The sequence below is a fragment of the Mustela nivalis genome (genome assembly GCF_964662115.1).
Source record: "Mustela nivalis genome assembly, chromosome: 5".
Lineage (NCBI taxonomy): Eukaryota > Metazoa > Chordata > Mammalia > Carnivora > Mustelidae > Mustela > Mustela nivalis.
In genome coordinates, this window is record NC_139024.1 from 95,135,166 (window position 1) to 95,207,254 (window position 72,089).

At 35.7% G+C, this 72,089-nt stretch overlaps 2 protein-coding genes across 2 annotated transcripts; both read right to left on the minus strand.

Annotated features, from left to right (window-relative positions):
* Positions 1–7,480: 7,480 nt before the first annotated feature.
* On the minus strand, positions 7,481–36,728 carry LOC309864345 (cysteine-rich secretory protein 2-like). Its single transcript, XM_082729751.1, has 9 exons — positions 36,427–36,728; positions 36,256–36,292; positions 29,036–29,106; positions 24,547–24,663; positions 23,070–23,157; positions 16,632–16,777; positions 16,079–16,176; positions 12,731–12,819; positions 7,481–8,157 (listed from the first exon to the last, which is right to left on the minus strand). The coding sequence occupies exons 1-9, from the start codon at positions 36,724–36,726 to the stop codon at positions 8,030–8,032; spliced, it is 1,074 nt and encodes a 357-aa protein (XP_082585877.1). The 5' UTR covers positions 36,727–36,728; the 3' UTR covers positions 7,481–8,029.
* Positions 36,729–61,918: 25,190 nt separating this feature from the next.
* Positions 61,919–63,638, minus strand: PGK2 (phosphoglycerate kinase 2). The gene has a single exon (XM_082730250.1). It carries the CDS (start codon positions 63,597–63,599, stop codon positions 62,346–62,348), a length of 1,254 nt encoding a protein of 417 aa, XP_082586376.1. The 5' UTR covers positions 63,600–63,638; the 3' UTR covers positions 61,919–62,345.
* Positions 63,639–72,089: the final 8,451 nt, after the last annotated feature.

Genomic DNA, 72,089 nt, shown 5'->3' on the forward strand with positions numbered 1-72,089 from the left:
CCTGAAAGCAGCCCGGGAAAAGAAGTCTGTAACATACAGTGGTAAAAATATTAGATTGGCAGCTGACTTATCCACAGAGACCTGGCAGGCCAGAAAGAGCTGGCATGATATATTCAGAGCATTAAAGGAGAAATACATGCATCCAAGAATACAATATCCGGCTAGGCTATCATTGAAAATAGAAGGAGAGATTAAAAGCTTCCAGGACACACAAAAACTGAAAGAATTTGCAAACACCAAACCAGCTCTACAGGAAATATTGAAAGGGGTCCTCTAAGCAAAGAGAGAGCCTACAAGTGGTAGATCAGAAAGGAACAGAGACAATATACAGTAACAGTCACCTTACAGGCAATACAATGGAACTAAATTCATATCTCTTAATAGTTACCCTGAATGTTAATGGGCTAAATGCCCCAATTAAAAGATACAGGGTATCAGAATGGATAAAAAAACAAAACCCATCTATATATTGCCTCCAAGAAACTCATTTTAAGCCCGAAGACACCTCCAGATTTAAAGTGAGGGGGTGGAAAAGAATTTACCATGCTAATGGACATCAGAAGAAAGCAGGAGTGGCAATCCTTATATCAGATCAATTAGATTTTGAGCCAAAGACTATAATAAGAGATGAGGAAGGACACTATATCATACTCAAAGGGTCAGTCCAACAAGAAGATGTAACAGTTTTAAGTACCTATGCCCCCTACGTGGGAGCAGCCATCTATATAAACCAATTAATAACAAAATCAAAGAAACTCATCCACAATAATACAATAATAGTAGGGGACTTTAACACTCCACTGAAATGGACAGATCATCCAAGCAAAAGATAAACAAGGAAATAAAGGCCTTAAACGACACACTGGACCAGATGGACATCACAGATATATTCAGAACATTTCATCCCAAAGCAACAGAATACACATTCTTCTCTAGTGCATATGGAACATTCTCCAGAATAGATCACATCCTCGGTCCTAAATCAGACTCAACCGATATCAAAAGATTGGGAGCATTCCCTGCATATTTTCAGACCACAATGCTCTAAAGCTAGAACTCAACCACAAGAGGATGTTTGGAAAGAACCCAAATACATGGAGACTAAACAGCATCCTTCTAAAGAATGAATGGGTCAACCAGGAAATTAAAGAAGAATAGAAAAAAATCATGGAAACAAATGATAATGAAAATACAACGATTCAGAATCTGTGGGACACAACAAAGGCAGTCCTGAGAGGAAAATATATAGCGGTACAAGCCTTTCTCAAGAAACCAGAAAGATCTCAGGTACACAACCTAAACTTACACCTAAAGGAGCTGGAGAAAGAACAAGAAAGAAACTCTAAGCCCAGCAGGAGAAGAGAAATCATAAAGATCAGAGCAGAAATCAATGAAATAGAAACCAAAAAAAAAAAAAAAAACCAATAGAACAAATCAACGAAACTAGGAACTGGTTCTTTGAAAGAATTAATAAAATTGATAAACCCCTGGCCAGACTTTCAAAAAGAAAAGAGAAAGGACCCAAATAAATAAAATCATGAATGAAAGAGGAGATATCACAACTAACACCAAAGAAATACAAACTATTATAAGAAAATACTATGAGCAACTCTACGCCAACAAATTTGAAAATCTGGGGGCCGCCTGGGTGGCTCAGTGGGTTAAGCCACTGCCTTCGGCTCAGGTCATGATCTCAGGGTCCTGGGATTGAATCTCGCATCGGCCTCTCTGCTCAGCAGGGAGCCTGCTTCCCTCTCTCTCTCTCTGCCTGCCTCTCTGACTACTTATGATCTCTCTCTGTCAAATAAATAAATAAAATCTTTAAAAAAAATTTTTGACAATCTGGAAGAATGGATGCATTCCTTGAAACATATAAACTACCACTACTGAACCAGGAAGAAATAGAAAGCCTGAACAGGCCCATAACCAGTAAGGACATTGAAACAGTCATTAAAAATCTCCGAACAAACAAAAGCCCAAGGCCAGATGGCTTCCCGGAGGAATTCTACCAAACATTTAAAGAAGAACTAACTCTTATTCTCCTGAAACTGTTCCAAAAAATAGAAATGGAAGGAAAACTTCAAACTCATTTTATGAGGCCAGCATCACCTTGATCCCAAAACCAGACAAGGATCCCATCAAAAAAGAGAGCTATAGACCAATATTCTTGATGAACACGTATGTGAAAATTCTCACCAAAATACTAGCCAATAGGATTCAACAGTACATTAAAAGGATTATTCACCACGACCAAGTGGGATTTATTCCAGGGCTGCAAGGTTGGTTCAACATCCGCAAATCAGTCAATGTGATACAACACATCAATAAAAGAAAGAACAAGAATCATATGATATTCTCAATAGATGCTGAAAAAGCATTTGACAAAGTACAGCATCTCTTCCTGATCAAAACTCTTCAAAGTGTAGGGATAGAGGGCACATACCTCAATATCATCAAAGCCATCTATGAAAAACCCACCGCAAATATCATTCTCAATGGAGAAAAACTGAAAGCTTTTCTGCTAAGGTCAGGAACACGGCAGGGATGTCCATTATCACCACTGCTATTCAACATAGTACTAGAAGTCCTAGCCTCAGCAATCAGAGAACAAAAGGAAATTAATGGCATCCAAATCGGCAAAGAAGAAGTCAAATTATCACTCTTTCCAGATGATATGATACTTTGGAAAACCCAAAAGACTCCACTCCAAATCTGCTAGAACTTGTACAGGAATTCAGTCAAGTGTCAGGATATAAAATCAATGCTCAGAAATCAGTTGCATTTCTCTACACCAACAACCAGACAGAAGAAAGAGAAATTAAGGAGTCAATCCCATTTACAATTGCACCCCAAACCGTAAGATACCTTGGAATAAACCCAACCAAAGAGACTAAGAATCTATACTCAGAAAACTATAAAGTACTCATGATAGAAATGGAGGAAGACACAAAGAAATGGAAAAATGTTCCATGCTCCTGGATTGGAAAAATAAATATTGTGAAAATGTCTATGCTACCTAAAGCAATCTACACATTTAATGCAATTCCTATCAAAATACCATCCATCTTTTTCAAAGAAATGGAACAAATAATTCTAAAATTTATGGAACCAGAAAAGACCTCGAATAACCAAAGGAATATTGAAAAAGAAAGCCAAAGTTGGTGGCATCACAATTCCGGACTTCAAGTTCTACTACAAAGCTGTCATCATCAAGACAGCATTGTACTGGCACAAAAACAGACACATAGATCAATGGAACAGAATAGAGAGCCCAGAAATAGACCCTCAACTCTACAGTCAACTAATCTTTGACAAAGCAGGAAAGAATATCCAATGGGAAAAAGACAGCCTCTTCAATAAATGGTGCTGGGAAAATTGGACAGCCACATGCAGAAAAATGAAATTGGACCATTTCCTTACACCAAACACAAAAATAGACTCAAAATGGATGAAGGACCTCAATGTGAGAAAGGAATCCATCAAAATCCTTGAAGAGCACACAGGCAGCAACCTCTTCGACCTCAGCCACAGCAACATCTTCCTAGGAACATCGCCAAAGGCAAGGGAAGCAAGGGCAAAATGAACTATTGGGATTTTATCAAGATCAAAAGCTTTTGCACAGCTTTTCCTTGCACAGGAAAGGAAACAGTTAACAAAACCAAAAGGCAACTGACAGAATGGGAGAAGATATTTGCAAATGACATATCACATAAAGGACTAGTGTCCAGAATCTATAAAGAACTTAGCAAACTCAACACCCAAAGAACAAATAATCCAATCAAGAAATGGGCAGAGGACATGAACAGACATTTCTGCAAAGAAGACATCCAGATGTCCAACAGACACATGAAAAAGTGCTCCATATCACTCAGCATCAGGGAAATACAAATCAAAACCACAATGAGATATCACCTCACACCAGTCAGAATGGCTAAAATCAACAAGTCAGGAAATGACAGATGCTGGCGAGAATGTGGAGAAAGGGGAACCCTCCTACAGTGTTGGTGGGAATGCAAGCTGGTGCAACCACTCTGGAATACAGCATGGAGGTTCCTCAATATGTTGAAAATAGAACTGCCCTATGACCCAGCAATTGCACTATTGGGTATTTACCCTAAAGATTCAAACGTAGTGATCTGAAGGGGCACATCCACCCGAATGTTTATAGCAGCAATGTCCACAATAGCCAAACTATGGAAAGAACCTAGATGTCCATCAACAGATGAATGGATCAAGAAGTTGTGGTATATATACACAATGGAATACTATGCAGCCATCAAGAGAAATGAAATCTTGGCATTTGCGACAACGTGGATAGAACTAGAGCGTATCATGCTTAGCGAAATAAGTCAAGCGGAGAACGACAACTATCATATGATCTCCCTGATATGAGGAAGTGGTTATGCACCATGGGGGCTTAAGTGATTAGGAGAAGAATAAATGAAACAAGATGGGATTGGGAAGGAGAGAAACCATAAATGACTCTTAATCTCGCAAAACAAACTGAGGGTTGCTGGGGGGAGGGAGGTTGGGAGAAGGGGGGTGGGGTTATGGACATTGTGGAGGGTATGTGCTTTTGTGAGTGCTGTGAAGTGTGTAAAGCTGGCAATTCACAGACCTGCACCCCTGGGGATAAAAATATATTATATGTTTATAAAAAATAAAAAATTAAAAATTAAAAAAATAAGAAAAAGAATGTACATTTTGTTGGGGTGCCTGAGTGCCTCAGTCAGTTAGAAGTCTGCCCTTAGCTTAGGTCATGATCCCAAGAAAATGAAAAAGTGGACAAAAAACAAAACCCATCTATACGCTGCCTATAAGAGACTGATTTCAGACCTAAAAACTCCATGTCAAACAGCATGGGCTGTTTGTTGTGCTTTTTTAAGGCCAAAGACTCTGGTTCCTACCTCTGGGCTTTACCAGAGACAGAGACCACTGATTTCTAAAAATTCTACACTTAAAACACTCTGGCTGGTTGCAAGAATTCATGAAATCAGCTCCTCTTGATTTCAAAGGCAAATGCTATGGGGATTTGTCCTCTGTATTCATGACTTCCCCAGTATGAAATGTTTTTGCCTTTCTTCATGTCACTGACTCCCTCTTCACTGTGATCAGCCATGGCCCATTTCATTCACAAACCATGTCTTCACAAGTCTTGTCTTCTTTGATGTGGTCTCATCTTTAGTTGTGGTGTTTGTTCTGACCATCTTTGAATCATTTTCTGGGTTATTTACACTAGTGGGAATGTTATCTAGTTGTATCTGTGTTATATCTAAGCCAAATTTAGGCTCCACCTACCCTGCCCTATTACCCCAGGGTTAGATGCAAGCAGCCCAGTGGGGAGCATGACTGGAAGCTAGGTCCCTGAATACCTAGGCAGTGCCCTTTTCCACACTAATTTTTTTTTCCCCTTCTCTCATTCTCTCTCTCTCTCTCTCTCTTTTTTTTTTTTTTTGTTCCCTGCATTGGCAGTATACTTAAAATGTGAACAAATTGGTGCAAAATGAAAGTTTTGCTTTATTCCTGAGAGGAGAATCCAGATTGGAAAAATACTATAATACTGTTTTCCTCTGTAACATAAAGAGAAAGCATTCATTCATTAATTACTAAGTAAAGAGTTAGCTGAAGAATTTTGTAAAATATTTCTTATTAAGATGAAGAAGTTACCTTCTATTCCTAGTTTTTTGAAAATTATTTTCACTAAAGGTGTTGGTTTTTATCAAGTGCATTTTTTGTATTTTTTTTGATGACCACATGATATCTTTATTTTGATATAGTATATACATTAATTGATTTTTGAATACTGAAACATTTCATTCCTCACTTTGTCATGGTGTATAATATTTTTTATATGTTGGATCTATGTTCATGAGAAATTGTAGTCTATAGTTTTTTTTTTTTTTCTTATGATGTCTTTGTCTGGCTATGGTATAAGTTAATGCTACCTGAGTTGGGAAATAGTTCTCCTGTTTTCTGTCATGATATAAATAAATATTATCCTGAGATTGCACAATATATATTTTATATTTAAGGTACATCCATAATCTAGTAAAATTTAAGTCAACCTCTCTTCTACTCAAAAGTCTCTTAACTGGTTGCTTGCATTCTTGTTCTTTTACAATTTATACCTCATCATATCACCATCTTCTTGTTCTTTTACACTCTTGTTCTTTTACAATTTATACCTCATCATACCACCATCTTCTTTAATATATTCTCATGGCTTGTTATCCTACTTATAACAATATCCCAATTCTTTATGTACCCTAGAGCACAGCATATGACTAAGTTTCTGCTTAACTCTCTGGCCTGCTTTCAAAATGATCATTACCTTGCTCATTCTCCTCAACTATGTTAACTTTATTCCTACCTCAATAACTTTGTATTCACTATATTCTGTTTTCTCCTTTAAATCATCTTTTCCATTGTTCTCTTAACTTCTAGTGTGATTCTAACCCATCCTTAGAGAGGATGCACCTGACATTCTTATTAACATTTTCCTAGTCTATCCTCACTATTCTCTATTCTGTTGCCCATTTTAGTTCATAGCACTTACCACTTCCACTATTATCTTAAATATTTATTTGCAAAATAACTTCCTATTTCCCTTATGAAAGTATGAACTCCATGGAGTTCAGAACTTGGTCTCTTTTGTTAATCACCTTATTTCAAGATCCCTAATTAAACACCTGAGACATTTTTCAATAAATATTTGTTGGATGCAGGAATGAAATGAATTACATTGTGAAGAGTATTATGAAAGAAAATACAAGGAGCTATGAGAGAGAATGGGGTGAATTCTTCAGATTAAATGCACAGAGGAATCTCTTGGGTAAAATGACATTAAATGTGAAGAAGTTATTCTAGCAAATAATAAAAGGATGACTCGTCCAGACAGAGCTAATAGCAAACACAAATGCCCATAGGTAAGGAAAACCTTAGGGAACTTGAGAGAATTAAATAAGGTCGTTGATCATTATTGGAGCATAAGAACTAAAAGAGAGTGGAATGAAGTGGGATTAGAAAGGAGCATTTAAAAACATCATTCTACTTCTTGCAGATGGGTATAAAAGTATAAATATTATCTAAATGCTTAAGAAGTTGACAGAAAGGTTTTGAAAGTAGACTAATTAAGAAACATTTCTCTTTAGAGGATAGGAAATGTGCTCCAAAAATAACATCCAGGAGCTACATTGGTGGTCTTGAACCTCTCCTTGCTTTCCCTTTACCCCATAACTATACCTGCCCTTGATATAATTTGTGAATCCTGACACTGCATAAGGATATGAATCTAATATGACAATCCAATTATTGGTGTATCTGAAAGGTCTATGAAAAAGATAAAATCAAATATTTAGCAATGAAATAAAGGAATTGACACTGGGTAAGGGAGTGGCTGAGAAAGAATAACCAGATAATCAGGAGAAAAATTTTCCAAGCATTATAGAGCCAAGAAAAAAAAAAAAAGGCGTTGTTGTTGTTGTTGTTTTAAATGCATTTTTTATTTTGGAGTGCTTTTAGATTTACAGAAACTTTGCTAAGATAGTACAGAGAATTCCCATATACCCTTCACCCAGCTTTAGTTTCCCCTAATAATCATCATCTTGCATTACTCTGGTACATTTGTCAAGGCTAAGTAATGGGTGTTACTATCAAAACCAATTCAGACTCTATTTAGATCCCACCATTTTTTCCCACTAATGACCTTTTTGTGTTCAAGGATCTGATCCAGGAGACCACACTCCATTTAGTTCTCATGTTTTTGTAGTCTCTTCTGGCCTGTAATGCTTTCTTGGAATTTCCTTTTTGCTCATGATTTTTACATGAGCAACAGATAATCATGGATTATGTTATTTTTTAATCCTTTGCATGAAAGAGATTTCTGTAAAATAAAAAGTAGATCCAAGAGAAAAAGTCTTATTATTTGGAATAAAATTTATAGCTAACATGCTTACATCTGTGCTAATGTCAAATCTAAGTAGATGATGCCGGTCTCCTTCCCTTAGCCCTGCTCAGTCTGTATTGGCACTTAGTAAATTTTGTCTTCACATTCGCAGGAGGCCTTGCAATTTTTCTTGACAAAATCACGTTCACAGCTATAGTTTTTCTTCAAAACATCACAGTTAGAAAATTCATTTTTATATTCACAACTGTTGGCTGGAATAAAAACAAAGAAATTAGTCAGTTCATTATTGTTTTCCTCCATAGCAGCAATGCAAACAATAAATTCAATGTAAATGGGGAGAAGACAATTGAGCAAACAAGTTGGTATATAACACTACGATGTAAAGGGAAACATTAATCCGTCACTTCTTTTAAAATTTGAGCTTTCTGGAATGTTTCTAAAATGAATTGACATACTTTCTTTTCTCAGAAAATAAAGTAAAATAAATTTAAATGAGTTTCTCTACAATTACACTGTCCAAAATTATAACCTCTAGCCATGTGGTTGTTTAAACACAAGCTTAAATTAATTAAAATTACATAACATTAAAAAATAAACTTTCAGGTCATTGGTGATACTTGTTACACATCAAGCACTCAATGATCAATTTGTCTAGGGGTTACTTTACAGGACAGTGAAAATATTGAATATTTCCATTATTGCAAAAGATTTTACTAGACACTCTTGCTCTATGCAGACTTTAGTGACATTAGTCTTTCTTTCAAGAGAAAGAAATCATTATGAGAAAATGTAAATGTAAAAACAGGAAGGAATTTCACTATGATTATCAGATATTTCTACCTTGAAGTTCCTCATTGGCCACAAATTCAGTAACTCTCAAACTAAATTCATCATTCTACTCCCAAGTGTGGCATTTCTTTGGAGTCACTCCCCAACTCCCAACTTAATTTCCCCAGTATCAGAGAAATGAAATTCCTAGTTACTAAATAATTCAAACCAGGAACTGGGAATCAACATGAACTCACTGCTTTTTACTTTTTGTCAGCATTTGCCAAGTACAAGAGACAAACACCGGTTTTGCTACTTCCTTCCTATGGCTCATTACTGTCCATTTCTCTTCATTAAGTTTGTCCTAATGCAGTAAATACATCCATTTGTTTTTTGAACCCCCATTTTCAACTGTCTCCAAGCTGGCTTCCATTCACTACTGCCAGATTTTCATAAAACACAATTCTGATCTCATTACTTTTTTGTTGAAAAATCTTTCAGTTGGTTGCCTCTTGCTAACAGGATAGATTCCAAACCCCTTAACAAATAGTATTCAACAGAGGAGTAATATGTTCTTCTTTAATGGATGTACAGCTTTAATATCATTCAATATTCTGAACTAGAGCTACACAATTCACTCAGAAAGAATGGTGCAGATCAATCTATGCAATTGAAAGTAAAAATTTCAGTTAATGGGTTAGCTGCATTATTCGTAATAATTTTTTTCAACTTAATTTAATTTTAATTTCAATTAAATTTACTTTTTTCAATTTAATTTGTGTTTGAGGTCAGCCTTAGTTTTATTTATATTATAATATTTAATTTTAACTATTTAACTCATTGAATTTTACACATATATATATGTTTACATTGCATTCACACTAGATATATTCACTTTTGGTGGCTTATGAGGTTTTTTCTTTTTTAAATTAAAATAAATATAATTTTTTTCAGTGTTCCAAAATTCATTGTTTATGCACCACACCAAGTATTCCATGAGATATGTGCTCTCCATAACACCCACCACCAGGCTTAATAATTTTGATAACATATCACAACTAAACAAAAATACCAATTATTTGTATTTAAATCCATAACACTAAACATGAAATATTATATGACACTAAATTTAATCTTTTGCTATAGTATTTTGAGGCTTCTGTGAGTTAATAATGCTATATGCAGATTTGATTGTCATTTTAAAAGTATGTAAAAATTACTAGCAAACACAAGTGTGAGTGCTTATTAAATTAAACTTGAAAAAAATAAACTTGATTATTCTAAGTATACTGAGGGGAAATGAAGAACTTAGCATGATAAACTCATTAATTATATAAAGACAGGTGTCTGAACTGATCTGTGTCTGTTCTCATACTGTTATATCTTGTACATATTTTCTCTTTATAAAATCTTACTTTTGATTTAATTGCATTAACTTTGATAAAAAAATATTTCATTGCAATGAATTATTTCCACAGAAACATTTTTATATATGCCCATATGTAACAAGTGCTTATATATTGATGGTAGATTTTTTTTAGGTTACACGTGGTAACAGGAATTTCATTGCAAATAATACATAGATACTGTGTAAAACTTTTGATTAGACACATCTATTGCATACTTTTATTTTTGTCTTTTGCATGAAGACATTAACCAGCTTCCCTGGTTCTTAAAAAAATTTTTAAAAAGGGTCTATGGCTTTTATGATATTGAGGTATGTTCCTTCTATCCCTACTCTGTAGATAGTTTTTATCAAGAAGCAATACTGTATTTTGTCAAATGCTTTTTCTGCATCTAGTGAGAGGATCATATGGTTTTTATCCTTTCTTTAATTAATATGATGTATCACACTGATTGGTATGCAGATGTTGAACCCTCCTTGCAGCTAAGAAATAAATCTCACTTGGTCTGGTGAATAATCTTTTTAATGTACTGTTGGATGCTATTTATTAGCTAAGGTCTTGGTAAGAATTTTTGTATCCACGTTCATCAGATGATGCTCTATGTAGACAATCCAAAAGACTCCACCAAAAATTTGTTACATATAGGAATTCAGCAAATTAACAAGATATAAAATATTGATTTTGTTGATTTATTATTCCTATTTCTAAGCCCTAAAAATGAGGCAGAGGAAAGAGAAATCAAGGAATTCATCCCATTCAACTGGACCAAAAAACCATAAGACATTTAAGAATAAACCTAATCAAAAGGTAAAAGCTCTGTACTCTGAAAACTAGAGAACACTTATGAAAGAAATTGAGAAAGACACAAAGACAAGAAAAAACATCCTATGATCATGGACTGGAAGAACAAATAGTGTTAAAATGTTTATGCTCCCCAGAGCAATCTACACATTCAATGCGATCCCTATGAAAATACTATCAACATTGGTCACAGAGCTGGAGCAAATAATCCTAAAATTGGTATGAAACAGGAAAAGACCCAGATAGCCAAAAAAAAGTGTTGAAAAAGAAAACCAAAGCTGATGGTCTCATGGTGCCAGACTTTAAGTCTTATTACAAAGCTGTTGTCATCAAGACAGTATGGTACTAGCACAAAAACAGACACTTAGATCAATGGAACATAACAGAGACCTCAGAAATGGACCCTCAACTCTATGGTCAACCGATCTTTGACAAAGTAGGAAAGAATATCCAATGGGGGGGGGGAGACAGTCTCTTCAAAAAATGTTGCTGGGGAAACTGAACAGCCACATGCAGAAGAATGAAACTGGACCACTTTCTAATACCATACACGAAAATAGACTCAAAATGGATGAAAGACCTAAAGTTAAGACATGAATTCATCAAAATTCTAGAGAAGAACATAGGCAACAACGTCTTCAACCTTGGCAACAGCAATTTCCTGCTAAACACATCTCCAAAGCCAAAAGAAACAAAAGCAAAAATCTATTGGGACTTCATCAAGATCAAAAGCTTCTGAACAACAAAGGAAACAGTCAGCAAAACTAAAACTGATGAAATGGGAGAAGATATTTGCAAAATATGTCTTATCAGATAAAGGGCTAGTATCAAATGAACTTATCAAATTCAATACCTCAAAACCAACATCCAGTCAAGAAAGGGCAGAACACATGAACAGATATTTACCCAAAAAATACATAGAAATGGCCAACAGACATGAAAAAATGTTCCACATCACTTGGCATCAGGGAAATACAAATCAAAACTACAATGAGATACCACCTCACACAGGTCAGAATGGCTAGAATGAACAAATCAGGAAACAGCTGATGTTGGCGGGAACTCTTTATCACTGTTGATGGGAATGCAAACTCTGGAAGACAATATGGAGGTTCCTTAAAAAGTTAAAAATAGCGCTACCCAATGACCCAGAAATAGCACTACTAGGCATTTATCCAAAGTCTACAAACATAGCTATTCGATGGAGCACATGAACCACAATGTTCAGAGTAGCAATATCCGCAAAAGCCAAACTATGGAAGGACCCCAGAAGTCCATTGGTAGATGAACTGATAAAGAAGATGTGGCATATATATCTATATTATGCATATCAATATCTATATTAGAATATAACCCAGCCATCGAAAAAAACAAAATCTCGCCATTTGCAACAACATGGTTGGAACTAAAGGGAATTATGCTAAGTTGCTAAGTAAGATAAGTCAATCAAAGAAAGACAGACAATATGATTTCACTCATATGTGGAATTGAAGAAACAAAACAGATGAACATAAGGGAAAAGAAGGAAAAATAAAATAAGTTGAAAACAGACAGGGAGGCAAACCATAAGAGACACTAAACTCTAGAAAACAAACTGAAGGTTCCTGGAGGGGAGGTGGGTGCAAGGACGGGGTAACTAGACGATGGGCATTAAGGAGGGCCCTTGGTGTAATGAGCATTGGTCACTATATGCAACTGATGAGTCACTAAATTCTACCCCTGAAGCAAATATAATGTCAATTAAATTGACTTTACATAAATAATTAAAAAGATAAGAGGTACCCATAGAGAAAAAAAGAGCCAGGTTATTTTATTATATATATTAACAAACAAATGACATCAAACTTACTGCAGAGTCCATTGACACAGTGATGAGGACAGCTGGCACAAGTTTTTCCTTTCAGGTAAGGGGTATTTATCTTGCTAATAATATTACCACTAAAATTTGAAATACAAAATGTCAAACATTTTTCATTTTTCAGTTTAGTTTATACTTCCAGGGTAGCATCTATCACCATATATACCTGAATATTTGGTCACTGTTTTTCATCATATCAAATAACTGAAAAAGTAAAACTCTCAGCATGTACTCAGGTATCAGTGTAAAGAAAAAAACTGACACATTCACTCATGTCCTTGACCATAATTTCACAGCCTGAACAACTGAAATGGGATTAATAGAGTCTAAAATATTCAGAGTCCATTTTAACATGACATTCTTTCTTCCCCAAAAGATTTGGTCAGATTGCTAAATTAGTGAACCCCAAAGTGATGGATAGTGATAAAACATATCCTTTAGAGAGAGATCACAACTTGGGAGCAAAAGGGTTGCAGTATGTAAATGCTTAAAGTTACATATAATTTTATATTAAAAATGATAATTTCTATAATAGGAACTAAGGAAGGCAAAGCCCCTGGATAATTTTGGCTTCAAGATGGTGGTATTGAGGGCACCTGGATGGCTCATTGGGTTAAGCCTCTGCCTTTGACTCAGGTATGCTCTCAGGGTCCTGGGATTGAGCCCTGCATTGGTCTCTCTGCTCAGCAGGAAGCCTGCTTCCCCCCTATCTCTGCCTACTGCTCTGCCTACTTTTGATCTCTCTCTCTGTCAAATAAATAAATAAAATCTTTTTTTTTATTCTTTTCCTTGTTTCTTTTTTTTTTTTTTTTCTTAAGATGGAGGTATTGATTTGGGGTACCTGGATAGCTTAGTAGGTTGTCTGCCTTCAGTCAGATCATGATTCCAAGGTCATGGGGTCAAGCCCCATATCGGTCTCCCTGCACTGTGGGGAATCTGCTTGTCCCTCCCTACTTCTTGTTCTCTCTCAGTCACTCTCTCAAATAAATAAAACATTAACAAAAAGATGGAGGCAGTGATTTTAAAGTAGTTTTTGATGTGTGTTTTTGGTAGTAGGGATGCTTAAAGGTTTTTGAATGTCTAGAGGATTTGTGTGTGAGATTTTAATGCTTATGAAAAATGGGAATGTTAGAAAAAAACAGTTTTATTAACACTAATCACAAATGTATATTTGTCTTACATTAACTAACCTATGTCTCATTGATGAATATTATTCAAGAGAGTCAAAGTCTCAATAGTAACAAGTGGGCCAAAAATACAAAGCCATGCACCTGAATCTCACTCCCGGCACAGAACATAATAATCATGTATGAGTCCCTGGAAAATCGTGAAATAAGACACAAACATGTTCTGGAATTTCTCTCATTCCTGCTTTTCCTCATTATTCACTCCAACTCTCACTTCAGATGACTGGCTCCAGATCCTCCTCTCTTAGAGCCAGCCAGTGAGTTTGGGTGCCTTCTCCTAGGACCTTTCAATTCTTTTTCTTTTCTTTTCTTCATTTCTTTTCTTTTCTTTTCTTTTCTTTTCTTTTCTTTTCTTTTCTTTTCTTTTCTTCTTATTTATTTATTTTAAATCTTTATTTATTTATTTATTTATTTATTTATTTATTTATTTATTATTTATTTGACAGACAGAGATCACCAGCAGGCAGAGAGGCAGGCAGAGAGAGAGAGGAGGAAGCAGGCTCCTGCCGAGCAGAGAGCCCGATGTGGGGCTCCATTCCAGGATCCCGGGACCATGACCTGAGCTGAAGGCAGAGGATTTAACCCACTGAGCCACCCAGGTGCCTGGACCTCTCAATTCTTTCTAGTAAACCTTAATAAGTGCTTGCAGGAAAATGATATTGGAGGTCATATTTCTCACCCTGGAGATTCATATGCTAAGGTTATCTACAGTCTGAAATAAATCCTGTAGGAGCCTTGGTTCTAGGGGTCCTCTTGTCTCCTTTGGCAAGAAACGTCAAACATTAAAAGAAATTAATGTTAACAGAGATATTGAGATTAGATCATCAGTATATCCACAGAATTTATTGTGAGTAAGTTTAGACATAATCCTTGATGAAATAACATATTTCCTGCTATAGATCAAGACCTTAAAGTATGGTTCATTATAGAGATTTTATGAAAACTTCTGAAAAATAAAGACTAGATTTTGTTCTTTTCTGGACTCTGAAGTACATTAAGGATCTCTTGAAAAACCTTTGAGCTGCAAAAGAATGAATAATTTGTGAGGTAATAATGTGGCTGATTTTTTAGATAAACAGGACAAGGGATATTTTAGCAGGAGAAGCTAAAATCTCAATCTGCCATTCCCTACTTGCCACTCCACTACCATCACTTCTTAACCATCAAGCTGTCACCCTTCTAAAGTGTGAAATTAGTGAGAACCGATGATATCAAATCTAGAGTATTGCTCATGGAATAGCTGTGGGCTCAAGGGAAGGGCAACTGATAAAAAAAGATGCCACTTTGAAACTGAGAAAAGAGAGTTTCAGAATTTATACTTGGAATTGAGAACCTGGTCTCTTCCCTGAGAAGTTGAATGTATCTCAACTTAAAAGACATTTCCAAAGATGTATTGCTTCTGGATGGACCCAGAAGGTATTATGCTAAATGAAATAAGTTGAACAGATAAAAACAAATACCATATGATTTCACTTATATAGGGATTCTAAAAAAATAATAATAAAAAAATAAAAACCACAAATATACCATAAGTACAAGAACAAACTGATGTTTGACAGAGGGGTGGCAATGGGGGGGGGCAAATAGTTGAAGGGAAGGGGCACCGGGTGGCTCAGTGGGTTAAAGCCTCTGCCTTCAGCTCAGGTCATGATCTCAAGGTCCTGGGATCGAGTCCCACATTGAACTCTCTGCTCAGTAGATAGCTTGCTTCCCTCTCTCTTTCTGCCTGCCTCTCTGCCTACTTGTGATCTCTCTCTCTCTTTGAGATAAATAAAAAATCTTAAAAAAAAAAAAGTTGAAGGGGAGTGGGAAGTATAGGCTTACAGTTATGGAAAAGTAATTCATGGGAATAAAAAGTAGAACATAGGGACGATAGTCAATAATATTACAATAGTTATAGCATTATATAGTGACTGGTGATAGCTACAGTTGTGGTGAGCATAGCATAAAGTATAGACCTGGTATTATGTCATATACCTAAAATAATATGACATTGTGTATGAACTATGCATCATTTAAAAAAATGAAAAAAAGGATTTATTCCTTTTCATTACTGAAATGTTTTATATTCTAGTTTGTCTACTATACAAGAATTTTAAAAATATTAAATTGCACATAGGATTATCACATGAACTCTAAAGTATATACTTACGCAGGACAATATTGGCAAACATAGTAGTATCTTAGAGTCTCTTGATTGGGACAATAGGCAACCCCACATCCAACACGGTAAGAAGAATACCATACAACCTACAATTTCAAAAAGGAATATAGGAGAGTACATTAAGGAAGAGGGAAAATACTGCAAAAAAAAGTAGCAACTGTAACACTGAAAAAATGATACTATCATAGTTTGTAGCCAAGTTCCTTTTGAAAATATCTGATACTATCATAGTTTGTTCCTTTTGAAAATATTTAATTCAGTTATTGAAGAAAATTACAAATTTTAAAATGTTAAATCTTAATGTATCTTTACTATTTTACCCATTTCTAATTTTGAAAAAAATATGGAGTATGCTTCCTTACCAAGAATTTTGCAAGTGATGGAAAAAAAAAGACAACTCTAGATGAAGTACCAGCCAATGCCAGGGCTATCATATCTATTCATACTCTTACCCAAATTGAACATTGGACTTGGTCATAATTTAGAGATGCTTTCATGTTAGAGCATTTGTGGTCAAAGTATTTTCATTTTTTTGTCTTACCTGGGTGTAATGTCCAACAACTGCATTGGAACTCTTTGGTCCTACACCGTAGATAAAATCATGGTGCTCATCATACCAGTTTTGGATTGCATCTGACCAGGAAGCAGGGTAACTTGACATAAAGAGATTCTCACCACATTTTGTATCTAAAGATAAATGGATTATTCTTGAGGAAGCAATAAATCATGCAATGGCAAAAGAAATCAACTACATGGTTTCACTCATATGTGGAACATAAGGAATAGCATGAAAGACCAGAGGGGAAGGAAGGGAAAACTGAAGGGAGGGCCGGAGAATCAGAGGGGGAGATGAGCCATGAGACACTATGGACTCCAGGAAACAATCTGAGGGTTTCATAGGGGAAGAGGGTATGGAGATGGGGTAGCCCAGTGATGGGTATTAAAGGGGGCACATGTTGCAATGTACACTGGGTGTTATATGCAAATAACGAATCATGGAACACTACATCAAAAATGAATGATGTACTCTATGATGACTAACATAATATAAAAATATAAAAAAGAAGGAATCAACTACACGCAAGGATGTTGCCCTTCAAATACAATGTCTGTATTTATAATTGTAATACATAATTAAAAGGGCTTCCGTCCTTCTCAGCTCTAAAGCTGAATGGAAGTCAGATCTGTCTGGGGCACCTGGGTAACCTAGTAGCTCAAGAGGCCAACTTTTTATTTCAGCTCAGGTCATGATTTCAGATCATGAGGTCAAGCCTTGCATCAGGCTCCCCACTCAGCAGGGAGTCTGCTTGGGGTTCTCTCTCTCTCTCTCCCTCTCTCTCCCCCTCTGCCCCTCCTCCAGCTCATACTCTCTCTCTTTCTCTAAAATAAATAAATCTTTTAAAAAAGATTTTATTTATTTATTTGTGAGAGAGAGTGGGAGCACAAGCAGGGGAAACTGCAGGCAGAGGGAGTAGTAAGCTGCCTATTGAGCAGGGAGCCCGATGCCAGATTTGATCCCAAGACCCTGGGATCATGACCTGAGCTGAAGGCAGACCCTTAACCAAATGAGCTACCCAGGTGTCCCTAAAATAAGTAAATCTTAAAAAAAAAAAAAAAAGATTGGTCTAGGATGCAGAGACAGGCATCAATATGCAAGCTTGCATAGGTTACAAAGACCTTATTATTCAAAAATTAAAAAAAATTATTAAAAATCTTATAACTCAAAAATATTGTTTTTTTAAAAAGAAGGCTACTTCTCCACATTGTAATGATGCCTATGCTCTTAGCTTTGTACTGTAAATTCTCAAAAAGCAATGACCAACTTTCATTCTTTTTCTCCACCTCTTGTCCACCCTCATCAGAGTTTTTTCACATATTGGACTTTGTCTAAATGTTTATAATTAGGATTTTTGTGTGACCTTCCAAAAAGAGTTCTCTTTTTTTTTTTTTTTTTGAATTTTTATTTATTTATTTGACAGAGAGAGATCACAAGTAGGCAGAGAGGCAGGCAGAGAGAGAGAGGAGGAAGCAGGCTCCCTGCTGAGCAGAGAGCCTGATGTGGGACTCGATCCCAGGACCCTGAGTTCATGACCTGAGCCGAAGGCAGCGGCTTAACCCACTGAGCCACCAGGCGCCCCCAAAAAGAGTTCTACAGGCAATCTATAAGAGCCCCAATTAACAGGCAACTGACATCAGAAGGGATGGCAGATTTCAAAGCTTTTTGATTCTCTCTTAATCATTAAATCAGAATGTCATAAGGCCAAATCTTCCTCAGAGAATTAGACAAGAAGAGCCTTGTAGAAGGTGACATCAGCAAGATGGGGGAGTAGGGACCGCTGGACTCTCATTTCCCTAACACACTGATCCAGTAACAATTTCCAAATAAATTGCCCTTTGTGGGAAAACTAACTGAAAGACTCCTAGACCATGGGAGAATATGAATGCAGACTCACTGAAATCTGTAGGGAAACTGGGACACCCTTTGCTAGAATGCCTACCCTCAGAACAGTGCCTCCCTTATGATCAGGAAGAGGTCCCCTAGCTCCCAACATCTCCCAGGGGGAAGGAAGGAGTTGATTCTAGTGCCCAACATCCCAACCTTCCCTAAGGAAACTCCCCAGATAGCTTGCTTCTGTCTTGATGGTTTTAGAGCTCTGACAGTCAGGCACAGGCTACCCTAACTGGAGAAAATGGAGATGATGACTTGAGCTGGTAGGTACCATACCTCCTTCCCTTGGCTCAGCACAGAGCAAGCAAATGAATAATCTTAGTTCTCAGCTTCCTCCTGGGAAGCAAATAGCTAATTGGTGGGTCCAGGCCTCTAATTTCTCTAATGCTGTCTAAAGAACTGACATCTGTCTTGCCAGTATTGGAGCTCTGAAGTTTTTGCACAGTGTTGCTCCCTGAGGGAGAGCAGAAATGGTAGTTTGGATTGATAGAAACCATAGCTCTTCTTTTCAGTTCAGTATAGAACAAGCCAACACCACTGCTGCCTGTTTCTCCCTAGAGTGGGGCAGATTTGGTCTATGCATTCAATGTCACAGATTTTCCAGAGGCTACCCCAAAGACTGCCAAAAACTGTCCTTCCCTCTCTGAGAACGCTAATAAGATCTAGCATAATCTAGCTGCCTGGGGCAAATGAGAAGAGATAGAGATTTGGGTTCACAGTTGCCTCAGTTTCCCTTCCTAGTTCAGCACAGAATGAGCAGATTAAAACAAACGAACAAACAAACAAACAAACAAACACAATTTCAGCCTCTTCCTGAATAGGAAAAGAGTTGAATGAAATACCCAAAAATCTTTTTCAGGGGGCTGCCTGAGGAACTGACTATAGATCTTTTCTGATCACAATGAACTTGAACATATATTTCTTCAAGGAAGATGTACAACTTGAACAACAGGTATATAAATGGTCTTGGGTAATATGGACATTTTAACAACATTGGTTCTTCTCAATAAGCAAAAAATACTTTATTCAATAAGTGATGATGAGAAAATTGGACAGATACATGCAGAAGAGTAAATTTGGACCTCTATTTTTTTTTTAAAGATTTTATTTATTTATTTGTAAGAGAGAGAGAGAGAGTGAGAGCAAGCACAGGCAGACAGAGTGGAAGGCAGAGTCAGAGGGAGAAGCAGGCTCCCTGCAGAGCAAGGAGCCCGATGTGGGACTCGATCCCAGGACGCTGGGATCATGACCTGAGCCGAAGGCAGCTGCTTAACCAACTAAGCCACTCAGGCGTCCCTGGACCTCTATTTTATAGAACTCACAAAAATTAACTCAAAACAGATTAAAGATTTAAACGTAGGACTTGAAACTGTCAACCTCCTCAATGAAAATATAGGGAAAAACCTCTTTGACATTGTTCTTAGTAATTCTTTCCTGGATAGGACACTAAACGTTCTAGCAACAAAAGCACAAATAAATAAGTGGGCCTGAATAAAACTAAAAAGTTTCTGCACAAAAAAGAAAAAATCAAGAAAATGAAAAGGTAACCTATGGAATGGGTGAAAATATTTACATAGCAACAACCCAATAGCCAAAATTAACCCCATTTTAAAATGGGCAGGGTTTTTTTGTTTATTTTTTCTATTTTTTAGTTACCACTTTTTATCTAGCATTTACTTATTTTTATTATTTTATTTTATTATTTGTAATGTAGTTAACATACAGTGTTATATTAATTTCAGGTGTGCACTGTAGTGATTCAACAATTTTCGACATCACTCTGTGCTTATCACTAATGTCCTCCTTCATCCCCATCACCTATATCACTCCTCCTCCCACCCACTTTCCCTCTGGTAACCATCAGTTTGTTCTCTTATAGTTGAGTCATTTTCTTGATTTGTCACTCTTCTTTTCCTTTGCTTATTTATTTTGTTCCTTAAATTCCAAATATGAGTGAAATCATATAGTATTTGTCTTTCTCTGACTGATTTTGCTTAGCATTATACACTCTAGCTCCACCCATGTTGTTCCAAATGGCAAAATTTCTTTTTTTTTTATGGCTGAATAATACTTTATCATATGTTTGAATGTGTATATTCATTCTGTCCTATCAATGGACACTTGGGTTGCTTCCATAATTTGGCTATTATAAAATAATGCTGCTATAAACATAGGTGTGCATGTATCCCTTTGAATTGGTGTTTTTGATATGTTAGGGTAAATACCCTGTAGCACAGTTACTGGATTGCAAGATAGTACTATTTTTAACTTTTTGAAGAACCTCCATACTCTCTTCCACAGTGGTGGCATCAGTTTGTACTCCCATGAACGGTGCATGAGGGTTAATTTTTTTCCACATCCTCTCCAACAGTTGTTGTTTATTGTGTTTCTTATTTTCGCCATTCTCGTAGGTGTGTGATGATACACCTCACTGTGGTTTTGACTGCATTTCCATGATGAGTGATGTTGAGAGTCTTTTCATGTCATGGCTGGCCACCTGTAAGTCTTTGGAAAAATGCCTGTTCAAATCTTCTGCCTATTTTTTGAGCAGAAGACATCAAAAGGTATTTTTCTAAAGAAGATATACAGATAACCAACAGGTATTTGAAAAGGTGCTCAACATTATTAGTCATCAGAGAAATGTACATCAAAGTCACAATGAGATATCACCTTAAACCTATTGAGATGTTTATTATGAAAAAAAGAAAAAGGAGACAAGTGTGATGGTGAGGATGTAGAGAAATCAGAATCATGTACACTGTTGGTGAGAATGAAAAAATAAGTATAGCTACTGTGGAAAACAGTATGGAGTTTCCTCAAAAAATTAAAAGTAGAACTATAAAATGATCCAGCAATACCATTTCTGAATATTTATCCAAAAGAATTGAAATCAGCATCTTTAAGAGATATTGACACACTCAGGTTCATTGCAGCAGTAGTCAAAATAGGCAACATTTGGAAACAATCTAAATGTCCATGGACAAGTGAATGGATGAAAAATCACACATGCACACACACACACACACACACACACACACACACTGGAACATCATTCATCTTTAAAAGAAAGGAGGAAGTTTTGCAACATGTGATAACATGGCTAAAATTTGAGGACATGATGCTAAGGGAAATATACCAGCCACAGAGAAATTACTGCATGAATCCATTTATATGAAATATCTAAGAGTCAAATTCACAGAATCGGAGTTCAATGGTGGTGGCTGAGGATGAGGGAAAGGAGAAATGGGACTCACTAATCAATGAATTTCAGGTAAGGAAGGTAAATACGTTCTAGGTATCTGTTGTACAACATTGCTCCATATAGTATTTTTAAAAATTGGTCAAAAGTGTAGGTCTCATGTTAACTATTCTCACTACAATAAAACTTTTTAAAAAAGCATTGTTGCTACAATAAAAGTAATAAAAAATAATGAAATGTCTTGCAGCTCAGAAACATTTGCCTCTTTTCAGCTCTCACTGAATAATATCTAGATGCCGCTTAAAGAGAATATAAAGTATTCTTGGTACACAGTCTATGCAAACTACTTGACTATTATCAAAGAGTAAAAACTGAATGAACATACACAAAGTATTCATGATGATATTTAAAGTTTAAGTATTTTTATAACAGAATTCAGGAACTTGTCTCATAACTCAGTATATTTATGAATACAAAATAAGGAGATATTTAAACACCAAGCAGATCAATTTGCAAAAGGGCAGTGGGTTAGAAATCAATAAGCCTGTCTTTCTTTGACTGAGTTATTTCACCTAGCATAATATCCTCTAGTTCCATCCACATCATTGTAAACAGCAAGATTTCATTCTTTTCATTTCATTCACTCATTCAAACACTCATATGTGGAATTTAAGAAACAAAACAGGCAAACATAGGTAAAGGGAAGGAAAAATAAAATAAGATGAAAACAGAGAGGGTGGCAAACCATAAGAGACTCTTGACTATAGGAAACACACTCAGGGTTGCTGGCAGAGAGGTGGTGGGGGGTTAGGGTAACTGGGTGATGGGCATTAAGGAGGTCATCTGATATAATGAGCACTGGATTTGTATGCAACTGATGAATCACTGAACTCTACCTCTGAAATTAATAATACAGTATATGTTAATTAAATTGCATTTAAATAAGAGATTTTAAAAAATAAATCAATAAACCTGGTTAACTTTTCAGTATATGACACGACTTCAGGATGTGCTCCTTGGTCTTTTTTCCCATGTCCCTAAGCTTGGAAGCTGGAGAAATGACGCTGTATGACTTGTTAACTCATGAGCTTGTTGAGGGGAACAAATGAAGTATTGCTTCAGGAATTATTTGCATAATGTAAATAGTCAAGAAGCCTAAAATACTTATAATCCTCCCTCCCTCTATAGATAGTTCGATTTTAAAACAAGCACTATAAGCAACATTTATTTACTAAGTCTTCTTACAACATCCCAGAATGTTCCATTCTATTTTTTTTCCAATGTTATTTTATTTGTTCATTCATTCAACAAATATTTACTCATTTACATACTGGTTTTTCGGTCCTCTGGCACACTGTGTTCTAGAGTGCACTTGTTTGCCCACTTTTGTGCATTTGCCGCTGCTTCTGTGCTCCATTCCTAAATGCCAAAAGAAAAAAATAAAACACTTAAAGCTTCAATTCCAATGAAACATATGCTTTATAATCTGATTGGTAGGTTGATTTGCACTACTTTAAAACTTCTATAGCTATAGTAATTGTCGTCAGTTTGATGAGGTCTTTTTGTTAGGGAGGTATGTGTGTGTTTATCTGCTCCAATGCCCATTTCCACATGAAGAGAAGTTCATAAATGATGTGTCTACTGAGAGAAACATCTAATACAATATCTGACAATTTGTGATAGTACAGGAGCCACACCTAGGATTTTTAGTAATAGTTCTAGTCTAAATACTCACCAATATGTGAAGTCTTTAAATTATATTTCAATAGTAATAAACTGTCCCAGATTACTCCCAATTCCACTTATAGCCCATCACATTCAAATGGGAGACATCTAGCATTTACAGATTGTGTCTTAGAAAGTGGACTATTATTTACCCCAAATGACACTGATTTTTTTTAAAAGACTTTTAAAATTTATTTAACCAAATGATTTGTGGTTTTCTAAGTTTTACATTTTTGATGTTTATTCCTAAGTATATGATTTTGATGCTACTGTAAATGAAATTGTGTTTTCATTTCATTTTCAGGTTGTACATTACAAGTGTATATAAATACAACTAATTTTTTCAACAACAGAACTCAATATTTGTATATATTGTGAAATTATCACAAGTCTCGTTAACATCTATCATTACGCATAGTTACAAATTTCTTCTTGTGATAAGAATTTTTAAGATCTATCCTCTCAGCAACTTTCAAATATACAAAATATAATAGTTCTAACTATTGTTACCATATTGTATATCACATCTTTAGGACTTATTTATAACTGGACTTTTGACCACCTTCCCTCATTTTACCCATCCCACATCCCTCACCTCTGGCAACCACCAATCTGTTCTTTGTAACTATTGGTTTTTTTTTTTTTAATAATATTTAAAATTTTTTAAAAAATTTATTTTCATTGTAACAGTATTCATTCATTTTGCACCACACCCAGTAATCCATGCAATCCGTGCCCTCTCCAATACCCACCACCTGGTTCCCCCAACCTCCCACCCCCCACCGATTTTGAAAGAAAGTAGATAGGACAGATAGTGACAGAAAGTGCAATGGCTTCCCATTTGATGTCTGAAGATCTGTCTTCTAATTTTGCCTTCCTGACTTAATAGCTCTTTAAACTTGACAATTAATTAACCATTATAAAGAAAAATTAATTTTTGCCCTGCCCATAATACAGTTCAAATGAAATAGCAGAATGGAAGCAAAACTTTGTAAGCACAAAGTTCTTAAGAGATGTTGGTTACCAGCTGCCTGCTCTAATCACTGCTGATTCACACCATTAGCCTTTATCACTACCTCTTACCATCTTTAGCATGTTGCTGGCAGGTGGAGAGACCGATTTCCTTAGTTCATTGTGTTTATTTACAATCTTTTCTTGGACTTGCTTTTGAGTGGCTAACAAAGTTTTAAAGGACGGATCCTAAAGGGAGATAAAATTAAGGTTATCTTTTTAACATTTGTTAAAATTGCATTTAAGAGTGCATAAGTGAATTCGAGGGAGCCAAGATCATTTTAGAAAGCATTCAAGTCAATATTAGTTGTTAAGTATTGCCAATGAACCTGAGCCAAAGCTATGACAAGTAGGAAAGAAGTAATTTGAAGTTTTAAGAATGAAGATGGCATGACAAATTGAAATCTCCTCTGAGGCCACCAATGCCAATTTCTAGTTTCAAGGGATTCTTACTGTATCTTTTCTAGCCATTTGAGAGATAATATTTTATAATCATAAAGGAACACATAGAAACATTAAGATATTCATTCAAATTCACAGGCTGCAGCAGATAGGATGAGAGTAGACCTCAAGATTCATCTTAGATGTTAAGGAAACTTTGACCTGATATCGTCTGTATTTAGAGGAATAGTGTATTTAGGGAAGGGATGTTCAGGTTCGAAATATATTTAGTAATCATAAAATTATTCTTCCTATTATGGTAGATTTAAGGATCTATTTTATTATGATCTGATTTCACACTCAAAAGGTAATTTTGCAGTATTAAAGAATTCCAAGGCCATTTAGAAGGAACAAAATCACCCAATTAATGGGCCATTGCTAACTCTGGTTCTTTTTTAGTAACAGCATAAACTATTAAATCAGCTGCTGGAGGCATCTGGGTGGCTCAGTGGGTTAAGCCACTGCCTTTGGCTCAGGCCATGATCTCAGGGTTCTGGGATTGAGCCACACATTGGGCTTTCTGCACAGCGGGGAGCCTGCTTCCCCCTCTCTCTCTGACTGACTCTCTGCCTACTTGTGATCTTTCTCTCTCTCTTGAATAAATAAATAAAACCTTTTAAAAAATCAGCTGCTGAAATTTAGGTATATTTTAATATTGTGCATGTGGTGGGGGAGGTGTCTAGCCTGGAGGTAGGGTAGAGTGTGTGAACTTTTCCCTCAAGATTGTCTATGGCCATACCACCCTGAATGCACCCACTCTCATCTGTTTCCACAAAGTCTAAGATATATGATAACTTAAAATTACACATGAGTGTTATGTGATATGAACATGACCAACAGTTTAAAGTCTAAGTCTAAACAGACAGGGCCCTTCATTTCGCCTACTTGCTTGTATGTTCCTAAGGACAGGGACCAATAGTGATTTTTTTTTTTTAATTTGAATTTTATTGTACTCACAGATCTGGCACATTCCCAGCTACTAACTCTTAGGCTAGAAAGGATACACATGTGAAATATTAGCAGTGGCCCATCTCTGCTTTACACTAAAGCATAAAATAATATCCTTGGATATTTCCCATTGACCCTCAAAAATCTGCTTAATAGAATTTCATTTCAAAACACTCTAAAATTTGGTCCCTGAGAAAGAAGTAATTATTTCCTCCTTCTTACCCTATCTTATTATGTATATATAAATCCTACTGAAGACATGTCTATTTTTTTTAAATGAATGTCAAGAAAGTTTTTATTGGGTGACAGGGAATATGAAAAGTGTTGAGCATTAAATGGATCTAATAAGGTATCTATCCTTAAAAAAAAAAGAAGAAGATTTTATTTATTTACTATGTCAGAGACAGTACAAGCAGGGAGAACAGCAGCCAGAGGGAGAAGCAAACTCCCGACTGAGCAAGGAATCCAACACGGAACTCAATTCCAGAATCCTGGGATCATGACCTGACCTGAACACAGATGCTTAACTGATTAAGCCACCCAGGCATCCCGATATCTATTCCTAAAAAATTTATTTTGATTCTTTCTCCCTCTCTCTCTGCCCATCCCTGTTCTGCACTGTCATTCTCTCTCTCTCTCTCTCTCTAAAATGATTAGAAAAAAAATCTAAAAACAGAATTTATTTCAATAGACTATATGACATGAATGATAACTACAATACCACATGATAACTGAAGTGATAGGTGGATTCTGCTAGATACATAAAAAACAAGGGATTAATTCTTGAGTCAGGTTAGGAAAGCTTTGTAAAAGACAGTCTGGACTGACATTATAAAGGATGAATAGTGTTTTTTATTAAGAAGGTGCAGAAGCTGGTGCAGCCACTCTGGAAAACAGTATGGAAGTTCCTCAAAAAGTTGAAAATAGAGCCACCATATGACCCAGCAATCACACTACTGGGTATTTACCCTAAAGATACAAATGTAGTGATCCGAAGTGTTTACAGCAGCAATGCTATAAACATGCTCCTGAGTGTTTATAGCAGCAATGTCCACAATAGTCAAACTATGGAAAGCATCTAGATGTCCATCAACAAATGAATGGATAAAGAAAATGTGATATATATATATATATATATATATATATATATATATATATACACAAAATAGAATACTACACAGCCATCAAAAGAAATCTTGCCATTTGCAACAACATGGATGGAACTAGAGGGTATCATGCTGAGCAAAATAAGCCAATCAGAGAAAGACAATTATCATATGCTCTCTCTGATATGAGGAATTTGAGAGGCAGGGAAGGGGGTTGTGGGGGGTAGGGAGGGAAAAAATGATACAAGATAGGATTGGGAGAGAGACAAACCAAACTGAGGGTTGCTGGGGGGTGGGGGGAGTAGGGAGAGTGTGGTTGGGTTATGGATACTGACGAGGGTATGGACTATGGTGAGTTCTGTGAAATGTGTAAGCCTGGTGATTCACAGGCCTGTATCCCTGGGACAAATAATACATCATATGTTAATAAAATAAATTAAAAAAAAAGAAAGTGCAGGAAATTGGGGCACCTGGGTGGCTCAGTGAGTTAAGCCTCTGCCTTCAGCTCAGGTCATGATCCCAGAGTCCTGGGATGGAGCCCCCCATCCATCGGACTCTGCTCAGCAGGGAGCTTGCTTTCCCTGCTCTCTATGCCTTCCTCTCTGCCTCCTTGTGATCTCTCTCTCTCTGTCAAACAAATAAATAAAACCTTTAAAAGAAGAAAAAGAAGGTACAGAAAAAAAAAACGTACAGGGCAAAAGGTATGCAGAGAATCTGACTAGCAAATATTTGGCAGTGCAAAATAGAAAAATATATCTATATTTTAAATAATTTTATAAATGAAGACCAAGAGACAGACCAGAGAGATAACAGGGGATTGGAAAGGACCATGAAGAAAAATCTTTAGGGGCACCTGTGTGGCTCAGTCTGTTAAGAGTCTGCCTTTGGCTCAAGTCATGATCCCAAGGTCCTAGGATTGATCTCTCCTGAAGTTAGTTTCCTGTTCAGTTTCTCCCTCTCCCTCTACCCCTCCCACTGCTTGTACTCTCTCTCTCTCTCTCTGTCAAATAAATAAATAAAACCTTTTTAAAAAAATCTCTAGGAAAGAGATTGGGAAGGTGGCAAACTTTTTGAATGAAGATGTACATGATGCATAAATTGTCCGCAGATTGAAAATTAATTATAATAATATAATGACTGTATTTGTGAATACCACCTGAGTATTGGCCCAGTCTAAAGTTTGATCTGTGGAGTCTTAGCTATTCTTGTTAGCTCAGAGTTAAGAGAGAATAAGAGAACAGACAGCAATGACCAAACTTCACATTCAGAGTTTTTCTGATCAGAAGATAGACACTTTATATAGACACCTACCCACCAAACATTTAAGAGAAAGGTTAATCTTGTTCTTAAGATTATTAAAGTGCAGCAGCATATTATAAATAATTGTATCATCTTATTCTTTATAAACTAATTGTAAGACCATGAAAAAAATCCAAATACTTAATCCCCTTACCAAAGTTTATTTTTATAATTTAAAAAATAGGTATAATTATTCTTATACAATGACTATGAAAATAAATGTGATATATGTGAAGAAGTTTTTCTAACTCTCTATGAGGATCACATTGTAATGAATTAAATAAAAGGAAATCAGAAAACATCTCTAGACAAGGTGATAGAAATATAATGATAGCATCAAACGTAATTCTAATTTCTGAGTGGCCACTTTGAAAAAGAAAAAAAATAAACAGATTGAATTGATATTTATGATATACTTATTTATCTAATAGATTCAAAATTTGTTTTCATCATGCAATCAATATTAAAATTACTAATGAAATATCTTACCTTCCTTCTTTACTAAGTCTTGAATTCTGCAATGTATATATGCAGATCTCAGTTCTGAAAAATCTGTATTTCCAGTGTTCAACACCCTCATGTGGCTAGAGGCCACAACATTGGTCACCACAGCTTTAGATTTAATTGTTTTATGTACTTGAGCAACCAGTGAGTACTTTGTCATGTACCAGACTCTCTATTCCTTTTCATTTATGGAAATTGATCTATTAGCTTTCTATGTATAGATTGCTTCAATTATTCTGAAAATATTTCCACCTTGACCATACCTGTCCATTTGCAGGAAAGAATGGAAGCAGCACAACAGCCAGGAACAGCAACTCCAGGAATAAGACCATTGCTGGGAAAACAAAACAAAGGGAACAAAGACCTGCATTGTTTAGTGTATGAACTTCTGAGGAATACAGGGGGAAACCAAAACAAAACAAGGTAGTGATTTCAGTTGTTCCAAATTCATTAGTAATATAGCCAGAGGAGATTTGTTACATGATGCCACTGAATGATAATGAATTCACCCAGAAACCACCCTCCAATAGGGACCTAAAGAACAAAAGGAAGTACTTGATTGAAGCCTTCAACGTACACATGTAAATGTCAAGTATATAATGCCCATTTCACCCTAGTTCCACACTCTTGTCTATGTAGAGACTCTTGATTCTAAGAATGGCTTCTTCACTCTGCGCACTCAGAAGTAATAGCTCCCAACTGTTAGTAATACAGGGGTACTATTGTATTAGGTCTTAATGGTTTCCTTAAACCCTTCTTAATCTTTTATAAATATACCTTCATTAATATCTTTTCAAATCACTAATGATCACTTGCCATTTCTTTCCTGCCATGAGTTTTAAGATAACAAAAGAAATTTTATTGCTTAGTGATACTGACAACCCTCATGTGTTGGGAGATATACAAAAAGATGATCAACTCTTGGGAAAGTGCCTCTGATTTTGTCTAACGTATTAGTTTCTTTTTGGCAACCTGGTGTAGCCAAAAGTTTAGGCATTATGGTGATTGTGTAAGAGAAGAACAGAGGCACAGAGGTATTAAGTTACCTCCTGACGGTATCATTGCTAGATAGCATATGGCTAGGACAGAACCCAAGTTTCTCTTAACCTCAAAATGCAGTTCCCACCAAATTGTATTATACTTTTTGGGGCATGGAGTTCCAGGTATGAATGGACTAATTTAATGAACATACTGCCTTGACAAAAAAGGCTTACATTGTTATAAATATTTTCATGGCTATTAAATAGCTGGTTTATTAAACACATTTAGTAGATTACTAAACACATTTGACAAAATTAGAAATTAGAAAAAATTAGAAAAAAACACAATATTAACAATTAAGTCAATCTTTTTTCTGTTATTCTGCAAGTATAAAATAAAGCTCATACAACTTAGCTCAAATAATATTTTCTTAGAATATCCATCTTGTGTTGAAAATATTGAAAAGATAGCCTTTATATATGTAATTTTGTTGATATAATGGAGAATTTTATTGGCATCTTAATGAGGTATTTTTTGTCCATTTACTAACTAGAAAAGGAAGGGAAACAATTGGAATGAAAATCACAAAATTGGCAACATATTCCTATAAGGGTCCCATAAGGTATGCAAATTATGCAGGAATTTCTACAATGCTTTGGAAATTTAAACTCTTCTATATCATTATAATATTTATAACATTCTTGTTATAATATTTATAACAATAAAAAGTTGATTTTGTTTATACTGTAATTTTTAGGTAGAACAGAGGAAGAGGTGGGAAAATAAAATGAAAAACTGAAAACAGAAATGAAAGAATATGGAAAGAAAAATTAACTTAATTATGTATAAAACAAACACATAAATCTAGTGTCCACAGAGGTATTTTTGTTTCTCAGAAATACCTGGTCCCATACTGAGCAAACTTAAACACCTAACCTTGGCACCTGGCATGTGAGAATGGGAAGAGTGCATTATAGGTGTTAAGAAGCCTGCGTTTTTGTTGTTGTCATTAATTCTATTTTACCCAGCTCCTCTTCAACTAGCTATATGAAATTGAAAATCTTTATCAAGTTAGACTACGGTGACATAGGATCACTTCATACAGTTTTTGAGAATGAGATAAGTAATGTTAGAGCAATTTGAAAATATTTTTTAAATGTATGCATATACATACATAAGACATACTGTCTTAGCATTAACAATAGTGTTACCATTTGGGATGCTTGTGCCCTCAGCTGGGAGCATTGACAGCAGAAATCTCTCAGCACTTCAACTGATTGACTGAAGCCTCCCATAAGACTCTACCACAGCTTCACCTCACCTTAAAGTACCTTGGTTCTCTTTCCATCCTTCCTAGGGAATTCATCCCATATTCTTCAACTTCCTGTGTCTCAGATTTTGTTACCTGGGGAACACAACCTGGTACATTATTCATTAGATAATCTTTTTTTCCCCCATAACTCTAGTCAGGATGGGCTCCTCATTAATAACCTCATTATCCTTTGGGCATATGTCCTTTGATCAGGTTAATCCTTAACCTGGATTTTAGCCACATCCTTCAAGACTGTGAACATTTCTGAATCCCTTCTCCAAAGAACGTCATAGCTAACTCCCAACACACTAACCTTGTCTCTGGGTAGGAACATTTAAAGCCCACCCAGTAAATTTTGATTTTATTCAATTTTTTCTGATCCATGTTCATGGTCTTATTTCCCTCAATTTCTTTATATTTAATTTTTTTTTTTCTGAACTACATTGTGAGTAGCTATGACTAAAGACACCTCACTCTGTACTTGCTCAGTGATGGAGTGATAGGAGTTTGCAAAGTCTCCAGGGGACTCTCTCCTACACTAGTATCCTTGGGCATGCACATCCCTCTGTCATGGCCTCAAGTGGGCCTCCTAGAAAATGTGAGAGCAAAATACAAAAAGGATCCTCCCTTTTTTTGCAAGTCAGTGTCAGTCAGGTACTGTTCTTTCCTTTAATAGGCATCCATCGGGTTTTCCACACTTTATCCATGATAGCATGCTTGGTATTATTGAGCATGGTCAAGTGAATACGACAGAATTCCGGCCCGTCCTCTGTCTTGGCATATCGTTAGGGGAGCCCATCATTCTAGTGCCCACACTTTGAGCTTGTTGGATTTTCCCATTTGTGAAAAAGTAAAATGTAAAGTTTTATCTTTTTTTGCTTTGATCCCTTCTGGGACTTTGGAGAAGGACAGGGAAGGACCCAGTATAAAACAAGGCTCTGGAAGTAAATATTTTAGATACAGTAAATATGATAAAAACCTGTTATCAGTTGTAAGAACAATGCATTTAGTTCTACCTCATGTCTCTCTCCCAGGGGACTCCCTAAATAACAAGTGTAAATAGGATATGTTTTATTTGCACATCCATTTGGTAGAGTTACAGAGAAAGCATTAGGATGAATTAGGAAAGTAACTGCCTTTTCCTGTCATTTACTTACATGTAGACAATTTCTAAATGTGTAATGTTATATGTCTCCACTGTTATTTCCTTAGGAACAAACTTTGATTCTTTCTAAATCATTTCCCTAAAAAGAGTTATTTTGCTACATGCATGTTACCAACTCTCTTCTTTTATATAGTTTTTCTGCTCTGCCATTCATAATTTTCTTTTTTTCAAGAGATCAGTAATTACTCATAAGTGTGACTAGAGAAAAGTCAAAGATTTACAATTCTAAGTGTTGATGGTTTACTACTAATTACAGACAGCAGGGGAAATTGTGTCTTTCTTTTTTTTTTTTTAAAGATTTTATTTATTTATTTACTTGACAGAGAGAGATCACAAGTAGGCAAAGAGGCAGGCAGAGAGAGAGAGAGAGGAGGAAGCAGGCTCCCTGCCGAGCAGAGAGCCTGATGCGGGACTCGATCCCAGGACCCTGAGATCATGACCTGAGCCGAAGGCAGCGGCTTAAGCCACTGAGCCACCCAGGCACCCGAAATTGTGTCTTTCTGAAGCATAAACTTACATATACAATTAAATTATAGCATATTGCTCCTTCTTTACATTAATGTTAGGGCCACCATAAGTTAGAAACACTCACTTGGAAATAAATAAGTTGTTCTCTCTAATGACATCATATCAATCAATGCTTACTAATTAATTAAAACATATATTTAAAAAATTATATAGGCTTACCTTGCCTGAGAAGTCTGTTTTATGGAAACAAAGATTTTTATGATCAAATAAATTCTATATCAGAACTGTAAGAATAATTCAAAAATTTAAAATCAGGATAATTCAAATTAGAAAATGTCTTGGTCCAATTCTTCATATTATTGTACTAAACAAAAATCATGTGACAAAATATGTTGTGAAATTTAACTCCTATTATAGTTAAAAATAAGAAGAAGGAAGGAAGAGATTATTAATTTGATAATAGAAATATAACCAAATATCTCTAACAAATATAGTTATTGGAGAAACTCTAGATGAATTCATTTAATATTGAGACCAAAAAAAGAGTGAGCAATGTCACTAGTGCTGTTAAACATCATATTAGAGAGGTCTTGATCCAAGCCGTACAAAAACCCCACACATTTGTAAGTCTTGTAAAGGAAGAGCTAATATTAGTATTTAAAAATGAAATGGCCGGGGCACCTGGGTGGCTCAGTGGGTTCAGCCGTTGCCTTCGGCTCGGGTCATGATCCCAGGGTCCTGGGATTGAGCCCCGCATCGGACTCTCTGCTCAGCATGGAGCCTGCTTCCTTCTCTCTCTCTCTGCCTGCCTCTTTGCCTATTTGTGATCTTTCTCTGTCAAATAAATAAATAAAATCTTAAAAAAAAATCTTTAAAAATGATATGGCCATTTACCTAGAGAATACATCATAATCAAAAGTTTGCAAGATGTAATATCAACCAGTAAAAATACCATTGCCATATATTAACAACACTCAAGTAGAAAATCAAATTAAAAAGAAAACATACAACTCACAATAGTACAAAAATGAAATAACCAGGAATAAAAAATCTTTTTGGGAAACAATTTTAAAACCCCAGAAAGGGGCATAAAAGTAAATCCACATAAATTGAGAGATTTTCATGCTTTTAAATAGTATGTGTTAATATAATAGAGATATCAATCCTAATTAAATTAATATAAAAAATCTTTATAATCCCAATAAAAATTCTGATTGGCCCATGAATAACTAATATACCATTTATAAGAAGGATTAATTTGAGTATCTTTTCATATTAGTTCTTAAAATAGGCTTCAAACATGTATTGACAAAATTTGGATATCATATTAGAAATGGACAAAAATGGGCCAATGAAAGTAAATAGAAAAGTTAAGACACAGACCAAACAAGGTAGCATAAAAAAACATTAGAGGAAGAACAGATTGTCTGGCATATGGTTCTGGGAAAATTACCTTGTTATGCGGAGAAAATTAAAACCAGAACCTTCTTAAGCATTACCAATAAAAGTGAATGTAGAAGGAGAGGAATTAAATTCATAAATAGATAAAATGCTTTATATGCAAATTTTCAGGGTCATATTCCTTTGCCCTTAAGTGAGCCATACAATAATGCATTCATATGGTGATTCTGCGTTTTATGTGAAGCACTGTGTCACTCTTTACGGGCTCATTAAAACTCCTAACAATCTAGAGAGTACATAATATTACTCAATACCCCAGTTTACAGATATGCAGTCCCAAGATCAGATTTTTAATAATGCAATGTCATGTGGTTGCATGCAAAAGAACCCGGGGATAAACCCAGACAGTTTGGCCTTAAAGCCCTAGCTCCTGAAAGGAGGGATGGAAATGTTTCAAACAATTAGACCAGAAGAAATACCATTAAAGACATCAGCCCGGGGACATCTGGGTGGCTCAGTCAATTAACTGTCCTACACTTGAATTTGGCTGGGGTCATGACCTCAGGGTAGTAGGATCCAGCTCATTCCCCCACCCCCATCAGCTCTGGGCTCAGCCCAGAGTCCGCTTGAGAGTCTCTCACTCTCCCTTACCCCCTCCTCCCACTCTCTCTCTCAATAAATAAATTATTTAATTAATTAATAAAATCTTTAAAAAATTAAAACCATCAACACAACATGTGTAATGTGGGCATTATGGGTAGTCAGACATCTATGTATCAATCAGCACAGAAAAGTGTTTGATGCAATCTTTCAACCTTAGATGTCATATTAATCTTCCTTCTGGTCACTTTCTGTCATCTCAACCACTTTTCTATACTACAGGAAGCAGCCGTTGACACTATACAGAGTTATCCAAACTTCTAGACTTCACCACCTAGGACATCTGTAAAGATATCTAAATAATAGTAGCCACCTTGACAGTTCCCAAAAGCAATGTTTTTTGTTTGTTTGTTTGTTTTGTTTTGTTTTTTTCATTTCTACATATGATTTTCTGCTCCTTACTTGAATTTACTAAATGGCATTATTAGAATTATTAGCACTATCTAATTTAGATCTTGAGGTCTGACTCTTCCTCCTAATTTACTTCTTCCCCTTACAAATCTGACCTTAGTTCAGGGGCACAAACTGACCTTCCTACCCGACATTATAGAGTAGTTCCTGGCTTTGCAACTTGACATTGCTTTAATATCCTTTGATGATCCTCCAGAGGGTGAGTCATTCGAGCAAATGTAGGCTTTGGTTTTAACTGGCAAAAGACACAACACCAGATCTTCTCTGGCACAGTAAAATCCTCCCTAAGCTCTGCATGGCACCTAGCTGTAGAGAAGAACATTAATAAAATATTTTGAAAATCAAATCCTCCCTCTGCAGGGTAAATATCTCCTTGTATGTTGTCACTAGGTATCACTTCTTATTTGCCAAAATAAAAGTTCTTTGTGGCAATTGTTTCCTTATAAAATATTCTCAGTAGATAATTATATTCAAATCTTCATATAAATGGAGCTGCTTGTGTAGATTAACTTTTGATCAGAAAACTTCTAAGTCTTCTGTTTTATTTTGGTTTGAGTGAATTTCATGAGGGAAATTTTATTTTGATGATAATTGCTAATGGAATTTTTTTTTATCTCTAGGTATGTGTTATCATTTTGTTTTGATAGATTGAAAATTATTAGCAATAGCTTCTGCTCCTTATTTTAATAATGTCTGTATCAACATATATCTATATATGTGAATATTAGTAAAATTATTAAAATGGAAATATGTAACACATATATCCTTAATTTTTCATTTTTCTATTAAAGGCAGTTTAGTACAATTGTTTGCAAAAGTCATAGATATGGAAAATATATACTTATTTTACAATGAAAAGTGAAATTTAATTTAGATATTAAATTAGCTAAAAGTGTGTTTGGAATAGTAAAGCTACATGTTACTTTCTGAGCTTAAAAAGAGTATAAAAGTTCATTACTTTCAGTAAAGGTTATTAGCAGAGTTTTGAAAATCATAGATTCTTATACAATATATCATTTACCACCAAAAAAGCATAAATAATATTTGCACGATAAAATGTTCACCTTAAAAAATACATTACTTACTGTTGATTCTCAGAGCCGGGTGAAGCATCGGCTTTATCTGTAGGAGGAAGGAGGGTGGAAAGATAGAAGGTCAGAGCAGTATATATATATTACCCTTATTTCCTGTTTTTGGCCAATTATGGTTGTGCAAGTAAATCTAAGTCAACAGGTCTGAAACAGGATTTGTCATACCAATAGTCTCATTGCTGATTGTCTAACTGCAGTTTTGGCAATATCTTGTGATTCTGCACATGCCTTTTTTTTTTTTTTTTTTAATGGCTTTTCTTCAGCTCCAGTGATGTCCTTAGATGTACCCTTTGCTGTGCATTTATTCTCAAGTACTCCTTTGGTTCCTAGAACTGAATTCTCTGCAGACTTGGGTGGAGTGTATTTAATGTTTCCTGCATCTAGAGGAAGGCAGGTAGAAGACTGTGTGCAGAGCTTTTCCTCCTGTGGAGCTGGGAAAGATATTTCCTCATTTAAAGCAAACATCTTTCTTCTGGATATTTCCCAGGATGCAGAATGAGTCCATAAATTGACACATTTACTTACTGGGAGCTCTGACGTGGCCAGTACTGTGGGAAATCTCACAGAAACTAAATGTAGACACTTGTTTGTATGCATACATTTCTGCAAGTAAAACTAGCTTTGCTTCAGAGTGCATGCTGTGTGGTCATTATTGTAATAGGACTTGATTTGTACAGGGTACCTAAAATTAATGTTGAATTTAGTGTACTTATTTTTAGACTTCTAAATGTATTTGTTTATATTGGAATTTGGTCCATTTTCTAATGGAAAGAATAACCTAGAAACCTTGATTTAAGGAATGCAGGCGGGGGTGGAGAGTGCATCTCACATAGGCCTGTTTTACTGTGTTCCTATCTTTCTTTTCTTTTTTTTTTTTTAAGATTTTAATTTATTTATTTGCAAAAGAGAGACAGAGTTAGACAGTGAGAGAGAGAGAGAGAGAAAGCAAGAGAGCGCATAACCCAGGAGGAAAGAGAGACAAAAGTTTCCAAAGAAGCAGAGAGCCGGATGCGGGGCTGGATCCCAGGACCCTGGGATCATGACCTGGGCCGAAGGCAGCTGCTTAACTGACGGAGGCACACACGTGACCCCATTTTACTGTGTTCTAAAGCAAATTGCACCTACTTTGGCATCTTTTCAGGCTTGGTCCTGCAACATGAAGTTATGAGAACATTAACTTTTCATATTGAGTTTGTACTTTTCTGACTTGGATAATTTTAAGGCAGAAAGATTTTATCTCCTTGCTGTGAAAATTTTAAGGCCTTTAAAATAGATAATGCAATGCATTCTGATTCTAACTACATAGACTTGCTGCGTTCAAAAAACGAATTTAGTTGTTAGTATGTGTGTTACATGTAGATGCTGTGTGGGTGTTCCCACTTCTTTGCATCTCCTTAGGAGGGTTTGGCTCCAAAACATTTTTTAAACATCATTCTTGATTTCCTGATTTTCAGGTTCTGGATTTCTTCTTAGCAGATAATATTAGGAGTCCTGATAAAGCATGTGGTGATATGAGGGGCCCAGCAGAAGGAATATCAGCCAGCGTGTCTTTAGCAATGGTTCAAATGGTCAGTGGTAAGTCAGGGTTTCTGGACCAGGTGGGTACACACCAGTGTTCCTCACTGCTTGGACCACACCTGCCCAGTGGTTCATCACTGTTTAGGAATATGGTTTTGGGGAAAATCCTCCCTTTCTAATGCATTCCTGATGGGGAGCTTGTAGCTTCAGGTATTATGTGTAGTTAATGGGACCAATGAAGAAATTGGTTGTTTGGGCCTAGGATTTGTTCATTCTCAAGACTCACCAAGTAATTTGAGATAAACCATCACGATATGTTCACTGTACTTGTAGCTTGTTATAATCTCCGTACTATAAGTAAGTTGTATGCATTTAAGTTCAGGTACAACAAAGTTGAGAGTTTCTGGAATGTTAAAACAAGGGATTGGTTCAAGATGACACGTGGTTGAAGCAGGTCATTGACCATGTTTCCTTCTCTTCCAGGCTTGTTAGGTCTTAACCTGGGTCTTGGGAATTTATCACCTAAAGTTTTTCATAGCTTTCCTTTTCCAAAAGTGGATCCTTCTTTTTTTTTTTTTTTTAAAGATTTTATTTATTTATTTGACAGACAGAGATCACAAGTAGGCAGAGAGGCAGGCAGAGAAAGAGAGAGAGAGGGAAGCAGGCTCCCTGCTGAGCAGAGAGGCTGATGTGGGGCTCTATCCCAGGACCCTGAGATCATGACCTGAGCCGAAGGCAGCGGCTTAACCCACTGAGCCACCCAGCCTCCCTGGATCCTTCTTTAATGTAAGACTCAGATAGAGTAGAAGCTGTCCACATGGCTCTGTTTGTTTGGGGAGAGTGGCGTTTTTGTAGGCTTCATAAGATTGCCCCTTTTCTATAGAAACATTTGGAATACAAACTTTGAAACTGTTCTCTCCGTGTTTAAAAGGTTCCTAGTCATAAATTTGTGATAGTCATAAATTTGGTGATAGTCATAAATTTGTATGTGGAATGACTCAGGAAGCCTTCTTAACAACCACATGCGGTGAGTGCTCCTGTTACTTCATTTTACAGATGAGAAACAAAGGCACATGGAGTTATAGGACTTGTTCAAGGTCACGTGGTAGAGTGCATGGGACCAGGGATGGCATTCCTTCCTGATAGCTTCCTGAGTTCTATCTACACTTATCTGTTAGGTCCCCTTCCCACAGTAACCAGAAGTTTTAACAGAGGCAACTCTGTGACTAATCAAGGCCACTGGAATCCTGCTGCCAACAGTAGGGTCCTTTTGAAGGTAATGTTCTCTAATTTCCCAGAAGAATGAATTGAAAAATTCCTTGCTCATGCTACTTCTGGCCAGACCTGGGCCAGGTAAGAGGGTCCAAGTCCACACGTGACCAACCAGCCTAGCTGGGGAAAGAGAAAGCTTACAAACCAATAGGAAATCAATTATTCCTGTCAGCACATATGTTGCTGTGATTAAACCCAGAGAGGTCCATGCCTATGGAATCCTCCTTCTGATGGGAAAGACACACTTTCTGTGTACAAGGTGTTTTCCACAAGACTGTTCAAATTGTGTACATGACTTTAAACACAACTGTCATTTCAAATTTAACTATTGTATATTTATTCTTTAGAGCACTTTTACTCTTAGAATATATCTACATTTTTGGCAGTCAATACAGATATTCTCCAAATAAGACATACGAATGGCTCACAGACACATGAAAAAATGTTCAACATCACCAGCCATCAGGGAAATGGAACTAAAAACCATGATGAAATACTTTGACAATTCTTAACCAAAGTATTCTCTGTACAACTTTAGGGTTTTCAAGATTACTTCTATAAAAGTAAAGCTAAGCTTACATTTGTGAACTATAGAGATCTAAAGTAAGTAGTAATCTATTGTACCTTATTTTGGAGAATATTTTGGTCTTTTTTCTTTGTAAATGGAAGTACATAGGGTCTTTCATAACATAATGATAAAAGACCCCAAAACTCATTAGTATTTTTAAATTCCAAGTTATGATATTAAATTTTTACTTTGTATAAAATTCAGTATATAACAATGATCTACATTACATACTAAATTATCATCATTTGTTTCTGTTCATCTGTGGAGAGTTTTACTTAACTGTTCCAGACTTACTTCTATGTTTCAAAAATGAAGAGAGTTAGACTAATAATTTCCTGCTCTCTCTACCTCCAAAATGTCATGATTCCAAATACTGCGTTTTATAAATGAGGGAATATGAATTAATAAATCACATAACACATTCATAGCACTGACAGGCATTTCTGAGTGTTCACGTTAGAATGTAGATTGCACAAAGTGGTGAGTAATTCAATAATTTCTGTTCATATTCATGTGTATGCTAGCTTTATGAGTTACGTGATTAAAATGTACTAGAACTGACTAGTTCCTGCTCAACAGATATAACATTTAATTACAGTTCATCATTAAGTTACATAATTGAATTTTACTCTAGATGTTCTTTAAAAGAGAACTTAGAGCTCAAGATAGATTGCACAATAAAATAAAATAAAATAAAATAAAAAAGTAAAATAATAATCAAACTCTGCTAACCAGCTGTCATGTATCCAGTTAGTTCCTAAAATGTATTTTATTTTTACATAAATGTGAGGTGAGATGAGAGCATAGCTGAATCAGCCACTTGGATAAAATGGCCTTGGAAACATCTGTGCACCCATTTTTTATATTGGATTGGCAGTTTGACCTTAATCTTCCAAAATGTTAGTTTGCAATCATCTTTGTTCCCTCATCTGCCATGATTAGTTTGTCTTTTTCTATACTGACATCCACCATTGTCATTGTTGGTCCTTTATGACCCATCCCTCCCAACTTTATCAGTGAGCACCTTTCATCTTGTTCTTATTTGCATATATAAACTTTATGTTAAAAAAGGAAGTCATTTGCTCCTGTTTCTATATTTCACATCCATTCCAATGATTCTGCTGGAACTTGCAATAGAGTATCTTAGTGACCATTGCTATTAAACACTACATCTTGTTTAGAGAATATTGCATTTCTTCTTCCTAAAATTAATCTTCCGTTCTTGGGTTTTACTCATTCTACTCTAACTGGGTTGGCTGCAACATGAAATAAATAAAGCAGAGCTTCTCTCCATCCCTGACCAGCCCTCCTTTCATCTTAGTCACAATCACAACTGTATTGTCATTTCTGTGCTGATCACAGAAACTAACTAATCACTGGAAAGATGAATAGGATTCCTACCTGAAAGCTGACCTCTCCTGGCCCAACTCTCTATGGCTTTCACTTCCTAGTAAACAACTACCTATAGCTTACTGACTAAAAGCAGAATCTTTGGAAACTGTCAGCTTTAAGAAATCTTCTCCAAGCCCCAGTTTTTCTCTTCTGTAAAATGTAGATTTTCATATGATAGGTTGCTTTGATGATTAAAAAATTTATTGTACATAAAACTTTTAAGACAATCCCTGACATGTAATACTTAACAAATAAACATTTTTATTATCTTCTCTCAAGTGTGATATTTTCTGACCACATAAAATATTTACTGAACACATAAAATATTTCCATAAATGCATTTCATTTGGTTGAACAGTTAATGCGGGGTATTTATAAGAAAAATTTCTTCTTTTAGATGTCATAGGAAAGAATCAGTATAATTTAGTAAGAAGTTCAAGTGTTTACGGACCAATTCTATCAGAGACCATTAAGAAAATGAATGATCATCTCTGTGTTTTTGCTAAGAAACTGAGGGCCATAGACATAGGTGCGTTTTAAAATTAGCATTATTTCATAAATAAAGACATGTTGCAAATAATCATCTGTAGTTAACTCTTTCCTTTGTCTTAGAAGATGTTGAGGAAGATAAAAAATAACCTACCAGGGAAGGTTTTTCTGGTGTACAGGAAGACTAAGAGAGTGAGGGGGAAATAGCTTGTTCATCCTCTATCCTCTTCACTAGCATGTATGGGCTTCCCATTGCTGAGTGCATACTTCTTTACTTAAAGATTCATAGGACATAGCAGTTAAACAATTTAAAAAGACTTTTGTGATTATACATTACTAATTTCATAGTAAACTTTTTGTATTTTGAGATTTCAGAAGTGCTTAGAAAAGCTAAGTGGGCCTCTATAGTATCTAATATATTAACTTATAGATGCTTGACATCCTTTATGTTTGAAAGTCCCTTAAAAGAGAGCACAACTGTTCATCATTCATTGGGGACAGAGTAGTGGAGCATGGATGACAAAGATGCACTGAGGGGTGATTGGGTCAAAATATTTGGATTTAAAACCATGCTTTTTTTTTTTTTTCTCTTGACTATTAAGTCACTTATCTATGAATAAGAAAAAAGATGTGTGAAAGTAGGTATTTCATAAAACTGTAATTTCAGATTAGAAAAGGTAGATGTCACTGGACAGTGTTACACAATAAGAAACTAGTCCATCAGATTAAAATTACAGATAATTTATTTTTCCCTGGATGGGGAAAGGCACCCCCATAGACAGTAATCTTTTGTCTACAGGCCATTCTTTTTGTACATATTAAAATGTGTGCAATCCTGACATGACAGTTTGCTCTCTCAGCTATTTCTGCCTGAATAACACCACATTTACGCTCATCCTGTCCTTCTTAAATGTCGTTAAATCCAAGTCATTCAAAGCAGAGAGCTTGGTTAGGATAGAGGGTTTTCCACTGCAATAAGTAATAGTTCCCAGGGTCCTCTGGAATATTTCTGAAAACTCTGACACTGCCTTGGTGTCATTAGAGCCTCATTCATCATTTCAGTCAAGGACAGTCCACATTCTGCTTTTTCTCTGCCTGGGTCCTTTGACTCTGACACATGTCACTTTATTACATTTCCTGAGAAAGAGCGGTCATGTTCAGAATGCTCAGGTGACCTGACATCTTGTGTTCTTTCCAATGGTACCAGTCCATTTAGTTACCACAGGTAGTGGTGCAGTTTAATGAATAGTCATAGCCATGTAGATTACCATGACAATTATACAAAAGTAATTTCAATTTCTCAAGGAGGATTTTGTTTTTTAGCCAGTTTCTATAAGTTGGTTTTAAAAAAAAATGCATGTGGAATTGTCTGCAATTCACACATTACTCACTAGATCTCTTCATCTCCTTGAGTTCCCCCCACTCCATCTTGTCATTCTTTCTGTTGTCCTCACTTAACTTCCCAAGCTGCAAGAAGAGAATAATTACAGTGTCCTTGAAGCTTTCTATGTGGCATGACACAAATGGTCAGGTCATAATTATTTTCCCAGGAACACTTCAATTCTTGGTTATTTTGTTCAATACATGCATGAATACCTAAGCAATAAAAGCAATATATGATGTAGTGAGCATCTATTGTAGGTATAAATTATTCCATCTTCTGTGGGGTGAAAGAGAAAAGATAGTAGACAATCCATTTGGACATATTCATCCAGTATTGCTAATGATACAATCACAATTAACAAGGACACTGATTTTTTTTTTGAAAAAAGCTTATACATTTGTGTACTGTTGTATGTTTTGGTTCGCTTTATTTCATCCTCAACATACAGAATCAAAATCTCTGGAAGTGGAGTTCATATTTCAGCATTTTTTATAAGCTTCCTAAGTGATTCTTACATTTTAGTAACTCTTTCAAAGGCGATACATATGGGGAGTCACTTGAAAAGTTTTCTAAAGCTGGTTAGAATGGCCATATAATTTATGATACTTTGAAGCTAAAAGAGGACAATATTAAAAATTATTGTTTAGGGCAAGCTATGTATATCAGGCACTTCTTAGACCAAGAAGTACTATTGTTCTAGTAAGAGCTGAATACTAAGGCACATATTTTGAATATAGAATCCAGGACAGACTAAAAATTTTGAAATGTATCCTAGACAGTTAGCTCCATATTATGCTGACCCATATCGAGTTAGAACAGCAGACTTTCCCTCCAAGTTATTGCTACTCCCAGCTCATCAACTGCATTCCCAGTACCACTGTTCTAGATCAAGCCCTCCTTTACCTTCTAGATCAAGCCTTCATTTAGCTTCTAGATCATGGTGTTGGCCTTATAACTGCTTTTGCTCTCCATGTTTGTCTTTCTTCCATTCTGTCTTCCCATCTGATGTCACAATAATGATGCATAAATGATCATTTTATTATCACGCTTGGAATTTGTTCATGTTTCTATATGATTTAAACTATAATAATAAACAGACTAAAATATAAAATATACGCCGTAATAATATTGACATGAACAAGAAATTATACAGTGTTAGACGGAACACTTATTTAGCCATTGTAAATGAAAACTTGAAATACCAGTTAGCAAATTACCACTCCTCTTACCCTTTCAAGTGCTCCTTGCTCCACTGCAGAACTTTCTTAACATCTGCCTTTAGAGCCCATGTGGACATTCTCACAATCTGGTGATAAACAAGGCTACGCCTGGCATGGCATGGCAATGTCCTCTTGGACCCAGCTCCCCTATTATGGCTTCAAAGAGCTCTAATGGGTCCACGTCTGTGTGATACACTTAGAACAATCTTTTCATGATGTACAGTTCTTCATGATTTGGCTCCTTCATACCTCATGTGCTCGAGGATCTAACTACTCCCAGTCTGCTTCACTGCTCTGAAAAGCCACATCTTCTCCCATGTCTTCATGCTTGTGTACCACTTTGTGGACCACTCTCCTTCCCTACTTACATTCTTCCCAAATTCTTACTTATTGTTTGTATCCTAGCTTAATTTTTTGTGTGTGTGATGGTCTTCAGTAGGTCCTGTAGGCATATTTCAATATGTTTCCTATGCTCCCATCTTATTTTGTACATATCTCTAACTCAATAATTTTTTAAATGTGGCTTTTTATATAAATGTTCATCTCCTTTTTAAACAGTAATAATCTTGACCCTTGGATTTTCAAATATATTTGCCCCCAGTTCTTAGCTCTTTTACTGCATGTAGTATATGTCACCATATATTGACAAAAAAAAAAAGAATTAATAAATAAAGAATGTTTGTTGGAAGGAATACACAATTTTTTAAAAAAAGTTGGTTAAGATTTGTCAGTGAGGTTTTCATGAATGTGATGCATTTTGAGCTGAACTTTGAAGGAGTAAGGGATATGGAGGGTTGGGGATGAGGGTAATTCATGTTCCCAATGAGGCCACCAACAAAAGCAAAGCACAGGAAGAGAAATGAGGACATAAGTGAGTGGAGAATGGCAACACTGGGTTAGTAAGCAAATGGCAGAGAAGGAAGAGAATTATCTCAAAACATTGTACATCAGTTTGAGGAGTTTAGAGCCATACTACTCAGACCAGTAAATCCAAAAGCTTTAGCTCCTCACAATAGACTTGGATTTGTAACAATTGAAAGTTTGTTCTTCCCTGGGGCTTGGTTCCAAGACCATACAATGTCATCATCTGTGTCCCAGAAGGATGCAAATCCGTGTTAAGTATTAACTAATCTTTTTGTGCACTCATAATGAACTCTCTGAGTTCATTACGTTTACTCAAAGGTCAACTGATGGCTGCTTGGGCCTGCTGGTTTATTGTTCCTTAAGCAAATGGTTCTTTGTCAAATGTTAATCCCTCTAAGTTAAGGCCCAAGGAATAAAGAAATCCATTTAGTGACCTATGTGGATTTGCTACCCCTGGCACAGTTCCTTGCTCTTTGCCATGTGACCTTTCTATGCTAGTTTTAATAATTCACTGGTGTTTAAAGATCACCTGTGACTCACCAGAACCCAGTTCTTATGACTACAAAACCAAATTTCTGATTCTCTCATTCAGGAAAATACCTCATCTGCTTTTAATATGAAGCTTATAGAATAATTGCAGTTGTCTATATTATTATTTCTACCTTTCTGAGGTTAGAAATTGTCTCTAGAATACTGAGTGAAAGCAATCCACTCTTGATCAGGTTAAATAAATTCTAGTCCAAAATTTTATTTTTTCTCCCTAGTTATACAAAATTGTAATGACCTATGCTCATTTCATTTCATCTTAAGCAAAAGCAAAAGTTTTTAGGCCAATAGGATCCTAGACTGGGATTAGAAAACAAACTATAATTATAGGTCTACTCATATGAATAATTAATACTAATCTCTTTGAGTGGATTCAAATTATGTTATTTACTCAAGGGATACTGTCCTAGACAAATTTCCTTCTTACCTGGGGTAAGGACACTTCTGTTCTGCCTGCTGGACAAGTTTATAGATATAATTACCATATGCTGTTCTCTAGTATTCTAGATTTCTCTCTGCCTTGAGTTGCGTCTCCAGCTATTCTTAGTTATTTATCCATGTGCTTTTAATGCTTGAAGGATACTACCTCCATCCCCACCCCAAGCCTAGGGAAAGATTGAGTAGAACACAACTTTTCTACCCATGTTTCTCAAGGTTAGTTCTGAGACAACTTTTAAATTACCCATTGCTCCTCTTCATTTTATTGCCTAATCCGATTTTTTTTTTTTTGAACTTTCCCTCCATTAGCCCTAAACTCAGAAGGCTTCTTTTCTGCTAATAGCACATGTGATTCCCATGAAAATCACGCTCCCTCTCGTGATGATGCTCTAGCCACATGATACTTCTAACACTTCAGGATAAAAGTTCATTTCCACACTAGACACTTTATGCCTTCTGGGCTCTCTGCCTGGATTGCTCTATCCTGGTCCTACCCCCTAGTCATAGCTTCATGACTAGCTGCCTCATGTCATTCAGCTTTTAGCTCAAATATTAGTTTTTTAGAAAGGATTTTACTGACTCCTGTAGACTCTTCTGCACATATAGGCTGAATATAAATTTGTTGGATAAGTGACTGGTCAAACCTGGTATTAAAAATGTCATATTTGAGGGGCGCCTGGGTGGCTCAGTGGGTTAAGCCGCTGCCTTCGGCTCAGGTCATGATCTCAGGGTCCTGGGATCGAGTCCCGCATCGGGCTCTCTGCTCAGCAGGGAGCCTGCTTCCCTTCCTCTCTATCTGCCTGCCTCTTCATCTACTTGTGATTTCTCTCTGTCAAATAAATAAATAAAATCTTTAAAAAAAAATGTCATATTTGAGAAAATGAAAAGATGTTGAAAGTACTGGAAATGTGTGGATGAGAGGAGAAGGTCAGAAATACATATTGATTTTCCTCATTTGTTTAGCACTTAACAGTTCACAAAGCACCCTACATACATACATCATCTGAATTTTTGAACCTCCGTGATGGAAAAGTGTTGTTCTCTCCATTTCATAAAAAATGGAGGCTCAGAAAAATAAAATAAAGTTTTAAGATCATACAGTAATAAATAGAAGAAGTGGGAAGTTGAAGCATACTCTCATCTCCAAATTTAATGGTTTGTCTTCTGTGACATATTGGAGTCCCCTGACTTAAGTTTTGTGATCTATAGGTAAAATATCAGCAACATTAGGTGAATGGCAATTATCACAGTTGCACATTTTCATGGATGGAGATTCAAATTCCTTTCCCGCTGCAGAACACCAAATGTTCCACCTTCCATACAACTCTGGTGTAGCCTCTTCTCAGTTCGACCACCAACCACTAACTCCATACTTTAGTTTTTTTTTTTTTTTTCTATAACTGGGGTAAATTATGTACGTATTTCACGGAGTGGTTGTGAGAATTAAACTAGTCTATACATGTAAATCTTTTTCAGAACATAGTTTAAGACATGAAAACTCTTATAATTATCGTCATCATTATTATAAGTACAATTGTATATGCTTAATAAAGATTTTCCTTCCTCTTGAGAAAACACTAAAAGTACAATATATGTGACAGTTTTATCTATAATTAATTTTTCAGACCTTCCATCATTAATTGTATGAAAGAAGAGTTCTTCTTTATTTTTAATTTTTAGACACTTGGCTGAACATGGCTTGGCCCTTGGCACTTTCCTTCTGAGGTTGCAGCCAGCCCTAAACCAGAAGTGTTAGAATGCATCTAACTGATTCTGGATTTGTTTTGCAATTATAAGTTGCAAAAGAATAAGGTCTCACTGTGAAATACATCAGAACTTAAGTAAAATCATATTTTAGTAATTAAAAAGGCATTTTTAAAAAGGGCATTAACTATTATCTGATTTATTTATTTGAGAGAGAGGGGGCACAGAGGGAGAATGAGAGGGAGAAGCAGACTCCCCACTAAGCAGGGAGTCTGATACAGAACTTCATTTCAGGACCCTGAGATCATGACCTGAGCAGAAGGCAGATGCTTAACCAATTGAGCTACCCAGGAGCCACCTATCATCTGATTTCTAACCCAGTTCTTAACATGAGTAAGTACAGTCCTTCTTGTAACTTTACACAGAGACAAGAAATTTTCTGCACTTGGAACTATTCTATACAGTGTGGGTTTTTAACTTTTTATAATTTGTTTTACTAGGGTTATGTTAGCTTTTTTCTCTTCACATTGCTCCAAAGCAGATCTTGCTCATGGATTTCACTAATATACAGTTACATTTTGAATATTGAGGTCTTCAACCAGGAGAATAGAGTCCCCTGGCAGATGCCAATGCTGTACCTTGTAGAAAGAATTCTTGGCCCATTTCATGATTTGGCTCTATTTGCAAGGGAATTTCTAGGATTCCTGGTATGAAGGGAAGAGCAGTGATTATGTTCTCCTTAGAGACTTTATACTCAGAAACGTTAGTCCTCATGCTCTGACTTTCCCTGATATCTTTAATAAGATTGCATATAGAATAAATCAATAAGAGAAGTGAGAAGAACAACATGGTTCTCTCAATTGATGCAGAAAAAGCATTTGACAATATACAGCATCCATTCCTGATTAAAGTGATTCAAAGTATAGGGATAGAAGGAACATTCCTCAACTTTATAAAATCTATCTATGAAAAACCCACAGTGAATATCATCCTCAATGGGGAAAAGCTGACAGCCTTCCCTTTGAGATCGGGAACATGACAAGGATGCTCACTCTCACCACTCTTGTTCAGCATAGTACTAGGAGTCCTAGCAACAGCAATCAGACAACAAAGGGAAATAAAAAGTATTCAAATTGGCAATGAAGAACTCAAACTCATTCTCTTCACAGATGACATGATAATTTATATGGAAAACTCAAAAGACTCCAGCTCCAAACTACTAGAACTCATACAGCAATTCATAATGTGGCAGGATACAAAATCAATGTACAGAAATCCATTGCTTATACACTAACAATGAAAATATAGAAAGAGAAATTAGAGAATCGATTCCATTTACTATAGAACCAAGAACCATAAGATGCCTGGGAACAAACCTACCCAAAGAGGTAAAAGATCTGTACTTAAGGAACTACAGAACACTCATGAAAGAAATTGAAGAAGACACAAAAAGATGGAAGAGCATTCCATGCTCATGGATCAGAAGAATAAATATTGTCAAAATGTCTATACTGCCTAGAGCAATCTGCACTTTCAATGCCATCCCAATCAAAATTCCACTGGCATTTTTTAAAGAGCTGGAAAAAAAACAATCCTAAACTTTGTATGGAACCAGAAGAGACACTGAATTGCTAAGGAAATGTTGAAAAAGAAAAACAAAACTGGGGGCATTAGGTTGCCTGATTTCAAGCTTTACTACAAAGCTGTGATCACCAAGACAGCATGGTACTGGCACAAAAATAGACACATAGACCAGTGGAACAGAGTAGAGAGCCCAGATATTGACCCTCAACTCTATGGTCAAATAATCTTTGACAAAGCAGGAAAAAGTATACAGTGGACAAAAGACAGTCTTTTCAATAAATGGTGCTGGGAAAATTGAACAGCTATGTGTAGAAGAATGAAACAACCATTCTCTTACACCATACACAAAGATAAACTCAATATGGATAAAAGACCTCAATGTGAGGCAGGAATCTATCAAAATCCTAGAGGAGAACATTGACAGTAACCTCTTCTACATCGGCCACAGCCACTTTTTTCAAGATACATCTCCAAAGGCAAAGGGAAACAAAAGCAAAAATGAACTTTTGGGACTTCATCAAGATCAAAGCTTCTGCACAACAAAGGAAACAGTCAACAAAACAATGAGGCAACCCACGGAATGGGAGACCATATTCACAAATGACACTACAGACAAAAGGCTAGTATCCAAGATCTATAAAGAACTCTTCAAACTCAACACACACAAAACAATCACATCCAAAAATGGGCAGAAGGTATAAACAGACACTTCTCCAAAGAAGACATACAAATGGCTAATGGACATATGAAAAAATGTTCATCATCATTAGCCATCAGGGAGATTCAAATCAAAACCACATTGAGGCACCACCTTACACCAGTTAGAATGGCCAAAATTAACAAGACAGTAAACAAGTGTTGGAGAGGATGTGGAGAAAGGGGAACCTTCTTACACTGTTGGTGGGAATGCAAGTTGGTGCAGCCACTTTGGAAAACAGTGTGGAGATTCCTTAAGAAATTAAAAATAGGGCTCCCTATGATCCTGCAATTGCACTAGTGGGTATTTGCCCCAAAGATACTGATGTAGTGAAAAGAAGGGCCATCTGTACCCCAATGTTTGTAACAGCTATGGCCACAGTCACCAAACTGTGGAAAGAACTCAGATGCCCTTCAACGGATGAATGGATAAAGAAGATATGGTCAATATATGCAATGGAGTATTATGCCTCCATCTGAAAGGATGAATACCCAACTTTTGTATCAGCATGGACTGGACTGGAGGAGATTCTGCTGAGTGAAATAAGTCAAGCAGAGAGAGTCAATTATCATATGGTTTTACTTATTTGTGGAGGATAAGGAAAAACATGGAGGACATTGGGAGATGGTAAAAAGAAGTAAGTTGGGAGAAATCGGAGGGGGAGATAAACCATGAGAGACTGGACTCTGAGAAACAAACTGAGAGTTTTGGAGGGGAAGAGGGTGGGGGTTCGGTGAGCCTGGTGGTGGGACTTATGGAGGACACGTATTGCATGGAGTACTGGGTATGGTGCATAAACAATGAATTCTGGAATACTGAAAAAAAAATAAAATAAGAAAAAATCAATGCACAATTTGACCACTTTGGGCATTGGGAAAAAAAAAAAAGACTGAACAAATAAGAAGCAAAACCTTCTTACAGAAATTTCAGTAATGCATAGTCTGATAAAATGGTTCTTAACCCTATTGGACCCAATGCTCCCATTTTGTTTGTTTATTTTTTTTTTTTGTACATTATATCTCCTTTAATTACTTATTTTATAACTAGAAGTTTGTTTTCTTTGTTCCCAATGCTTCCCTTTCATCACAAAATCTTTTTTTTTTAACATCTCCTTTATTATTTTAAAAGAAATTCAGGGAATAATATATCCAGGGAAGGTTTCCCCTAGAGTATGTGAAGCCCTGATAAAATACTTTGTGTGGGACCCCTTTCTACATAAACCATTCAGCTTACCTAAAACCAGCATGTAAACACCATTTTATTGGCCCAATATCATTTGATCATGTAAAAAAAAAAAAATACTACACTGACAGGTGGGAGCTATCTATTCACCAGGCAGCTCACCTGGAACTAAGGCCTTGCCATGGAGCATAAGGGACCCTATGGGTTCAGTTGTGTTTCTTTAGGGGACACCTATACCCCATGTATGGGGCTAAGCATTGGAGAGCAGCCCAAAGGGGAGTAATAAGTACTGGGACCCACACTTCTGGGAAACTTAGATATTTTCAAGGGTGTTACTGTATACCACAGGAGCACCCTTGAGACCCAATTAAAATACATCCATGGGGCAGGAACCCTGCCAGCCCATGTCTAAAAATAGTATCAACCATATTTCTAGGCATAATTTTTTAGGAGATTGTTATTAATAATGCCCATGTATAATGTAACAGGAAAATAAAGTTATTCATAATTAATTACACATATTTCAATACAAAAATTGTGATGTGTGGCTATACCAGAAGACTTAATGAAATTGTCAATCTCAGCCTATTTTGAGGATACATTTGGAATTAAAAGAATAGGAACATCATCAACCATTCAGTACAAAGAGTATAGGTAATGAAAGAACAGTTGTATAGATGGACACCAGAACAAAATAAAGTTGGGATAGTTAATGAGGAACCTGATAAATAAGTATATGATCAAAGAAAGAGGTAAATAAACTTAATGAATTTATGATTATGTAGCAAGACAAATTAAAGACTGGCAAACTGAAGAAATGAAAAGTAAGAATTTCTTAAACGTGAACTCAGCATTATTTGTAAATGCATTGTTAAAATAATTGTGCTATGACATAAGTCTCAGAGGACCACTGTGTTTTGAAGTGAAAATTATAAGGCTCCTTCCTATGCCTGGAATGGTCTTCAGTGCCACTTTGGAAGAGTGCTCAAGCCAAACCAGTTCCTGTATGGGCCCAGTTCCCATTCTCTGCTTTGGGTTGTTGTCCAATCCTTTACATATGGAATGGAATTGAGGGAGCATCCCAGTACATTTACCTATTATCTTGGGATCCCAGCACATGTCCAGGCACACTCTCAGTCTCTGTTTTTTTTTTTTTTTTTTTTAATTAACATACAATGTATTATTAGCCCCAGGGGTACAGGTCTGTGAATTGCCAGGTTTACACATTTCACAGAGTCTCTGGTGTTTTAAACAACCTTGCAAACCTTATTCTTGAAGAGGTAATGGGGACCATAGGATAGGTTAGAAAAAGAAACAGTAATTCAGGAGGCTGTGGAGAATTTGTGTGACACTTTGCTTGAGATGGTATCCAAATAAGATTGAGTATGATCTCTAACTCTAGCAAGACAGCCTATATTGTATTATTAGAAAGTTGACAGGAGCTAATGATTTTAAAGTTTTAAAAGAGGTGGTATGGGACAAAGGTTCAAGTATCTCCCAGTTTTCTTGTTCATTCTGGTCCTGTGTAGACAGTAGAATCAGAGATTCAGCTAAGGGATGCCTAACTCACAGATAGTCTATTAATTTCATTACATATTTTGCTTTTAAATCCTGAGTTTTCCTAAACATTATTTAATTGGTAGCACGTTATTAACATATAGTACTCATTGCACATGATAAAGAAACTATGCATTTTTATATAAATTTTTAAAAATTTATTTATTTTCAGCATAACAGTATCATTTTTTCACCACACCCAGTGCTGCATGCAATCCGTGCCCTCTATAATACCCACCACCTGGTACCCCGACCTCCCACCCCCCCGCCACTTCAAACGCCTCAGATTGTTTTTCAGAGTCCATAGTCTCTCATGATTCACCTCCCCTTCCAATTTACACCAATCCCCTTCTCTCTAACTCCCCATGTCCTCCATGCTTTTTGTTATGCTCCACAAATAAGTGAAACCATATGATAATTGACTCTCTCTGCTTGACTTATTTCACTCAGCATAATCTCTTCCAGTCCCATCCACTATACATTATTTTTAAAATCAGAAAAAATGTTATTTACATAATTTGTTTTTATTCAAATGAAAATATTTTAAGAACTGGTGGTAAAACACAAAAGAAAAATAATGAAGATTGTCTTCAGGATATGATGTTCTTCATATTAATTATTCTACTTTTAAATAAGGATAATTTCCAGTTATTGAAAATTCTTTTCAAATTCTTTGAAAATTCTATTGTGTAAATAAATGAATAAACTGTTTTTTATATATGTCAATCTGAAGCTCTAGACAAATAATTGTCTGATTTGATTCTCTCTTTAGTCTCATTCTTGTCCCAGCTGTAGAAAATGTCCTTGAGCTTGGAAGCCTGTGATTTTTTGAACCATAATCATTAATTATTGACCGGGTAAAATAGTATGTCATATTCTTGCAAAAAATACACTTTTATATATTTTTCTGGCCTTTCCCATGTGTTTAGTGAACGTGGCTGAATTTTGCCATTATTTTGGGACTTTCCAAGTTTGGTATATCCTCCAAAGAACTACTGGCATTACTCTTCTAGAATATTTTGTTCCTGTTTAGATAGAAATATGAGAAGTGCAAACACAAACTTTTCTGCATTTCTGCCGACAGAAATGTTGCCTCAAACTATATAATTGACATTATACTATACCATCTAGTTCATTCCAGCCTCGTTTATATAATGCAAATCATACAGAAAAAAGAAAAGGAGGTATAAATGGTACTTCCTAGTTTAGCATAAACATGTTTTCAGATGTGTGTAATACTGTGGTCCTATAAAATCATTATACTAGTATTTAAACAGTGTGGTTGACTCAGGAAGAAAGACAGTTTTTTCTTTAGTTAGTTCCACTTGGAGTCCACTACTGAAATAGAGAGTATCTCCATACCTAAGAAATGAAATGAAATGACACCAACATTAATGACTTTATACACATGTAATACGGTCATTATAGTGTAATGGGTAAGCACGTATCAAGAGTTTGGAATATAAACTAAGAAACAATAGCTTATGTTATTATAAGTGATTGCAAGAATGAGTTCTGAAACACCACTGGGTGCCTCCAAGATGTTCACAACCCAAATATTGACATGTTAGGAGTAAATGTTCTAAATGCTCTAAATTCATTTTTGTATCATTCAAGCCTCTCGGTTATTTTTTATCTTGTTCCCTCTGTAGTCTTGGCTCTGTATGCAGAATCTCGGTATATTTAACTACGTTTGGCTTACCTTCTCAGTGTGACCCTGCTCCAAGTACGATAGTGGAAGTGTGGATTTCTGTTTGGAATATCTCCTGCAAAATAATAACTCTTGATCACCTCCTTTCAAATTATTTCTGTCTTGTTGGCAAGATTTTCTGCTGAATATCACCTTTAGATTTGAAATTCTTAGTCCTCCTAAACATGCAATCAAGCCTGTACTAGTTATAATGATCTTTCCAACCTAGGAAACCTCAATCATCTTGAACTTCTTAGAACCACAGGACACAGTTCTAGAGGACAACTAGTTATTTATTTTGGATATTTTAGCACTCCAAAAAATTCATAGGCATAGTTTATGTCAGTTTGGAGGGAACAATTCTAATTTCTCATGTCCTATAGATCTTCAGTTTCCTCACTAAGCACTAAGTCTAAGACTGTTCTGTTTGCTAAGTAGTTTTTTTCTCTGCCATTCTGCATTCATTTCTGAATCTAAATTCTTGAAGCTAAATAAGTGGCTTGTTAACATTCACTGATGCGCATGTGGATATAATCACATGTATGAAACAGAAATAGATCAGTTTGGACCACTGACAATGGTGTTTTCCAAAATGCAGTAAATATAACAGGACTAGTGAATAGTTTTGAGAGTAGTGTAGATCCATGTAGTTTTATGGGAATCCTCCAATGCGAGATGTGTACTTTTTCCTAAAAATGATCTTTCTGAGACTGTATCTACAGATTCTTGCTGATTTTGTGTTCATTGAAACTCTGTGCTGATTTGCCTTCCTTAAGTTTCTGTAGTGTCTCTTGCCCATCTTGAATGGTGAATTGTTTCAAGATGTAGAACCTCTAAGGACTCTGCAAAAGGGTAATCTAAATTATAGGTATCAGGGAAAGCCTTCTTTAATTAAGGCACCAAAAGGAAGGTGCAGAGATAATTTTATATTTTCTTGAATTTCTACACTCAAGCATTAAATATTATAAATACTGTAAAAAGTCCACTTTTTCCAGAAGTATACTTGCTACACAATGTTACATTAGTTTCTGGTATTTCTACATTAAAACCCTTGCTCACACTTATGTGGTGATGTTTAAAAGAAATTATTAACCTCAAGGGGACTAGTCTGAGAATATTTTAACGAGAAATTTATTTTTCACAAACAGTGGAAGCCTCCATTCTCAAAAAATTATAAAGGTAATGGCAATCTCAAAAGGTAATTTTTCAAAACAAAAATTAAAAAAAAAGGTAATTTTCCCCCCAGAACAAAAAATAAAACCTCTCTCAATGGAGCCATATGAACAAAAATGATCAGTTATTATCAAAACTTATAGAAAATATTGAAAAACAAAATATAGATAGAAAAATATAGATACATATATATGTATCTATATATATGACATATTTTTATGCTTTATTTTTATTTTTTATTGATGTATAATTGATACACAATATTAGTTTCAAGAATATAGCTTCTTAATTTTTTCTCTCACATCTCTAAAAATCTTTGTGGATCATTGTTTTAGCCTGCCTGAATGAAAAAAGACCCTATGAGGTGCACCCAGGTGCCTCAGTCAGTTGAGCACCTGACTCTTGATTTTGGTTTAGGTCATGATCTCAGGGTTCTGGGACAGAGCCCCAGGTCAGGCTCCATGTTCAGTGGGGAGTCCACTTCAGGATTTCTCTCTCCCTCTGCTCCTTCCCACACCTCTCAAATAAATAAATCTTTAAAAAAAAATAACTAACTAAATTATATATATATATATATATATATATATATTTTTTTTTTTTTTTTTTAAATAAAGATCCTATGGGATGGTTCTCCATAATGGTTAAGCATAGGCTATAATCTCCAGTACTCAACCCTAGACAAGATGCTCATTCTCTCTCAGCTTAACATTTTTTACTTGTTAATGGGATGACTTTACCTGGTAGTATAGTTGTAAGGATTAAATGACTTATACCTGATGAAGTGCTTAGTCCAGGGGTTAAAGTAAGTTCTCAATAAATTGTAGATAAAATTTTCTTGATTGAAAAAATGATCAATGACCAATTTAAACTGTACAAGAATATATTATGATTTTTTTTTTACTATCTGCACTAGCAATCAAATGATAGCTTCAAAGAAACAAACAAAAAAACAAACTAGACCCTTAAATGTGCAGTTCTTCCTGAACTAACAATTTTCTCCTATAGACACAAACTTCAGATTTACCTTCCTTTTATCTAAATGAATCTAATAAGGTAAAAAGTAATTGAATCTATTTCATTCTATTTATATATTTTTACGTTCTCAGACACTGTAGTTTTGGGGACATTGGCTTTCATACCTAGGAAGTAAGAGTCAAATTGCAAAAGGAATGGATAGCCAGAGAGCCAAAGTTCTGGTGTTCTGGTGTTCTTGGTTTTTTTGTTTTTGTTTTTGTTTTGTTTTGTTTGTTTGTTTTCTTTTAATTTAGACCTCTATGTCATTTGTCTATTAGCTTCTGAGCCACTTTTCTCTATTTGGCAAGAGACTTAGATAAAAATTGTAGCCTATTGTCTCAAGTATACCAATCAGGGTTTCAGAGACATAATTTGGGAACTAGAAATAATCTCAGATTATATATAGATATCATTTTTCAAATGAAAAAATCCAGAGAAGTGAAAATGATTTGCCATAGTTAAAGCTAGTTAGTGACATGATTATTCTTAGAACAATTCCTGTTTCCTTTTTTTTTTTTTAAATGTCTTCACATGTTTATTGGTCATTTCTTTTTCCTTTTATAGTGAAACGCCCACATCTTTTGCCCATTTTTCTGTTTCCTTTTAGTGATCTTTGTTCTATACTAATGGTTCTCAAATTTTAAATGAAAGAAACACATTGAAGAACTTGTCAAAGCAGACAACAACCCCCAGCGGTTGTGATTCAGTAGGTTTTAAGGATACCCCAGTAATCTGCATTTCTTTATTTTATTTTATTTAAAGATTTTATTTATTTACTTGAGAGAGAGACAGTGAGAGAGAGCATGAGAGAGGAGAAGGTCAGAGAGAGAAGCAGACTCCCCGTGGAGCTGGGACCCCGATGCGGGACTTGATCCTGGGACTCCAGGATCATGACTTGAGCCGAAGGCAGTCGTCCAACCAATGGAGCCACCCAGGCGTCCCAGTAATCTGCATTTCTAACAAGTTTTCTAACAAGTTTCTGGGTGTTGCTGCTGCTGACTGGGAAGCACACACATTGCTCTAACAGCATACATCTGAGACCTCTAGTCTAACTGATGTATTTTTAATCCCAAGCTTCTGAGAACCCATTACTGGGCATTCCTCACTACAAATCTATACTGCCTTTTTCGTTCTGATGGGACATATCATCTTTCTGTAGCATACCTAGAGGCTTTATTTGCTGATGGCTTGGTCTAAGAACTGAAGATTTTCTGGGCAATTAGTTGTTTATCTAATTATAGACCAATAAATGTATGCATGCTTCTTTAAATAGACCACCATCTTGTGGTAACACCTTAATTTTAAGTTTCTACTTTGAATTAGTTTTAATAAGTAGAAAACTTTTAAGTATTTTTAAGGTACATAATTACAAAATGTGACTATAAAAATAGGTGAAATAGGTGATGGGGATTAAAGAATGCACTTGCTCTGATGAGCACTGGGTGCTGTACGGAAGTGTTGAATCACTAAATTTTTATACCTGAAACTAATATTACACTGCATGTTAACTATCTGGAATTTGAATAAAAACCTTAAAAAATAAAAATAAGTTTAAACAATAAAATAAAATTAATAAAATAAAATTTCAATTACAACTATATATATATGTATATGTATACATATATATAATTTTTTTTTTGAGAGAAAAAGAGAGAGTATGAGGGGAAGTATGAGGGGAAGGGGCAAAGGGAGAGGGAGAGAATCCCAAGCATGGGGCTCAATCTCACAACCCTGAGATCATGACCTGAGCTGAAATCAAGAGTCAGGTGTTTAACCAACTGAACCACTTCGTTGCCTCCAAAATATTTGTGTGTGTGTGTGTGTGTGTGTGTTATAGGTGTATGTATGTGATATGTAAGTATGTGTATATATATTCACACACACACAAGCAATTATTTCTTAACTTGTAGATCTTTACTAAGTTCGGGTTTTTCAAGGAACTGATTCTTTTCCCTACAGTTTCATTTATTTTATTTAACTGTTCTAACGCCATCAGATATTCTGTACTAGCAGTACTTGAATTTGTCACCTTTTTTATTAAACTTTTGTCTGCTTATTTTCAATCTCATATTATTGTATTCTTAACTCATTTTAATTTCTTGTATAATTGTTTCCCCATGATGTGTACTTATTCTCTAAATGTTCTTCTTTATCTTAGGTTAAATCAGGTACAAAAGGGACACCTGAGTGGCTCAGTCAGGTAAGGGTCTGCCTTGAACTCAGGTCATGATCCCAGAGTCATGTGATCAAGCCCTGAATCAAGCTCAATGGAGAGTCTGCTTTCCCCCTGCCCCTCATACCACTCGTGATCTCTCTCTCAATCAAATAAATAAATAAAATCTTTTAAAAAATATGTACAAAAGCATGATCTCCAAGATCTTTTGGTGCCTTTTAAGATTTTTAATAGGTCTTTCTGTTTGATGCTGTATTAAATTCACCTTTACTGTCTTTTTAGTAATAGTTTTTTTTTTTAAGATTTTATTTATTTATTTGACCGACAGAGATCACAAGTAGGCAGAAAGACAGGCAGAAAGAGAGGGGGAAGCAGGCTCCCTGCTGAGCAGAGAGCCCAATTCGGGGCTCGATCCCAGGGTCCTGAGATCATGGCCTGAGCTGAGGCTTAACCTACTGAGCCACCCAGGCACCCCAGTAATAGTTTAACTAAGCCCATAATCACCCAGTCAAAGAATGCATTGTTCTTGTTCCCTATGACCTAGATATGATCATTTGGCTAAGTTCAGGCCATAAGAACTTCCAGTTCTCTTTCTCAAAGACATGGTGCTTGCTCTGGATTCCTCTTTCTCTACCTAGTTGCCTGGAAAACATCAACAATTGAATTGATCTTCCTGCTTCTAGAGATGGAAACTGGGTTTCTTGCTAACAGAGCCATTTTGCTAGCCTGAGTCCTTGGATAAACTCAAGACGTGGCTACTTTCCCATGACCCTGGAATGTCACATAAGAAAGAAAGGCACATTTTTGTTGATATTTTGGGCTAGATGGTATCTTGTTGTGAAGGTTGTGCTATGTGTCATCTGTTGTTTAGTAGCACCCTTATCCATAGCTACAAGATGCCTATAGTACCTCTTCTCATCTCAGCTGTGATTAACAAAGATGTTTCCATTCTTTGGCAAATGCCCTGTATAAGTAAAAATTATCCCTGATGGGGGCGCCTGGGTGGCTCAGTGGGTTAAAGCCTCTGCCTTCAGCTTAGATAATGATCTCAGGGTCCTGGAATTGAGCCCCACATCAGGCTTTCTGCACAGGAGAGAGCCTGCTTCCTTCTCTCTCTCTGCCTGCTTCTCTGCCTACTTGTGATCTCTGTCAAATAAATAAATAAAATCTTAAAAAAAAAAATTGTCCCTTGTGAAGACCACTAGTCTAGAGACTAACTAATGTAGAAATTGTTAACTGTAAGTGAGATGCCTTAAAAAAAAAAAACCCTCAAAAACCATGGCATTTGCTTAGAAGTCAGGTGGAAGGAAATGGGTAAAGTGGCATGGAAAGCTAGAAGGTGCTGATAATTTTTATTTTTAAATTTAAATTTAAAAATTTTAAAATTTAAATTTTTAGCATTTGGTAAAAATGCTGTCTATGGTATTGTAGTAGGCAGAACACATTCCTATAGAGCCTAAAGCTATGGGAAAAGTGTTTAGAAAGAGGCAAAATATCAGTATGTTTGGGATGTAACATGCTGTTTTAAGCAAAATACCACAATTTTAAAAATGAACATATCCAGGAAATATTGGACAATCTCCTTGTTGCCTGAAACCTATTTTAGGTTAACCAATACATCAGGCACCTGAGTTTTCTCAGAGTTGGAAAAATTAACTGTTTTAATCTCACAAACCACAAAAGAAAGATTATAATAGTTTTACTCAAAAGCCTCCCATTCAGACTCCTCAGCCAAAAATATGAAGAGGTCAAAGATAAATAATCAAGTTATTGGTGTTGCCTTCCCACTCCTGCCTACTTTTTTAGAAGGTCATAAGAAAATGAAGAAAAGGAAAATAAGCCCAACAAAGCCACCAATTAATTACAAGCAAGAGTCAGAGGATGAAGAAACATCATTAGAAGATATTTTTGAGTGAGCTTCTTTTACACAGGGATCTTGATTCTTCAGAAAGTTTAAAAGACAGTAGCTTGGCCTTCAGAGGTTTTCAACTGTGTGATATATGAAGAAATCCTTGATTTCTTAACACTGCCTCAGCAGAGAGGAAGCCAAGAAAGCTGTGCAGTAGCCCAATGTGGCCCAACTCCCCAACATCTGCTTTGGCAGATGTCAGGGAAGATGAGGAAACAAGGAAAATTTCCCAGGTGACAAAACATGGGACCAAAAAAGGACAACGAATAAGAAACTTCCTCCCAGAGAACAAACCAAGTCTAACCACGGAAGTTCTTTCACTGCTGGTTCAGGGGGCTTTTGAAATTCTGAGCCAGTATCATTTATTTCACAACTGCAATGAACTAATGACTTTTTTAGGTCAGGATTTTTAATTGCTGCTTTTCTATTTCTTTTCCACCATTGTATGTTCTGTATGGGTGTCAGAGGTAGGAGAAAAATAAATGACTGTACTTTTCTGTTCACTAGACTGTTGGGCTCCTCACTGGACCACATGGAAAGATTATGCATCACCCAGAGATATCCAATTTTGAGTGGGATGCAGTAACTTGACTTGGATTATACCTGTTGGAGAAATGCTGTTTTCTTTATCTAGGAATGATATATGGATACTTGTACATGGGTACTGGGAGGGGGGGCAGAGTGACAGTCTATCAGAAGCCATTACTGTCCCCTCAGTCTTTTGTAACCCCTCCACTTTCTTTTAGTAATAGACTCTATTGATTTTTAGTTGTGAATTTTTGCTCTTAAATTAACAGCATTGCTATGGCAGCTCTTTATCTACAGAACTAGACAAAATATTTTCCAATAAGTATTTTAATTTCTTCTACATTTCTGAGTATTTTCTTATTCTATCTTCTAATACAAAAGAATTTTTATATTTTTTAATGGCTATTTACATATTTTTTATCTTTAAAACCCAGTTTTAATATTCAGTAGTTGTATTATCTATTTATTAAACAATATCTGCTTTAAAAATAAAATAATTTCTTCTTTATTTAAAGCCCAGATTTGATCTGTAGCTCCTATTCTTACAGACACACATGTATATTTTCACAGACACATATGTATATTCTCTTGTATATCCACACACACACACAGACATAATTCCTTTCTTGGGTTTAGTTCTTTCCTTTTTTTTAACTTCTTGAGTTTGATAAATACCTCTTACTTCTCTTCTTCCTTATTTAGTAAGAAATGACCTTTTAGCAGAGCTTTGTTACCCAGGAATTCTTAAATGTAAATATTTTTCTTGATTTATTTGAGCACTTTTATTGTTTAAAAGTTTGTTAGCTTCTATTCCAACCTTCCCCCAACAACTTGGGTTTTGTCTTATTTTCCATGTTTCAAGTAGTAAAACAATAACAAATCTGGAGTAAAATATAAAAGAGGGATTAAGCTTATTCAACTCACTTTAATATGCAATGTAAGAGTATATCCTACCTATGAATCATAAATTCAACTAAGATCTTGAAGAGAGGCGGCAAATGCATGACAGAACTAAAATGAGTTGCGTTGTTGTATCGATGATAAGAGTTCCTGATAACTAATCCCTTAGTTATTGCCTAGGCCTTGGTAGGCATAAACTCTAACAAAAGTCAAGATGTAATGTAGAGCACTAAGTTGAATTAAAGCCTATGGAAAGGAAATAGTGGAAAAGAAAATTGTCAGTTATAGGTTGCTGAGGGCTTCTACTCCAGGAAGGACTTTACCTTCTAGGAGTTCCAGACTAGCACCTCCTCCAGTGCTCACATGGCTGACTTTATCTTCAGTGTTCCATTTGGCACAGCAGGTAGCAGTGTCACCACCTCCTATAATAGTGATGCAGCCCCTAGAAGTGGCTTTCACAATTTCATCCATAAGAGCTTTTGTTCCCTTAGCAAAGGCATCCCATTCAAATACACCTAGAGGACCATTCCACACAATTAACTTGGCTTGGGCCACAACTTGAACATTCTTCTTATTGGTCTCAGGACCACAATCCAAAGCCATCCATCCAGCAGGTATGCCTGATGCTACAGTGGCATGGCCAACCTTAGCATTCTCCTCAAATTTGTCAGCAGTGACAAAATCAACAGGAAAAGAAATGTTCACACCTTTCTCACTGGCTTTCGCCATGATATCTTTGACAATCTTGGCCCCCTCTTCATCAAAGAGGGATGCACCAATCTCCATGTTGTTTAGTACCTTAAGGAAGGTAAAAGCCATTCCACCACCAATTATCATCTCATTGACCTTATCCAGCATATTTTGGATAAGTTGGATTTTGTCTGCTACTTTCGCTCCACCAAGTATAGCCAGAAAGGGTCTCTCTGGGTTTTCCAAGGCTTTGGCAAAATACTCCAGCTCTTTTTTCATCAGGAATCCAGATGCCTTCTGGGGCAGATCCACTCCGACCATAGAACTGTGGGCCCGGTGAGCAGTGCCAAAAGCATCATTGACATAGACATCCCCTAGTTTGGAGAGTGATGCTCGGAAGGCTTTTATTTTATCTGGTTCAGCTTTAAGTTTATTTCCAGAAAGATCTTGGCCTTTTCCTTCTTCCTCCACATGAAAGCGCAGGTTTTCCAGTAGGATAACTGAACCAGCAGCTGGGTTGGCACAGGCTTTCTCCACTTCTGGGCCCACACAGTCCTTTAGAAACAGAACATCCTTGCCCAGTAAGGATTTGAGCTCAGCAGCAACAGGCTCTAGTGAATATTTATCTGGCATGGGAACACCATCAGGTCGACCTAGATGACTCATAAGAACTACTGACCTGGCTCCATTATCTAGACAGTACTTGATGCTTGGGATGGAAGCTTTGATTCTCTGGTTATTTGTAATCTGGTTCTTCTTCATGGGGACATTAAAATCTACTCTCATGATGACTCGCTTGCCTTTAACATCTAGCTTGTCCAAAGTTAACTTCTTAGAAAGAGACATCTTGACAATATAAAGACAGAAGCTGAAAGCTAGATCCCAGTGCTGAAGAATCACTTTACTGCTGATGGGAGGTTGGATAGGTGGTACTTTCCAACGCCTTTCCCCTTGGCCCGCCCCTTTCTTCTCATCATTGTCTTCCATAGGGCAGACATCATTGAACTCGGGAAAAGGAAACCTGGCTCTGTGATTGGTTAATGGTCTTGTCCATTTGGATTTGGAACGTGTGGCCCTTGCAGATTCAAACTGCAAGCGTGACCCCGGAGTAGCGGTACCTGGCTTAGAGGGAGAGCTGGGGAAGTGAAGAAACTGTGGAATAAGAATGTTTCTGAGGGCAAAGGTTCCTGCAGGTTCTCTTTTACCACATCTCTTTTGACACTTCCTCTTATTCTTAAAACAAAATGAAGCGAAACGAAACAAAAAACTTTCAGCCAGGTCAAATCTTAATTATATTGAGATACAAAAACTTTAGTACCAATAAAGAGATGGTTCTATGACTTCTTGTTTATTCAAGGCAATGTGGTATGCTTCTGTTTTTGTATTTTTAAATATTTCTGTTATCAGCATAGCTTATGTCAGCCTTTGTTTTAAATATAATCTAGGGTAAGCAGGAATGATCTGTTTTTATTACCTTACTCTATTGTCAGACCACTGAGAAATTAGAAAATGCTTAGAAAAGAATGAAAAGACATATAATACAATTAAATTTATGGGTCACAAAAATGCAATGTTAAAGAGGAATTTCTAGTTCTAATGCTTATGTTAAATAAGATTTCAAATTAATCTAACAAGGGACTAGAAAAAAATGAAACTAAATTCACAGGTTGCAGAGGAAAGGAAATAAAGATTAAGACAGAGGTAAATGAATTTTAGGATAGAAAAAACAATGGACAAAATAAAAAATATGTTATCCTTTGAAAAGATAACAAAATTGACAAACCTTTATCTAAATGGACTAAGAAAAAAAAAGGACTCAAATTACTAAGATAAATGAAGGTAAGAACATTACTACTGATGTTATAGAAAGAAAAATGATTAGAAGAGAACCTAAATAATTTTAGGTGAAATGGACAAATTCCTAGAAACACAAACCATACCAAGACAGAATCATGAAGAAATTAAAAAAATAAATAAATAAATGGATTTATAATTAATAAGGTGCTAGAATCAGTAATCAAAAATTTCCTGATAAAGAAAATCCCTGGACTTTATGGCTTTACTGATGCATTCTACCAAACCTTTGAAAGAGAACTAATATGAATTCTTCTCTAACTTAAAAAAAAAAAAAAATGAAGAGGAGAGAGCACTTCCTAACTCATTTTACGATGTCAGAATTACTCTGATACTAAAATCAGATGAAGGCAATTTTAAAATAGAAAACTGTAGATCAATATCTCTTATGAATATTGAAGCAAAAACCCTCAACCAAATACTAGCAAACAGAATTCAGCAGCATATTACAAGAATTAAACACCGTGACCAAGTGGGACTTATTTCTGGAACACAAGAATGGTTCAATATATGAAAATCAATCAATGTAATACACCAGATTAACATAAAGAGGGAAAAAAAAAAACATGATTATTTCAGTTGATTCAGAAAAAGCATTTGACAAAATTCATCACTGTTTCATGATAAAAACATGCAACAAACTAGGAAAAGATGGAAAACCACTTGAACATTATAAAAGTGATATGTGAAAAATTCACAGCAAACATCATGCTCAATGATGAAAGACTGAATGCTTTTTCTCTAATATCTGACATAACACTTTATTAAATGTAGTACTGGAAGTTCTAACTAGAGAATTTAGGCAATAAAAATAAATAAAACTTACTAAATTGGAAAGGAAAAATCATCATCCTCTCTTTGTAGAGGATGTCATTTTGATGCAGAAAGCCTTAAATAATGCACCAAAAACCCCATTCAAACAACAACAAAAAATGAATTCAGCAAAGTGGCAAGATATAAAGTCAACTTTCAAAAATCTGTTGTATTTTATACACTAATGATAAATAATCTGAAAAGGAAATTATAAAGTAATTGCAGTTATAATAATATCAATAAGAATAAAATACTTGAGAATTAACTTAACCAAAGAGGTAAAAGACCTGTAAAATAAAAACTACAAAACATTGTTGAAAGAAATTTTAAAAGACATAAATAAATGTAAACAGAAACACCTTTTGTGTTCTTAGTTTAGAAATTTTAATATCATTAAAATGTCAATGCTATCCAAATTTATCTACAAACTCAAAGCAATCCGTATAAAAATACCAAGAATGTTTTTGCAGAAGTAGAAAAACCTATCCTTAAATTCACATGGAATTGTGAGGAACCCCAGAGAGCCAAAACAATTTTTGAAAAGAATAAAGTTGTAGGAATTGCACTTCCTTTCAAATTTACCACAAAGCTATAGTTATCTAAACACTGTGGTACTAGCATAAAAAGAGGCCAATGGATTAGAATAGAGATCCCAGAAATAAACCCTCACATGTATGATCAAGCAATTTTTGATAAGAATGTCAAGACCATTAAATGTAGAAAAAGACAATTTTTTCCATAAATGTACTGGGAAAATTGAATATCCACATGCAAGAGAATCAAGTTAGATCCTTATCTAACACTATACAAAAATACCACAAAATGGGTCAAAGGCCTAAATGCAAAACTTAAAACCATAAAACTCTTAGTAGAAAACATAAGGGCAAAAGTGTCATGATACTGAATTGGTAATAATTTCCTGGATCCGACACCAAAGTCATAGACAAAAAAAGGAAGAAAAGTAAACTAGACTTCACAAAAATTAAAGAAATTTGTTCATCAAAGGACACTATCATGCAGTAACACAGTAAAGATGTAACCTACATAATAGACAGTATTTTCAAATCATGTATCTGCTATTTACCTAAATATTCAGAATATAAATAGAACTCCTAAAACTCAACAACAGAAAAACAACCTTACAAAAATAGTCAAAGGACTTGAATACCCACTTTGTTAATAAGTACCTAAAGAGATGCTCAACATCACTAATCCTTAGGGAAATGTGCATCAAAACTATAATGAAGTGCCACATTTGCCCCTGAGGTGGGGAACTACCAAAGGAAGAAAGGAAAAAAAGGGAGAAAGAGGGAGGGAAGGAAGGAAACAAGGTAGGGAGCGAGGAAGGGAAAGGCAAGGAGGGAGAAGTGCTGGCATCAATGTAGAGTAAATGGAACTTTTGCACTGTGTTGGTGGGAACACAAAATGAAACACCTCCCGAAGAAAACAGTATGGTGGTTCTTCTAAAAAGTGAACATGTAACTACTCTGTGATCCAGTAATAATTCTTCTGGGTAAATATCCAAGATAATTGGAAATAAGATATCAAAGAGATATTTGTATCTATTTTCATAGTTGCATTAATCACAATAGCTAAAATATGGGAGCAATCTCAGTATCCATTGATAGGTAAGTGAATACATAAAATGTTGTATGTACATATAATGAAATAAAAAGGAAGGGAATTGTGACACATGCTACAACATGGATGAACACAGATTTGAAGATATTTGAAATATTTGAAATAAACTCGTCACAAATAGAAAAACACTATGTGTTTCCATGTGTACGATATACCTAGCATAGTCAAACTGATAAATACAGAAAGTAGAATGTGATTTCCAGGAGCTGAGGGCCCAGGGAAACGAGGAGTTAATGGTCTTCTGAGTACAGTTTGAGTTTGGAAAACTAAAAATTTCTGGAAGTGACGGTTGCACAATTATGTGAATATATATTATGCCACTGAGCATAAATGCCATGTAATTTTAAAGTGATAAATGTGGTATACTTTATGGGAATCTCTGTACTATGAAAAGAGTAGAGGTTATTATTTGTATTATTTATAAATATCATAAATGTAATTTACAAATAAGATATTTTATGGTTTTGTGACTTCCTAGAAAATCAAATGTGTAAAGAGAGGAACTCAGTGGGCCAAGAATACATGCGCATTAAGATGGCGGACTTTTAGCTGTTCCCACCTTTTTGTCACTCATGCTGTATCACTTAAACAATGTATGTATTTTCCAGCACACGAGTTACCCGTTTATAATAGTTAGTTGCTATGTTCTCATCCGATGACGTCCATTCCTTTTTCTGGAAATATTTAGACTTATAACACGAGCTTTTAATTACACTTGACAGTGAAACTGGATAATATGCCAATTTCATATTTCCTCCACAAATAGTCTCTGAAAAAAGGAAATAGGGATTTTCATGCTCTCCCAAACTTATAAATACTCTCCCTGGTTATTTCCTTTTTAAAATGTATCTCTGATCTTATAAGCAACATCTTATAAAAAGAGGCAAATTCAATAGTATTTTTGCCGAAATGTTTTCTCTTAAAGGTGAGTGAACGTGGGGGGCTCAGGTTTGGTGAAAAGCTAACAGTAGGAAATGATGTGCAAACTTTGAAACCAAATGAACTAACATTTTAGTCTACACAGATGCAAGCTGGTAGAGAAGCGTGAAAGCAAATCAGAGAAGCCTATGGGTTGTAACAGGGACCGTGACTTGGAAGCAGCCACAGAGGTGTTCAACGCCCAAGGACCTTGGGATAAACATTTGTTCAGTTAGCCATTCATTCATGGTGTAGGCTCTTGATCAGGCATGGTATTCAGGAGTGATCTGTCTTGCCCTAGGACAAAAGAAGGTCCACATTGCTGATTTACTGCTCACTGTCTCCAGTGTCCCCCAGGTCTACAGCTGCATACCTGTTTCTCACTCATTTACTCCAAATGCAGCCCTCTCCCGCATCACAGGTACTTAGCGTGGTAGAGTGGCCATGAGCCTCAGTTCAGAATGGCCCAAAATATGTGGAAATCAAATCCAGGGACTCCAACTGATGGTCACGCCTGCCTTCTTTTGCATTGTGTTTTATGTCTCTCTTCTCAAAAATACCTCAACCCTTGGGGCATCTGGGTCATTTAGTTGGTTAAGCATCTGCCTTCTTTCTGCTCAGGTCTTGATCCTGGGGTCCTGGGATCAAGTTCCATATTTGGCTCCCTGTTCAGCAGAAAAACGACTTCTTCCTCTCCCTCTACTGTTTCCCCTGCTTGGGTGCTCTTTCGCTCTCTCTGTCAAATAAGTAAATAAATAAAATCTTAAAACAAAAACAAAGACAAAAAATCCAAACCTTATCTGAACTTCCACACCAAAGAAATTAAAGCAGCTTAGGAAAACCCAGGAAAGAGAATTCATCTCTGGTCCTTGACCCATTAAACAGCAGCAATGGCCAGCTCAGGTACTGAACTGCTTCTCTAGGGCAGATAATATAGGCCACCTGGATTTCTGCCTCACATCATGAATTTGAATAATTGAAAAGCATGAGGTGAGCACATTATGTCCCCAGAGAGAAAATAAGACAGAGCACAAATGAATGAGTACAAAGACTTGATAAAGAAGGAAAACACATTCCATTAATTCATGTGGGACTAATTTTCATAGATTTGTAGAGGTTTTCCAATAAATAAATTGATACTCAGAGTTCTATCCATTTGCTTTGTGACTATGGAATGTATGAGAATATCCACAATGACATTTCCTGACACTTTAATTTTACCATTTTTTTAATACTGATACTCATCAGTTACAAATAAAGATTTTGGTAGAGCTAGCACTTCAAGGAGGAGGTCCAAAGGAAAACAATGTTTTAAACAGAAGTTATTCTCAAATTGAACTTATTTGAGTATTTAGGGAAAGGAAAAATTATTTTATAGAGATGATAGTAAAATGTCTTGTGTCTTCTCTCAAGGTCTTGAATAGGATATCAATCCGGATATATATTCCCAAATTAGAGAGCTGCAGATAAGTTAATATGGAATTTTATGGAATATAGATGAAGTCAGTGTCCAAGGACAAGGAAAAACCACTAACCTGCTAAGGAGAGTTAGTTATTGGCATTATTTTTTTTAGAAAGTTTGATCTGTTTGATGAAGTTGAGAATCCACAGGTAATTTAAAGTGTATCTTATAAGTGAGCTCTATTTGCTTCAAAAGGAATTCCTTTGAGAACATACAGTATTTTCTCTATTATTGAGAAGATTCTAGATATCTGCAAGTTTTACATACACATAGAGTTTTGTTTTGTTTTGTTTTGTTTTTGCAATTGTTTGAAAAACTTTTATTTTAGGGTAAGAACGTGCATAGGGAATTAGATAACATTATTACACATTGCTTATGAATATTCAACTCCAGCTTCTGTCAATGTTTTAACAACAATTTATTTAATTTTGGTCTTTTGGTTTTGGTGGGGTGTGTTACAACTTTGTAGTGATAAGTAGATTAACTGCTATTCGTTGTTTTGACTATCATGCTTACTTTTCTGTTACTCACCTTCTACACCCTAATCTAGGAGACACTCAAAGATTTCCTGGCTTTGGCACTATTTCTATTGTATTTCCAACTGTAGTCACAAACAGGGGCTTTATGGATATTTTTTGACCAGCTGATGTATTCTTACTCATGCTTCTAAATCACAGCTATGTGTACATAGTAACTTTTCAAATCCTTGTTCAGCTGAACAGAGGGGAAACTTACTTCTAATTACTTATACTACCTAGAAAATAAGATGACTCTTACTCACCTGCTGATGTGTTTAGAGTAGTTTCTGGCATTTTACTAACAAAGAAAAACTTGTTATGAATGTTCATGTGCAAATATTTGTGTAGATATAAGATTTCATTTTTCTTGGTTAAATCATTAGGTATGGAATGGACAAGTCTGTTGCTGGTTAATTTTTTTACTTTTAAGACTTACCAACTGTTTACAATATGGTTGCCACATTTAACATTTCTACCAGCAGTGCATTGGAGTTCCAATTGCTATTCTTTCTTGCAGACATTTAGTCTTTTTTTGTTCCAATGGGTTATAGTTGTATCTCATCATTTGGAATTCTCTAATAACAAATGATGCTGAACATCTTTTTATGTGTATATTTCCTGTCTGTCTTCTATGTGAAATATTTGTTCCAAAATTTTGTAAATTATGTATTTTTTTATTGTTGGAATTTTTATGTAAATCTGGATACAATTCCAGTATCATATATGCAATTTGAAGTAATTTCTACAAGTTTTGGAATTGTGTTTTTCTTGCTTAACAGTATCTTTTAAATATCAATTGTATATTCTTAATTTGGAAAAAGTCCAAATTATCAGTTTTTTTCACTTTTGAACTTCATTTTTTGTTGACTCTAAAAAAATTTTGCCTACTAACTGTCACAAATATTTTTGCTTGTTTCTTCTGGATGTTTTAGCTGTTACATTTAATGTCAAAGATCCATTTTGTAACTTTTTTATAAGTTTCAATGTATGGATCAAAATCCAGTTTTTATGCACGTGGGCACCAAACCATCGCAACATTATTTGTTGAAGGACTTTCTTTTTTTCAATGGAATGTTTTGCAACTTTATTGAAAATAAATTGATCACTTATGTGTATATCTGTCTCTCCTAGACTTTATCTTGATGAAAATACCGTATTGTCTTGATTACCTAGAATTACAAAGAATTACCTTGATTACCTAGAATTACAAAAATTTACCTAGAATTATAAGAACTTCCTTCTTTTCTAACATAGGCATTTTGTAACATAAATTTCCCAGTTGACACTGTTTTAATTTTACCCAAATTTATTGAATATTTGTTTTTATTTTCATTTAGTTCAAGTAGTTTCTTAATTTTCCATTTATCTCAGGTTTCATGAGTTATTTAGTTTCAAAAAAAATTGAAAATGTTCTAGATATATTTCTAAAATTGACTTATAATTTATTTCCACTGTAGTCAGAGATCAGTGTACTTTGTGTGCTGTGAAGTAGTTTTGAAACATTGAGATATCTTAGAACGACCAGAATACATTCTATCTTAATAAATATCTTGTGTGTACTGAAAAATAGTGTGTATTTGTACCAGAGAGGGCTAATTTAAAAAATATATATAGTATAAAAATCAACTTTGAAAAAGGACATAAGAAATAGAAATAATCTATTACCTGTGCAATTAGTAAGTGGTTGAAAATTTAGTGCAGTTTAGCTTCAATTCACATTTCTATTGAAAATTTATATGGCATGTGCATTCCACTATGCTATGTACAGGGTATTGGTGCTAAGATAAGCAATAATCTATATCCCTATAAGCAAATTTAATCATTTGTTCTATGACCACAATGAATCAATTTCTTGTTAAATAGTAACACTTCGTTTTTATGAAGCAATAATCTCCATTAGGAAACTAGCCATGAGCTACTAATCTTGCATAGTAAAAAATTTCCATGAGCTTTTATTATTGTTATTGGACGTAAAAGTGTGGTAACACAACTTTCTTTCTTAATTATTCAAGCAGAACCACTTTCAACAATCTGAAAGACTCACAGTAATAGTGTGGAAAGAAAAACAATACAAACATTTTAAAGTACCAGTTTTATCTTCCAAATATTTTATTGATTTATCTATTTATC

Bases quoted from the DNA above. Each gene is read 5' to 3' on its own strand.
- PGK2 (XM_082730250.1), bottom strand. From the start codon at position 63,599: ATGTCTCTTTCTAAGAAGTTAACTTTGGACAAGCTAGATGTTAAAGGC.
- LOC309864345 (XM_082729751.1), bottom strand. From the start codon at position 36,726: ATGTTTGCTTTAAATGAGGAAATATCTTTCCCAGCTCCACAGGAGGAA. The intron at 36,293-36,426 runs GTATGACAAATC...TTCCTCCTACAG, and splicing joins AATCAGCAATGAGACTATTG to ATAAAGCCGATGCTTCACCC. The intron at 24,664-29,035 runs GTATGGTCAAGG...ATCTCCCTTTAG, and splicing joins TCTTTCCTGCAAATGGACAG to GATCCGTCCTTTAAAACTTT.